At 41.9% G+C, this 72,089-nt stretch overlaps 2 protein-coding genes and 1 non-coding gene across 3 annotated transcripts; 2 read left to right on the forward strand and 1 right to left on the reverse strand.

The window, feature by feature from the left end:
- Positions 1-15,623: 15,623 nt before the first annotated feature.
- Positions 15,624-15,729, forward strand: LOC141645132 (small nucleolar RNA R71). Its single transcript, XR_012544719.1, has one exon. It is a non-coding gene; the product is annotated as a small nucleolar RNA R71 (small nucleolar RNA).
- A 14,193-nt stretch (positions 15,730-29,922) lies between these two features.
- LOC141640752 (uncharacterized) lies at positions 29,923-31,176 on the forward strand. The gene is made up of 2 exons (XM_074449433.1): positions 29,923-30,719; positions 30,834-31,176. Exons 1-2 carry the CDS (start codon positions 29,923-29,925, stop codon positions 31,174-31,176), a joined length of 1,140 nt encoding a protein of 379 aa, XP_074305534.1.
- A 15,200-nt stretch (positions 31,177-46,376) lies between these two features.
- On the reverse strand, positions 46,377-46,847 carry LOC141640753 (uncharacterized). The gene has a single exon (XM_074449434.1). It carries the CDS (start codon positions 46,845-46,847, stop codon positions 46,377-46,379), a length of 471 nt encoding a protein of 156 aa, XP_074305535.1.
- Positions 46,848-72,089: the final 25,242 nt, after the last annotated feature.

The following is a 72,089-nucleotide window of genomic DNA, read 5'->3' on the forward strand; positions in this document are numbered from 1 at the left end:
CCATCATTTATAGGCTAAAGGGTGAATGAATACTAGAGGTGGAATGACGTGATTGAGATGGTTGACCTCCCTAGCGCCGCTCAATGGTGGTACAGGTTTCACCTCGTAGATCCAAATGGTAAGTGGGTCTAGTAAAAGGGGCACTCCCATGATAGGGCTTAGTGTGAACTAAGGCCTTAATTTCTTTCTTCTCTTCGGGTAGACTAATGGAGTCTTGCCTACCTATTTTCCAAACCATGTTAGGGTGAGCATCCCTAAACCAATTGCAAGAAAGAAAATATTCATAATCTAGCCCAACCCCTTTTTCCCTAGACATAAGCAATGGTCTCAAGTCGGTATTTTCTTGGTTGAATCGACACAAGTGGTGAGCAATCTTCGTAACCAAACCTCCTAAGACAATACAACTATTCTTTGGGTTACATTGTTTGGTCAAGTGTACCGCAAAATGGTAGGGAATGTTAATCCCCTAATTATCATCACCATTAACATTTAAGAAAGCACCCAAAATCTTCACCTCAACTTTCCTCACCGAGTGAGGCTCATTTCTCCCAAAAAAGGTCCATCCCATAAACTTTTGCCAAACCCGAATGTCCGGGTAATGTATGTATTGATGAGGGCAATGGTCCCAACTTTGAAAAGGGAATGAGAAATGGCCTTCCATGTCAAAACGGGGTTATAAGAGTCGGGTGATTCGGTAGGTAAGTGCTTATGGGGCAATTGGAAGATATTAGCGAAGTCCGCTAGGTCCAACTTATAATCATAATTAAACAATCGGAAGGTCACAAAAAGCACAAAACCGGGTTTCTTAGACCTATGAAACTCAAAAGAGCCCAAGAACTCAAGGGTGAGTTCGGGAAAGGTCTTATAATCCATTGTATAACAATGTTTCATACCAAGATTTTTAAACAATGTCTTAACATTCTTTTCAATTCCAATATTGTTTAAAGAAGCTTGGTTAATAAACTTAGTCGGTTTCATACCTTTGCTTCTTAGGATGACCCAATTTTCATATTGCTTTTGACAATTAAAAATTACTCCTGGAAAATCCGGATCTTGCCATTCCGAGTCCTCTTCCATTTGCACATCCTCCGCAGCCCGGGAGGGCATCATTCCTTCTCCTCTTAGAAGCACCTTGGGTAGGAGGTCTTCCTGGTGCCATTTTTCTAAAATTTAAGACAAAAATTCATCTTAAGGCAAACCAAAATTCATCCAAATAGACATAATAGAACAAATTAGTGAACTAATTCATACTATAAACATGAATAGAGCATAATACAATCAATTTCTAATACAAATAAGCACAAAATCAAATTCCCCCAATTTGAGTTAGGGTTTGCTAAACTTGATTAAATTGAATGAAATGGATGAAATTAAAGAGAAAAGGGAATGAAGAGTCTATCGATCCGAAATACTCAAGAAGGGGGGTGAATTGAGGATTTAAAACTTTTGAAAGCTTTTTTGATTATATGAATATAATTGATTATTTAAAGTTTATTGATTAAACTTTAACTAATCAACTAATGAATGTAAAACAAAATAAACAAACGAACAAAAGAGAGGAGACACACGGTTTTTGAAGTGGTTCAGTTTCACAAGTCGAAACCTACGTCCACTATTCTCGATTAATAAATTTAGTACCGTTCTACGGATTACAAAATTACTATCCCAACTCGTACAACTAACTCTAGCTGTAACTCAATGAGTACCGTTAAATACTCGAGTGACTAACTTACGCTAATAAGAAAGCACTAATGATTCTTGCAAAGGTTCACGTTAATGAACAAGTAAGAAATCAAATAAGTACTATTATCTTATAACGATAACTTAACAAATGAATATACGAGTTTAAAACACACGACCTTTCAAAAATAACAAAACGGTTTTCTGCTTTGAAACACACGATTTTGCTTTTAAAAATAAGATCAATTTTTATGCTTAAGGTCTCTATTTTAAATGTTGCAAAGAGGAAAGTATTTATAGAAAGGAAAGAGCAAGGCAATTCGGTTTTTAGAAACCCTAATGGCCGAATAATATGAGATATGTTAACAAATCATATCTTCTATTATTTCTTTCCTAAAAGCCTAAAAGATAATAAAGAATATTCCAAAAGATAGAATATAATTTATTCAATTATTATCTTTACTATAAATTCTAAGATATGATAAGATTTTCTACAACAAGAATATCGTTTATCATAAACAAATATATTAAGTAAGATATATAAGATATGTAAAGATATAAAATCTTTACCAAACATATCTTAGTCTACACGAGATGTCACGGCTCATATGCCTCGTGACTCGTGCAAACCCTAGCTCAATATATGGGTTAGAATTTAGGTTTTAAGAGAGGCTTTGTTGAAACCCTAATTAGTAGCAGGGTCCAACTCATAAGTTGACCCAAAACGACTACTAGTAAACGTTCAACAAAGAAGCGAACTCCGCACTAAACCGGGCTTTATCAAGTAAATACTTTTATCAAAATATTTAAAGATAAACTTTAAACAATTTTAAAACACTATATGTCGTGTATAGTAAACTCAGCATCTCAATGTTATAGTAACAGAGCTATAACATTGAGCTCTTTTACTAGTAATATTATAACTGCAAAGCTATAACTTTACTAATTCAAGAAACTCATTCTTGGTTATCATTACGAGATAATCACCTATACTATTCTAATCTTCAAGGAAATCTTCGAGTATAGACTACGTCATCATCCAAGCTTGATTAATCTTTAGACGGACTTCGTCTTCACATAAATCTTGAATGAATCTTAAAATCGTTTGATCTTGAACTGAGGCTTGATTCTTATATACTTTCATCACAACTTCCTTTGTTGTTTGTATTGGATAATCTAAAAGACTTAGACAAACAATTACACGCAACAAGTATATAAATTATAAAGCACCTTGACATCATCAAAACATAAACATATATACACTATATGGTTCAACAAAGTCCCCCTTTTTGATGATGGCAAGCCTCCTAATGTTGTGACTAAGTAAAGAGTTCCCCCTCAATATTACACCGTCATCTTAATAATAAAGATCAACGCAAGATCAAGACGATTAACAAGAAATCGAAACTTGAAGGACTTTGAGAGACAATCGGTCTTGACAAGGAGCAAGCTTAGGTAGATGCTTACCATTGACGTTCTTTCCCCTTCTTGACATTATCGAAAAGTTAAGAACAAAACTGAAATGACAAGAATAATATAAGACGAGACAAGAGATAAAAACGTCATAGAACATAATATTAGCACTCATAACTATAAGCATCTAGAGGATTAATTATCATACAAACTTAAGAAAACATGTTTGATGCCAAAGGGCCGAATAAAACACATGTTTAAAGAGACACTTGGGCCATAATCCACAAGTGTATGCCAAAATGGGCCGAATTTAAGTTTGCAAAATACACCATTAAGATAAAGAAAAGATACTAAAAGGAGAAGGTGCTAAATAAGGCAAGGTGAGACAAAGTCAAATGTTGCGGGTTCTGTAAGGGTTCACGTAGTCGGGGCGGGTATGATGTTCTAAGGCATCGAGACGATCAAAGGAGCTCCGCACAAGCTGAGAAAGACCTTGAATACTTCGTTCAAAGTTGAGTATCTTCAAGGACAAAGCTTTATTGGCCTCCAAAGTTAGTGATTGATCGTTTTCCATAGCTTTTCCGTGCATAACCAAAGCACCGCCTTGACTCGTGAGAAAGGTAAGACGATCTCCTTGTGGGAACACTTCCCCAAGAATTGCCTTTAATTCCCTCTCAAAACCCTCTAGCCTCTTATCCACCTCATCCATCCAAGAATAAACCCGAGAAGCATCCAAACCCGACTCCAAAGACCGTGATGGTCCAATATGTGACAAAACCGTAGCCAAGTGGGTGCATTGCTCCTCAAACTTCTCCATTTAAGTAGTCATAAAACTTCCCAATTTTGCCTCTATTGGCCCCAAACCCGAATCACTCGGAATCTTCTCAACATCCTTAATAAGTACCAACTCGGGTCCATCAACAACAAGACCCATAAGCTTAATCAAGCAATCACACATGAAATCCTTTGCACTTACACCGTAGCTATCCCGTCCCACCACTCGTTTTACTTCTAACAACCAAGACACCCACATCCCATATGGAAGGTCGATTGTTGTACTAAATTTCTCCTTGGTAACCGTGAGACTCGTTTGGACTATACGATGTAAAAAAAGACTCTCTAAATTAACCTTTTGTCCTTCCAACCATGAGTAAATAATAATGGCCTCATAACTCGAAACCTTGTCTCGTCCTCCTCTCCTCGGCACAACCGTGTTCCAAAGAAAATTTAAGAGGAACTTAATTTTCGCCGAGAGAGGACGAACAACAATGTTTCCACCATCCGTCCCAACATCCTCAAAATAATTCTTAACCAACAATTCCTTGTCACTAACAACATTGGACCATTCAAGACTCGGATTAATTTCAATTCCGTCATCGGAAACCGAAAAAGCAGTGCAAAAATCCGAAGCAGAAACAGTCACCTCAACACCATTAACCAATGCATGCAAGACCCCTTTCTTAATCGACACACTAGCAAAGAATTGAACAATTTCAACCGGATAAATTGGACCTGAAAATTGACTAATGTGACTCCACCCTTGAAAATCAAGAAAATCAATGAAAAACTTAAGGGCGGGAACATTAACCAACCAAGATTTGGGATAATACCTTCCTCCATGTATAAAATACTTCAAGACACGAGAAAAAAGGATGCTTTCGTCATGAGTCAACCGGACTCGATTTAGCCCTTCTTTTGTCGCGGCTTTCGAAACATCCCGGAGTAAAGGTCGTGCAACACCATTCCTTACAACAATCTCGGGCTCCTCAATATCATTACCTTCATCAACAACTACCTTTTTTTTCCCTTTAAAAAGGCGACGTCTCTTTCTCTCGGATACCGTGTCGTCCCGACCGTGAAACAGGGGTGTAGATAAGTTTGGTTGAGGTGAAGGAAAGTTAGAAGAATTAAGATCATGAGATGGTAGTGGTGATGATGGTTTGTTAAAGTGACGGCTTTGTTGATGGCGGGTTGATGATCGAGTTTTTGTATGATGTGAATTCACTGTGATGTTGATGGTTGAGTAAAGGAGATGATGGTGAGATGATGGTAAATATTTTGAAAAGAGAAAAAGTTATGCAAGTGAGGGTGTGGATATGTTTACACGACAAAGAAAGAAAGGGGGTAATTATAGGCTAGGTTTAGGTTTAGGCAAGTGTTAATCAATTATGGTAAGTGTCAAATAGTGATAAGAGTTATGGTAGTAATAGGATGGTAGGTGATCAAATAAATATGGTAAAAGATAAGATATGGAAAAGATAATTATTTGAAGTTTATTTAGGAAGGAAGCATAATACGTAAGATTTTGTGAGGCTATTTTAGGAGAATTTTTGTGCAATATGGAAAAATAAAAATATGGTGTATTTGATAAAAGATAAAGTTTGTATGATAATTAAATTCTAAATAACAAACAGAATTTATGACAAATATTTTCCTATAAACAAAATTATTCATGTAACGCAATATACGGACACAGTCATACAATCTTAACTTAAACTAGTCAGTCATAGGAAAATTAAACATATATAGAAGCTTAGGTACCACCAATTAAACCAATTTCCAACCGTAAAGTCTCAAATCGTTCTCTAGCTAACGATTTTGTCAAAATGTCAGCCCATTGTTTTTCAGTACTACAAAATTCAAGTTTTATATTCCCCTTCTCAACATGGTCTCTAATAAAATGATGTCTTATTTCAATGTGTTTAGTACGTGAATGTTGTGCAGGATTTTTAGAAATTATTATTGCACTAGTATTATCACATAAAATAGGAATGCATCCTACGTCAATACCATAATCACGTAATTGTTGCTTAAGCCATAATAATTGAGTACATACCAGTCCTGCAACGATGTATTCAGCTTCAACAGCTGAGAGGGCAACCGAATTTTGCTTCTTTGAACCCCACGTAATAATACACGGTCCGACAAATGTGGCGACACCCGATGTACTTTTTCTGTCTAGAGAACATCCCGCGTAGTCGGCATCGGAATAACCGACTAGATCGAAGTTACACTCCATCGGATACCATAAATACAGCTTGGCCGTTCCAATTAAATATCGTAAAATTCGTTTTACGGCCGTCAAAATGCGATTCTTTAGGAGATGATTGATATCTCGCACAAACGCATACGCTAAACATAATATTGGGTCTACTTACGGTCAAATATAACAGTGACCTAATCATTCCACGGTAAGTAGTTTCATCAACTGATTTACCGTCTTCATCTAATGTTAATTTATTGTTCTCGACCATTGGAGTAGGCATAGCATGAGAATTTTCCATTCCGAATTTTCGAATTAATTCCTCAATATACTTCTGTTGAGCGAGTGATGTGACCATTATTTGAGCATATTTACCTAGGAAGAATTTCAATTCTCCCATCATACTCATCTCGAACTCGGAGGTCATCAACTCAGAAAAATATTTGCATAGGTTTCGGTTGGTCGATCCAAAGATAATGTCATCGACTTATATTTGAACAACCTAAAGGTCAGAACCCTCGGATTTTAGAAATAGGGTTTTATCAACAGATCCTCTACTGAATCCACTGTCAAGTAGAAACTTTGATAATCTGTCGTACCATGCCCTAGGTACTTGTTTCAATCCATATACAGCTTTGTCTAATTTGAAGACGTGATCTTCAAATTTGCTATTTTTAAATTCAGGGGGTTGTTCAACGAAGACTTCCTCCTGTAAATACCCATTCAGGAATGCTGTCTTGACGTCCATCTGGAAGTGCTTCATTCCTTTATGTGCTGCGAATGCTATCAGAAGTCTAATAGCTTCAAGACGGGCAACAGGTGCGAAAGTCTCGTCATAATCTATTCCTTCTTGTTGATTATAACCTTGGATCACCAATCTTGCTTTATTTTTGATAATGACTCCGGCATCATCTAATTTGTTTCTAAAGACCCACTTGTTCCAATGATAGATCGATCCTTTGGTCTAGGGACTAAATGCCAAACCTTGTTTCGTTCGAACTGTTGTAGCTCTTCTTGCATAGCGACAATCCAGTCTGATTCTGCAAGAGCTTCATTGATATTTGTTGGTTCGATCATGGATAGAAAATAGTAGAAAGAACAGAAGTTATTCAAGGATCCTCTAGTTTGAACACCCTTCTTAATATTCCCTAGAATATTGTCCATGGGGTGTGAGCTCTTGTATTTCCACTTTGTTGAAGTACTTGGTTCTTCATCGTTATTTGAGCTTGTCCCAACTTCATTTGGATCGGAATTGGAGGAAGTTCCCCCTAAATCCAATCCGGGTGTTGTATTAGAGCCGTTTATAAATTCAGACTCTACACCTTGATTTGGATCCAATGTTATAGTAACATCACCTATAACATTAGTTTGGGAGTCATCATTTTGAGTAAATGTTATAGTATCATCAACTATAACTTTGGTTTTCTCATTTTTATCTTTTGAAGAACGATCAAGTTCATCACTTGTTCCCTCAATTTCATTGTCCTCCAATTCCAGTTCCGGGGGGTCGTCTCTTGAAAGACAGAAGTCGGGTTCGTCCAAGTCTTCTTTCTCATCTTGTAAAGGCTTATCAAACACGTTATCTTCATTAAAAATAACGTGCACACTTTCTTCAATGCAAAGAGTTCTCTTATTGAAGACTTTGTACGCCTTGCTATGATCTGAATATCCTATGAAAATCGCCTCATCACTCCTAGGGTCGAATTTACTTAACCTGTTTTTACCGTTATTATGAACAAAACATTTACTCCCAAAGCAGCGAAGATGGGAGATATTAGGTTTTCGACCTATAAGGAGTTCGTAGGGGGTTTTCTTAAGAATAGGTCGGATCATAGCACGATTATGGATGTAGCAAGAAGTACTAATGGCTTCAGCCCAAAAGTTACGAGGTAAACCACTACACAAAAGCATTGTACGTGCCATATCTTCTAAAGTTCTATTCATACGTTCAACGACACCGTTTTGTTGAGGAGTTCTTGGTGCAGAGAAGTTATGCCCCACACCATTAACTCTACAATATTCTATTAAAGCTTGGTTATCAAACTCGGTGCCATGATCCGTACGAATAGATACAAGATTAGTCTTATATTTGTTTTGAAGACGTTTCATAAGACAATCAAATTCATCAAACGTTTCGTCTTTTGAATGAAGAAAGATAGGCCATACATACCTTGAGTAATCGTCTACAAGAACGAAGACGTACCTTGATCCTCCTCTACTCCTTACCTTCATGGGTCCACATAAATCCATGTGTACTAATTCGAAGGCTTGATTTGTGCTTACTTCTCTTTTAGGTTTGAATGATGATCTTACTTGTTTTCACCTGGCACATGTATCACACATCTTTTCTTGGTCGAACTTGATTTTAGGTAACCCTTCAACCAAGTCCCACTTCTTGAGTTTGTTCAAGGTTAGTGAGCTAATGTGACCAAACCGCTTATGCCATAAACATGGATCATCGAGTGTAACTTTCATACATGAAAAAGATTTAGTAGGCACAACATTTAAATCTACCATATATACGTTCCTTTTCCTGTGGCCTTCAAGAGTAACATTGCTAGTTCCTTCAATTATAATGCGACAACTATCAGTATGGAAAATAACTTTGTTACCATTGTCGCATAGTTGAGATATGCTAATAAAATTATGCTTTAGACCATCCACAAGATAGACATCGCTGATCGCGTGAGACTTAGAAATTCCGATTTCGCAAACGCCGATTACTTTTCCCTTTTTGTTGTCCCCGAACGTCACTTTTCCTCCGTTGAAGGGCTTGAGTGAAAGAAATAGATTCTTATCTCCAGTCATGTGTCTTGAACATCCACTATCAAGATACCGTTGATTGTTTTCTTTTACTACTTCCTGCAGAAGGGATTAGATACAGTTTTTAGGTACCCAAGCTAAGTTGGGTCCCTTATGATTAGTTACTCTATATACTAAATCCTTTCGAACCCAAAGTTGTCTAATGACTGTTTTTCTAACTCTTGGGTTATTTTGCTTGGGAGGAGTTCTAGGTTTAGAGTTTTCTTCCGGTCTGGGAATTTCTCTGGGTCTACCTTGACTGTTTCCCTTGTGAACAGGTTTACTAGGTTTAGGTTGACAAGGGTTTTGTGAAGTGCTAGGTTTTTTGGTGTAGTCGAAGGCCATGTCATAGAACCAACGAAACTTATTGTTCCTTTCCTCGTTAGGTTCATTTATGGGGGTTTCATCATTCTCGTCAACTGTGTCAATAGTTTTAGCATGGTTGGCATTTTTTCGTATATCATGAGCCTTTTTGACATAGTTGATTTGGATGTTACCCGTATGACCACAGTAATTGCAAATCAGATATTTAGGAAGATCAGCATACTTCCTTTTTCTAAAGTCAAAATCCGAAGGTGTTGATTTGTATTTAGAGTGATATCTACGGCTGTAGCACTCATGTCCTAACCCCATCTTCATATTGTTGTCAGATTGTTCGGTTAGGAAGTTTAGGACTTTTGTGCTACCTTCCCACTTATCATGGACCTTTCTAGCATGTAGAAGTAGGTCTTTTAGAGTTTTAATTTCCTCTTGACATTTCGTGTGATCTACATCATTGTCTTTCTTAAAGTTATCACGGAAATCTTGGAATCATTTGTTAAGAAGGAATACAACATCGGTATGTTGTTTCTTAACATTGATCATGTTGGTCTTAGATTTCTTTAATTGCTTTGAAAGGGAATCTATCTCTTTCTTTTGGTCTAAGATCACTGCTTCATCAGATGTGACCTTAGTTTCCAAAAGTTCTTTGGCTTTTCTAAGTTCTAAAGTTATAGCTTCATTAGCTATAACTTTGGCTTGAAGGTGCCTGATTTTAAGCTTTAGGTCTGAAGTTATAACTTCATTAGCTATAACTTTGGACTCTAATTCCTTCTTTTCAGCCATAGTAGAATCTAACGTTGTTGCTTTCTCAGCTATAACCTTAGATTTTAACTTCTTAGCTTTGGCCTTCAGAGTATGATTCTCTTTTGCAATTTCGAGAATTTGTTCCTTTAGATCCTTTAGCTCCAAGTCCTGTTCATGACACTTATCAAGAGATTGTTCAAAGAATTCAATTAAAGCACTTTTAGACAATTTTTTAACGCGTTTTTTAAGCTCAAGATAACTTACCTCTTTATCGTCATCTTCATCTGATTCTCCAAGAAAGCAATAATTTGAGTGTGAGTTTGTACTTTCATCGTCGCTGTCGGATATTAGATCAAGACTAACGCTGCTGAGACAAAGGTTTGCTACTTCGTCGTCTTCAGATTCCTCGTCATCTTCTGAGTCAAGGTCTCCCCAACACGAAGCCATCATAACCTGTTTGAATTCTCTTTTTGTCTTCTCACGTTTTGTCTTGTCCTTGATCTTCTCCCATGTAGGACAACCCTTGATCATGTGACCAGATTCTCCACACTTGAATCAACCTCTATTTGCGAAAGATGACTTTAATTCAGTAACCTTTTTGTTGGATGACTTGTTGTTCTTGTTGTAGGATGATTTTGTTTGTTTGTTTCAAAATATCTTATTTTTTAAACGGCGTGCAAACAGAACAGTTTCATCCTCTAGTTCAGAGTCAACTTCTTAACTCTTTAAGGCCATACTCTTATTACGGCTTGGTTCAGCGTCATCTTTGTTAAGAGTAATTTCATGGGCCATAAGAGCACCAATGAGTTCTTGATAGGATAGGTTTTCAAGATCTCGTGATTCCTCCATTGCAGTGACTTTAGCACGCCACTTCTTAGTCAGGCTCCTAAGACCCTTTCTAGCAATGTCCTCAGTACTGAATTTCCTACCTAGGTTTTTCAGTTCATTTATGATGCTTGAAAACCTTGCGGACATACTATCTAAGGACTCATTAGGCTCTATAATGAATAGCTCATATTTTTGCATAAGCAAATCTATTCGGTGCTTCCTAACAACGGAAGTACCTTCATAAGCTAGTTCAAGCCCATCCCATATCTCCTTGGCCGTAGAACACGAAGAAAATCGATCAAACTCTGTAGAAGTCATTCCGTTTTGCAGGAGACTTATTGCTTTGGAGTTCTTTTCGGCCTTCTTGTAGTCGGCCTCGACATAGTCCTCTTCTTTCTTTTCATAGGTAGTGCCTTCCTCGGATGCTACAAGGATTTTGTGCGGTCCGTTTTGGATAATCCTCCAGCACTCCCAATCATGACCTTTCACATAGTGAGTCATCATGTTTTTCCACAATCCATAATTCTTCCCATCAAAGACGGGACACTTGAGATATTTGGAATCCATTTATCACGTGATTGGAAGCGGAATATAAAACGATAGGATAAATAAAAACAAGATAAATCAGCCTCTTTGCGGTTAGGCAATCAAGAGCACGAGGCTCTGATACCAATTGAAGAGTCTATCGATCCGAAATACTCAAGAGGGGGGGGGGGGGGTGAATTGAAGATTGATTAAACTTTAACTAATCAACTAATGAATGTAAAACAAAATAAACAAACGAACGAAAGAGAGGAGACACACGGTTTTTGAAGTGGTTCAGTTTCACAAGTCGAAACCTACGTCCACTATTCTCGATTAATAAATTTAGTACCTTTCTACGGATTAAAAATTTACTAACCCAACACGTACAACTAACTCTAGCTGTAACTCCATGAGTACCATTAAATACTCGAGTGACTAACTTACGCTAATAAGAAAGCACTAATGATTCTTGCAAAGGTTCACGTTAATGAAAAAGTAAGAAATCAAATAAGTACTATTATCTTATAACGATAACTTAACAAATGAATATACGAGTTTAAAACACACGACCTTTCAAAAATAACAAAACGGTTTTCTGCTTTGAAACACACGAGTTTCCTTTGTAAAAATAAGATCAATTTTTATGCTTAAGGTCTCTATTTTAAATGTTGCAAAGAGCAAAGTATTCATAGAAAGGAAAGAGCAAGGCAATTCGGTTTTTAGAAACCCTAATGGCCGAATAATATGAGATATGTTAACAAATCATATCTTCTATTATTTCTTTCCTAAAAGTCTAAAAGATAATAAAGAATATTCAAAAAGATAGAATATAATTTATTTAATTATTATCTTTACTATAAATTCTAAGTTATGATAAGATTTTCTACAACAAGAATATCTTTTATCATAAACAAATATATTAAGTAAGATATATAAGATATGTAAAGATATAGAATCTTTACCAAACATATCTTAGTCTACACGAGATGTCATGGCTCATATGCCTCGTGACTCGAGCAAACCCTAGCTCAATATATGGGTTAGAATTTAGGTTTTAAGAGAGGCTTTGTTGAAACCCTAATTAGTAGCATGGTCCAACTCATAAGTTGACCCAAAACGACTACTAGTAAACGTTCAACAAAGAACCAAACTCCGCACTAAACCGGTGTTTATCAAGTAAATACTTTTATCAAAACATTTAAAGATAAACTTTAAACAATTTTAAAACACTATATGTCGTGTATAGTAAACTCAGCATCTCAATGTTATAGTAAGAGAGCTATAACATTGAGCTCTTTTACTAGTAATGTTATAGCTGCAAAGCTATAACTTTACTAATTTAAGAAACTCATTCTAGGTTATCATTACGAGATAATCACCTATACTATTCTAATCTTCAAGGAGATCTTCGAGTATAGGCTAAGTCATCATCTAAGCTTGATTAATATTTAGACGGACTTCGTCTTCATATAAATCTTGAATGAATCTTCAAATCGTTTGAACTTGAATTGAGGCTTGATTCTTATATACTTTCATCACAACTTCCTTTGTTGTTTGTATTGGATAATCTAAAAGATTTAGACAAACGATTACGCGCAACAAGTATATAAATTATAAAGCACCTTGACATCATCAAAACATAAACATATACACTATATGGTTCAACAGGGAAGAAAACTTACTGGATGATGTTAATGGTTGATTGAATCTTGCAAAATGATGAAGAAATAGATGTTTCCTAGTGATTTTAGATGAAGAAATGAAGGAAATTGATGGAGAAAGAGTGAAGGAGTACCGTCGGGTTATGATAGAATGTTGTGTTTTTTTTTTTACTTACCCGTGCTCCAAATAATGCCAGCGGAATAGAAAATCACGTCCTCGATCGGGGCTGGCAACCCCGATCGGGGTTAACCGGTCCTCGCTGCTTTTCCCTTTTGCTTCTTTATTTTATTAATTCCGTCCCGTTTTCGAAAACTACGTCCCCGAATGGGGTTTTTGCATGGGGAAGCGTGCCATATTCTCCTTTAAATCTATTTTTTCTTCATTTTCACCTATAAATCACAAAAAGAAACATCATCAAGTCTAGTATATTATTTCTAATATACGAAAAACATTAAATTGCGGAAAATTAAAAACAAAAATAAATAAAAGCAAATAAAAAGCTTGGGTTGCATCCCAAGAAGCTCTGGTTTAACATCCCGCACGACGTAAGAAGCTATTTTGATCAAGTTTCATCATTGCGCCTGCCACCACCCAAGCTCCACTTCATAGCTATCTTTGCATTCCGCAACCATTTGAAATTGTTCAAATAAAATTTCCTTTTCTTTTTGACACTCTTAGCAATAGTGCCCGTAGCATCGTCACCTACAAAATAAACAACACCAATATCGTCCTCCAACGGATCCATTAGTAAATATCCAAGCGTAGTAGAGGCATTAGGAGAGTCCACAGCGCTAAATAAATAACAAGACTCTTGTAACATTGGGCTTCTATTGGTGTTGTTTTTGCTAAAGGAAACCCGATCATCACCTACTTCTAACGTCAACCTCCCATTTTTCACATCAATTAGCACACCCGCGGTGCGTAAAAATGGCCTACCCAATATAATTGGGGTTTGTGAGTCCTCGAGCATATCGATTATGAGGAAGTCAACGGGTATGAAAAACTTGCCAACTTTGACGGGTACATCTTCTAAAACACCTAAGGGTCGCTTTAAAGAACGGTCCGCCATTTGCAATGTGATACTTGTGCATTTTAAAGCACCCATGTTAAGTTTTTCACAAATAGAATAGGGCATGACACTCACACTAGCACCTAGGTCGCAAAGGGCCTTATCAATGGTATATGTGCCTATAGTGCAAAGAATAGAATAGCTACCGGGGTCCTTAAGTTTCGGGGAGACTTATTTTGTAAGAGTGCACTACACTCTTCGGTGAAAGCAATGGTCTCAACCTCATTGAAGGATCGCTCCTTTGGGAGGATTTCCTTCATAAACTTTGAGTAGGAAGGGACTTTGGTAAGTAATTCAATAAATGGGACGGTGACTTGCAAATTTTTACAAACTTCCAAAAACTTACCGAACTTACCTTCCTCCTTGTGCTTTGCTAGACGATGGGGAAACAGTATTTGAACAACTTCCTTTGGAGGAGCATCTTCCACATCTCTCACTTTCACTTTATCGTTCTCAATGGGAACATCTACCTTCTTTGAAACGACATCATCCTCCTTAGCATTTGGAGAGACTTCGTCAACAATCACCTTGTCACTTTATTTGGTCATAGGGGGCTCAACATCTTTGGTATCAAGCTTGCTCTTTCTCTTTAGCATCAATAACCGATGAGGAAATGGCACACGATCCTTAATAAGAGGCTCTTTACTAGCCTTCTTTTTGTCATTTCCCCCAAGCTTGGGCTTTTTAACAACCACCTCGTCATCCAAGGTCATGGAGGGTCCATCATAGCTTGTACCACTTCTCAAGGAGATGGAATTAACGGTCGCATGTGGTTGCTCACCTTGAGGTGGTAATTGACCCATTTTCCTTGAAGAGCTAGATGAGGCTAGTTGAGCCATTTGTTGCTCCAACATCTTGATTGCGGCATTGTGAGCTTGATCATTCTTTTGAATTTGAGCCAATAATTCCCTTTACATTTGCACTATCAAGCCCTCAAGTTTACCTCTTCCTTGGTTGTTTTGTTGGCCATTTTGTGGTGGTGGCCCTTGATTTTGTTGGTAGCTTTATTGAGGTGGCCTTTGTTGGTTTTGATAACCCAGTGGGGGATTATACTTTTGTTGTTGAGGGACATAGGCATTTTGTTGTGGTGAGGGTTGAGGGTTAAGCACATTATTGCTTCTATAAGACATATTCGGGTGAAATTTTGAATTCGGGTTATAAGTATTGGAAAATGTACTCGGTGGATATGAACTTTGTCTAAAAGCTTGAAAAGCATTTACCTCCTCAATAGTGGCTTGGCAATGAGCGGTGTAATGACCCGCACCTCCGGAACCATCACAAACAATGATTTGATTTGTAGAAGACATGGCATTGAGTTGTTGAAGGGAATCTCTAGCATCTCGTTCCGCCAATTGTTGTTGGAGTAAGGCAATTTGAGCCAACAAGACGGGATTGTCGGAGAATTCTTCTTTACCTTTGAGTGGCACACTTCTGGAATTGACATATTGTTCATCATGGACCGCCATAGATTCGATCGTGGCATGCGAAATATCGGTGTCAATTTGATCAAACCGCCCATTGTTAGCGGAATTAAGAATCCTTCAGGACTCGGCACAACATCCATTGTAGAATGTTATAGCTAGAAACCAATCATCTAGCCCATGATGTCGCACTATCTTTGCAACTCTTTGTACCTCTCCCAAGTTTCATATAAGCTCTCAAGAGCTTGTTGACGGAATCCAGTGATTTGGCTCCTCAAAGTTTGAGTTTTCTCCGGTGGAAAAAAAACTTTTGATAAAAAGCAAGAGCCAATGTCTCCCAATTGGTGATTCCCAAAGTGGTGCGGTCAAGGCTATTGAACCAAAGCTTGGCCTTGTCCTTCAAAGAGAAAGGGAAAATTATTTCCCTTATTTGGGCTTGAGTGACGCCTGTTTGACGGATCATGGAGCAATAATCGCAGAAATTTTGCACATGCAAATTGGGATCTTCTAAAGGACTTCTCCCAAATTGCTTCCTCTCCACAAGGCTAATGAAAGCCGGTTTGATCTCGAAGTTCGGCGCGGTAATTTGATTAGTTGTGATACCGGCCGGAAGCATGGCCGTGGTGGGCTTTGAGTGATCGGAAAGTTTCACCATATTTTTAGTTGAAGATGGTGGTGGTGGTGGAGATGGTGAACGTGAAACCTCCTCCTCTACAAGGGCTTCTAGATCGTCTAAGTAAGACTTTCTAGCACTTTCAACTTGTACGGGAGAAGTGGCTTCTTTCACTTCCTTCTAAAAACGTCGTCTTCTCCTAAAGGTTTTCTCGGGATAGGAATCCGGTGAAGGTATTTCTCCACTACGAGAGGACCTGGGCATAAGACAACAATTTCTAGAAAATGATAAGTAACAGTCTCAAGGAATAAGTGTTCTTTAAGACAAAAGAAAACAAGATAAAAATCGACAATTCAATACGCAATAAAACCGTGCTCCCGGACAACGACGCCAAAATTTGATAGGCTTATCGTGTACCTATGCAAAGATAATTACCCTAGACACAAATTAATGTAGCAATAGGGGTCGAACATAAGGAGACAGGAATTGCGTTGTGAAATGTTATGGAAAGATTCTTATCAAGGTCGATTTCGTTGAAGTTTGTTTGTTGTTGGTTTGATGACTAACAAATATTAAGATGTAAACTATATGGTAAAAGGGAGTCTAGCGGAGTCGGGTCACACATGAAAAGGTAAATATATGATAATGTTAAACTCAAAATTAACAACATTGTCAATTGTTTAGGCTTACAGACACCCACCTTACCATATTAGTGTCAACCATAGACCGGGTCCTAGAGAAACTCTCGTTTATGACTAGGTCATCCTACTACACATGCTTAGTCTAATCCGATTCCATGCCTCTCGACTTTTAGAACGAATTAACAAACATAATCAATGAATAAGGCCTTTAAACATAGATTAAACGGGACGATGCAAACATGTGATAGAAACAATTAGACAATATTATATCAACCTAATTTATCATTTTATATATTTGATTTGCATGGCTTCCCTAGCCCCTAGACTAAGGCATTTAGCTACTGATAGTAGGTAAAGTCATCACACCCTTATAAAAAACAAATTTATAAAGCTCGATACCGAACTAGTAAAGTTTGGTAAGTCGAGGTCGATCACAAGGATGGTGGGGTTAGGCTACAAGTCTTTGTCACTAGTTCTAGTCTAGTCGATCAATAATGAGGTTGATGTTGGAAATATTCTTAAAGTGACTAAAACAAGAAATAAATGACCAACTAACAAGTAAACAATGAAAGTAGATATGAAGTGACTAATTAGGCGAGTTAGGGGGATTAAGGGGATTCATGTATCTGATAGGGTTCTCAATTGGGTATAAAGGTTCATTAATCGACAAAGTATAAGTGCTAAAATGAAGTCTTAATACTCTCTCGAGTCACTAAGTACCCGACCATCCTATTACTCACTCTCGTGATAATAATAAGAAACGGTCTCACCCTAAATGCGCCTAATCAAGTCCCGGGTCTCCCAGATCGACTCAATAAGAAGGTCAAATAACACTAATCGTCATTAGGGTCACACAATACATTAAAGTACCAATTAAGTGACAAATTAACACAATTGAGTTAACGATTAGCGATAATAATGACTACCCATTAAATGAAATCCCAATTTAATACACTAATCCCTTCCCCCCTAACTAATTACTCTACTTTAACATAATTGAATTAACACTAACTAACAGTAAACATGGGATAAACATAATTAAACTACAAAAGATTCAAACTTTAATTAAATTAACGGTTTTTTCCCATGGTACGCTCGAACTTTGGCGGATTACACATGGTACCCCTCCTTTTAGCTTTCTACATATGGTGCCCATCAGTTTGACTTTTTCCTTCCCCAAATGCCCTTACTATGCTTGCTGTCGTAACGCCGTGAATGTATTTCATTTGGCGCCAACAACATAACCAACACACACCCTTATTTGTCTTTATTCTAACCTAAACACATATTAAAAACCTAAATTCATTCTCTCATTATCCTAAACAAAACCTATTAATCTTCCCAAACAAAATCCCTAATTTTCCCAGAAAATTTTACAGAACCCTAACCCCAAACAAAATCCCTAATTTTACCCCAACATCCGAAAGTAATCTCCTCTTTCAACCTTCATCTGCGGATTTTCGTCCTTTCAAAGTGCAAAGGTAATATCTTTAACAACTATCTTTAATTTTCAATTAACTTCATAAAAATTGTTTATTTAGATTCAATTAAGTTATATGAAGCAGTAATATGTGTTGCATGTTAGTATTTGTCAATTTTTTTTTCACGAAATTAGGGTTTGAGTTATATTTTTGATTAACTTTCATCATTGTGTGTAATTATAGGATGGATCCTGCAATATGGTTGGAATTTAACTATGGGGGTAAGTGCTTTGATTATCCAGTATATGATGTTGATTTAATGCAATTACTGGATGTAATTGGTGAGCTTGGGGATGTGAGTTTGAAGCAGAATGTATTCATACCATCAATTTACGACTTATTTTATAAAAATGCTAGAGGTCAGAAAATATATATAAGAAATGATAATGATTTGTTGAGCATGTTTGCTCATTTTGAAGGGAGAAATGCTATTAAGGTTTGGTTGGAGCACACTGAACATCCTATTAATTTATTTAGGTTGGCTGAGGGATTGAAAAAGGTACAAAGAGAGGTAGAAGAGAAAAAACAGAGGGAAGAAGAAGAGAGGGATAGAAGGCAGAGGGAGGCAATAGAAATGGAGCCTTTGAGCATTGAAGTGTCTGTGGTGGATGTAGATACTACTGACACTGAGTATGTAAGAATTTACACCTCCCAAGAAATTGCTGATGAAGTGCCACTATCCCAACCCACTGATCAACAATCTACTCCACATTCATAACCTACTCCCAAATCTCCTCCACAACCTACTCCCAAATCTCCTCCACAATCTACACCTAAATCTCCTCCACAACCTACACCCAAATCTTCTCCACAACCTAATGTTTAGGTGATTTTTACCCAATTGGTTGTTTTGGGTCAATGTGGTCTTACTCGTTGCTTGCTTGATTGATCGTGTGTATTTGATATTTAAATAAGGAAATAAAGTACGAAATATAAATTGACACGTAGGATTTGGTGACGCGAAAAACCCAATGTTGGAACAACCGCGGGAGGGACGGTACCCTGCCAAATATTGCACTATGTTTGAATGGTGAACGAATACAATTGAGATGTAGTGTAAAGTTAGATAGCTCGAGGTATTGTGTGTATAAGATCTTGGATATCCTCCTTTGATTGCTCCCTTGGCTATTTATAGGGTAAGAACCCTAGGTGTATCCTACCATGATTATGGAAAGGAATACAACTTCCATAATAACTCTTTCTATAACACGTCGTCTCCCTCCATTTTCCCTGACTTCTCCCTGACTTCTCCCTGAACCCTTTCCTAAATGCAGATGCTCTTTTCAATGGGCTCAGCCTTCTTTTACACGCATTAGTTAGCCCATTTCCCCTTCAGCGCCCTTGCCCCCAACCGTGGGCTCTCCTTCTTTTATTCCTCCCTTCATGGTCCATTACTTACTAAGTGGGCTTTACTTATTGTGTGAATTTTAGCCCAAACAGTTTTCCACCAATTCCTTATGAGGTACGCTTCGAGGTGTCGAACAAGGAATTCACGTAGTCGATTACTAAAACACTAAGCCGTCATTTACACTTCCTTCCATGCACACTCATCATTACTACCGCCCACCTCCTCATTTCGCGTGCCCTACTCCCTCTCTCTTCCTTTATAACCCCAACTCCCTTCTCCACTTCATTAATCTCACAATCACTTTCCCATAAAACTCTCTTCCCCCCAAATCCTTACTCTCCCTTTCCTCTCTTCTCGCCGGCTTCACTGCTTCACTCCCGCTGTCCTTTTCACCATGTATTTCTTCCTCCTTTCCTTTTCTTAATCTCCCTTTTCTCTTTTCCACCATGTGAAAAACTCGACACTCATCTTCAACATCTACGCCTTTTGATCGGAACCCATACCCGGTCTTTCCTTCCCGGGGCCTTTTCACTCACCCCCATGACTGTGACTCTGCCTTGACCCCCGCCGATGTCCCTTTAATCAAGGGTTTGCTTGGTCTTGGTGACGGGGTGGACATTGCCATCCCCGACCCGGGCCAAAAAGCTGATGCCATCCGTCCAAGGTGGGTTTGCTTCTATTTATACCCATTTAAATATGGCCTCCGTTTCCCCTTTCCAAAACTTGTCCAAGATTTTATCTTTACAAATAACTTTGCTATGGCACAAATTTCTGCCACCGTCTGGAGGGTTCTCCTCTACTCTCTAGCCGTTTGTCAAAATACTGGCAATTCTATCTCTCTGGGCAATCTGGCCCACATGTATGACATCAGGTCCCTGGGTAGGGGCCAATTCTTATTCCGGAGCTTTGGCGAGGCTCCTTTCAAGCATGTGTCGAAATATCATGATGAGAAATGGTTCGAAGACTTCTTTGACGTGAGGAAGGCTTCTATTCAGCCGCCTGCTGATTACATCTTTGAGAAATGGATCATAACTTCGATTAAGTAGCTCCCCTGTCACCTGACTTGTTTATCTCACTGCTTACCAGCTTACTTCATCGTCTTCGTGCAGGTCCCTGCTACCTAATCCGTATTGGTGCCCAGATTCCTGCTCGCAACAAGTTATTCTGTATTCCTCAGCTAGAGAGGATGTTTCTTGACCTACTTCCTGGATTTTCACCTGCTTCTTCCTCTAACCCTCTTCAATCAGCTCACAGCATGTCTTTAAGCTACCTATAGTCATTATTGCATGCAATCTTGCTGACTGTCTGATCCCTCCTGACAACTGAAATAATGACTGTCTGCAGGCTCAAAGGTTAATCATGTGGAAGCTATCCTCCAAAGCGTCAAAAGGAAAAGATCTGCTGCTAGCCCTGATGTGGCGTCTGCCTCTAAGAGGAGTGCTCCTGCTACCTCCTTCCAGACACCTCCTACCCATTCCAGCTCCGCACGGCCTGGACCCTTAGTGGTCAGCCCGCTGTCTCCTCATCCTCCTACCCCTCCTGTCAGTCCTTGTGCCTCTGCCAGCAGAGGCATTATCGCTCACTTCCTAGAGGGCTTTGGGAATGTCGATAAGGTGCCATACTGGCCAGAGATCGACCAGCTGCTCTTTCCTTCTCTGGTCGACGCCTTTTCGGAATTTGCCCCCGAGGAGATGACTGAGAATGATGTGCATAACGCTTTCATGGTCAGTGTTCTCCGTCTTCCACTTGTTCTAAATCTTTTACCTTTAATTCTTGCTAACTTTAATTTCTTCTGCCTCAGGCCTTCTAGTCTGCCCTCTATAACAGAAAGATGATCAACATAGTGCAGACCACCAGCCATGCCACTAGCGCCAAGAATAGTGAGCTGACTGGGTTTATTGCTGATTTAGAGAAGCAGCGTGCTGACTTGAGGGGACGGGTGGCTGAGCTGAAGGCAAATCTGGCTGGCGCAAAGAGGAAGCTGAAGGAAGGAGTTGATCAGCTGGCTCGCACCCAGGAGGTTTGCACCACATTCTCTGACTCCTTGAAACGTTCTGAGGAGAGGATCAGTGAGTTGATCACCTTGGCCACAAATATTGTTGCCTATGCTACCTGGCGGGGGAAGATCAGTGGAATGCGTGCTGCCCTTGAGGAGCCTCCAACTCTGCAAGCCATTGAAGAAGAAGAGAGGCAGTTGGAGACCCTGTACCCGGTGCAACCTGACTTGAGCGTCCTGAAGCCTGAAGTTGACGAGGTGAACTCTCTTGCGCTGGCTGAGCAGGCTGCTGCTAGAGATGTAGGGTTGCTCCAGGAGGCTGCTGACGGAGCTCAGGAAGCTATAGCAGCTGAGGGTGTGCAAGCTGGTCCTGTACCTGAAACAGATTGTCAGCGGGAGGAGGTAGAAGAGATGCCATATGTGGAGGTCATTAATGTGACCGAAAATTAAGAATTTTTTTTTTTATCAACGAACTTTTTTGGTAGTCTGGCCCTTTGGTGGCAGACTTGTAAGTTTCGAATACTTTTCTGGTTGTCTCGCCATGATGGCGATTGAACTTTGGGGCCGTACTTTTAGCCAAGTTTTTTTTTTTTTTGAAATGCCCCCTTGCCCTTGTTTGGCAAGTTTGGATTATATCTTGTGCACTTATCTTTAAATTTCCTTAGTTAGGAGGTTGCCGTGTCAGCTTGCTGGCTGATTTAGGCGAGTCATGTCATCCTGAGAAGGCTGACTTTAGACTCAGCTAGCTGCCGTTCCAGTCTGTTGACTGACTTAGGCATGTGCCGCACTGTAAGGAAGGGTGGCCGTGTCAACCTGAGAGGTTGATTTAGACCAGTCGTGTCATCCTGAGAAGGCTGACCTAGACTCAGGTAGCTGCCGTGTCAGTCTGATGACTGATTTAGGCGTATGCCACAATTTTGACTACATAACCTTGTTCATGACGCAAGGTGTGTTCGTCACGTTTTAGAGCCAACAGGCGTGTAATTTAGGCAAGTTTATCGTCGTTCTAGGACCAATGGGATGCTGCAGGATTCTGGTAGCTTAGAGATCCCTACGTTCCACATATGTGTGCATGCATGCTGGGGCCCTGATTAATTCCGATTAGTGCGAGCTACATCCAGAGGGTGGTATCAGGGGTAGCTGGGTAAGTGTTTCATCTGTCAACCAGGCTCTCTTTCGTATGTTCCACAGTCCGCCTGGTGAGAGTGCTCCTAGTGGAGAGAGTAGGTTAGGCATGTTGGAGTGCCATGTGCCTTGTCACCTCGCGTTGGCAGTTGACAGTCGTGCTAGATACACTTTCAACGTACCATAGACATTAGGATTCAGAGTGACGTACTTAGAGAAGTCTGAAAATAGAAAAGTCTATTTGAATGATGTGAAGTATCTGACGCCATCTCATGGGGTACCAGAGAAATTGTGGTCCCAGGAAGCTGTCAGACCACACCATTCTAATAGCAGTTTAAAATTTGAAAGAGTTAGAGATACCAGAAATGGGAATGAAATTGGTAGTATGCCTACTACCAGTACATTACCCTGTAGGCTAAAATCTCCTTATTATTAAATGTAATATCTCTTCAGGTGAAGTATGTTCCATGGGTGTTGTATGATTTGACCGTCCATAGTCATCAGTCTATATGCACCATGGCCAACAACTCCTTCTACCTGGTATGGTCTTTCCCATTTGTAGGCGAATTTGCTTGCCTTTCGATTTTTAGTGTTCTGGAATACTTTACGGAGAACCAGGTCTCCTACCTCCAGGAGCCTGACTATCACATTCTTGTTGTAACTCCTGACCACTGACTGCTTGTAGGCAGCTAGACGTATTTTTGCACTTGCTCGCAGCTCGTCTACTGTGTCCAGGCTCTTGACCATCTCTGCATTGTTCAGTTCCCCTGTCATACATCCATACCTGTGAGTGGGAACCAGAACCTCTGATGGAATGACTACTTCCACACCAAACACCAGGCTGAAGGGTGTTTGGCATGTTTCTATCTTAGGCGTCGTTCTATCTGACCATAACACCAGTGGCAATTCATCTGCCCACTTTTCTCCTAACTTCTGTAACCTCCTTCTCAGATTATCCATGATAATTTTGTTGCTAGACTCAGCTTGCCCATTAGACTTTGGAGTCCTGGGTGCTGATTTTTTCAAGGTGATGTTCCATCTGGCGCAGTATCCCTCAGCATCGTTGGAGATGAATTGTGAGCCATTGTCACATATGATCTCTGATGGGATACCAAACCTGCAGATGATATTGCGTTTTATGAAAGAGATGACTTGTTTGTCCTTCACTTCTGTGAATGCTTCTGCCTCTATGCACTTGGAGAAGTAATCTGTCATCGCCAGCATCCATATCCTGTTCCCCGTGGCTCTTGGTAGAGGGCATACTATGTCCACACCCTATGTCATGAATGGTCAGGGAGAAATGATAGGGTGTAAGGGTTCTGCTGGCTGATGGATCATTGGTGCTGAACGCTGGCAGGCGTCACACTTACGGGCGTATTGTACTGCATCTGCCCTCATTGTGGGCCAGAAGTAACCTTGTCTGAGAGCTTTGTTTGATAGACTCCTGCCCCCTGCATGGTTTCCACATTCACCACTGTGGAGAGCATGTAACACAGTCTGTGCTTACTGCTTGTCTAGGCATCGTAAGTAGGGGCCTGCCACTGACTTCCTGAAGAGTACATCATCAATTAGTATAAATCTGGAGGCTTTCATTTTGAAGCCTCTTACTTCCTTCTTGTCGTCTGGAAACTTGTTATAACGCAGGCAGTCTAGGTAGGGTGTCCGCCAATCCCAGTCATCTGCCTGTATAGCTGGTTGGTCAGGTGGCTGGGAGTCTTCCCCGTCCTCCGTAGCTGTCTGAACTCCCAATTTATCCTGCTAATCCTCCAGTTCTCCTCTGTGTATTTGATCTGCCTTTTGGATAGAAGGCTCCAGCATGTGTGCGATGGGAATGCCGGATAGTTTTGTTGGCTTGAATGTTGCCTCCAGAGTTGCTAAGGCGTCTGCCTCTACATTCTGATCTCTGGGAATCTGCTTGATCTTGCAAGTTTGGAATTTCTATTTTAACTCTTTTGCTACCTTTAAATATGCAATCATTTTTGAGTCTCTGGCTATAAACTCGTCATTCACGTGATTGACTATCAGCAGAGAGTCACTGGATATGTGCAGGTGCCTGACTCCTAACTCCAGAGCTAGCTACATTTCTAGTATCAAAGCTTTGTATTCTGTTTCGTTATTAGTTACCTTGAATTCACACCTTACTGCCTGTGCTATCAGATCTCCCTGTGGTGACCGTAGGATTAACCCTACACCTGCCCCCTTTAGTTGGAGGCTCCATCGATGTGCATTTGCTAGACCTCTACGTCCCTGTTCCCTTCCAGGGTTAGGATCTCCTCATCTGCCAGATTTTGGATGGCTGGACTGAAGTCTGAGACAAAGTCTACCAGCGCTTGCGATTTGATTGCTGTTCTGGGTCATACTGGATATCATACCCACTAAGGTGTACAGACCATTTTGATATTCTGCCTGACAGTTCAGGTTTCCTCATGACAGACTTCAGCGGATAGTTGGTCACAACATGTATGGTGTGGGACTCAAAATAGGGGCGCAGCTTATGAGATGCTACTACCAGAGCTAATACTAATTTTTTGAGAGACGTGTACCTGGTCTCTGCCGGTAGCAGAGATTTGCTTACATAATATACTGGCCGCTGTTCCTTCTCCTGCTCTCTGACTAGGACAACACTCACTGCCACCTCTGTGACGGCTAGGTAGAGGAACGGTGGCTCTCCAGGTTCTGGCTTTGACAGCAGTGGTGGGTTGCTGAGGTAGTGTTTCACCTCCCTGAATGCTTGCTCGTAGTCTGCGGTCCACTCAAACTTTTGGCTCTTGATTAGTATATCGTAAAATAGCCTGCACTTATCTGAGGATCTTGAGATGAATCTGCTGAAGGCTGCTACCTTGCCAGCTAGTCTTTGAACGTCTTTAGGCTTTCCAGGTGACTCCAATTGTAAAACAGCCTTGATCTGCATGATGTTGGCTTCTATCCCTCTTTGGGTTACAATGTAGCCTAAGAATTTGCCAGAGGATACCCCAAAGGTGCATTTGGATGGATTTAGCTTCATTTTTTTATTCCCTCAGGGTGTTGAATGTTTCTGCCAGGTGTCGCATATGATCTTTGGCTTTTTCTGATTTCACCACCATGTCATCGATATATACTTCCATAGTTCGTCCTATCTGCTCTTTAAACATGCGGTTGACCAGCCTCTGATATGTGGAACCTGCATTCTTTAGGCTGAATGGCATGACGTTGTAACATTATATCCCTCTTTTAGACATAAATGCCGTCTTTTCTTGATCTGCAGGATCCATTTTGATTTGATTGTAACCACTCCATGCGTCTAGGAATGTCAGCATTTCGTGTCTAGCTATCGCATCCACCATTGCGTCGATATGAGGCAGTGGGAAGGGATCTTTGGGTCATGCTTTGTTGAGATCAGTGAAGTCTACGCATACTCTTCACTTTCCATTCTTTTTAGGTACCACCACCACGTTGGACAACCACTCTGGATATTTCACCTCTCTTATTTTCTTTGCTGCCAGAAGGCTATCTATCTCTTGATTAATTACCTTATTTCTTTCTGCTGCAAACTTCCTCCTTCTCTGCTGGATGGGTTTGCACTTTGGGTCCACACTGCGTTTATGCGTTATGATGGATGGGTTTATCCCTATCATGTCGTCGTGCGACCATGCGAAACAATCCATGTTATCTCGCAGAAATTTGATTAGTTGCTGCCTCAAGCTCCCCGTGCATCCAACTCCAATTAGCATGGTTCTCTCTGGGTGCAGCTTGTCCAGGTTGATTTGATCTAGTTCTTCAGCTGGGGGCTCAATGTATTCGTCCTGAACATGCTGTTTCTGTAATTGCTATGCGGGAGAGATGGCAGTGCACTTTAGTGCTTTCTTGTAGTAGCCTCTAGGTTCCTCCTGATCTCCTCGTATTGTCTTTACCCATGGTGTGGGGAATTTTATGCACTGATGGTACGTTGAAGGGACTGCTTTCATCTGGTGTAGCCACGACCTTCCCAAGATGACATTGTAGGTAGAGGGTCCGTCTATGACTAGGTACCTGACTTGCTTGATGACCCCTCCCACATAGGTTGGGATGATTATCTCGCCCAGGAAGTTGGCTGTTTCCCCACTGTAACCTACCAGCGGGATAGTTTTCTTTTGTAAATCCTTTTCGCTGAACCCCATATTTTTTACATTTTTTAACATGATCAGGTTGACCGAGCTACCTGTATCTACCAAGACCTTTCTAACTGTGCAGTTAGCCATTGACAGGGAGATAATGAGTGCGTCATGATGTTCCCGTTCATCATATGTATCTCCTTCATCAAAGGTAACAACTGGTAAATCACTGTGAGAAATTATGCAAGAATTTGCTGGCCTATCTCCCTTGGTCTCTATGGCATGCCTTTTAGACGCTGAGTATGTCAGCCCACTTAGGTCTGAGCCGCCTGTTATCACGTTTATGATTTTGGTGCATGTGGGTGGAGTTGCAGGCTTCGCGGAGCCTACCTTATCCTGCTGCTTGCCCCCATGTGGTAATAGGTGGCTCAATTCACCTTGCTCATACATGCGCTTGATCTCTCTTTGTAGTGTGTAGCAATCTTTAGTGTTATGCTCAATATCACGATGGAACTCACACTTCTTTTTGTTATCTTTCCCCATGCCTGACCTTCTACTGGTGGCTTGGGCCACCTTACTCCGTCTCCCATCTCCCTGAGTGCCTTCATGATTCCTCCGATGCCTGTAGTGAATCCATACTCTGCCAGAGTAGGGAGTTGCTGATTTTCTTTGATTCCGTTGACTCCCCTTCCATATGGCCTATACCTTTCATCTTTTTTACTGGTTGATTGCTTTCTTCCTGACTTTTCTATGACTGAAGTACTGGATACACTTCGTGTATTAGGCAGGCTTGCGCTGACCAGGATATCTTCCTCTAATCTGATTGCAGCAACTGCCTTTTCCTGCACTGCCTCGAAGCTGTGACAGGGGTGCATAGTTAGCTGCTTGTATAGGTCAGAATCATGGTGAAGGCCCCTCCTAAAAGCTTCTACTGCTGTAGAAACATCACATTTTCGTACTACCACCTTCTCATTGTTGAATCTAGTGTTGTACTCTCCAATGGTTTCTCCTGCCCCCTGGACGATTCTGTATAGGTCTCCTGCATGCTTTTGTGGCTTCCGGCTGCTTGCAAACTGCTGGGTGAATACGTTTACCAATTCAGCAAATGTGGAGATTGACCTGTTGGGTAGACTCACAAACCATCGAAATGCCAGCCCCGTTAAGGTGGATCCAAATCCTTTACACATGCAAGCTTCCTTGACTTGCCCTACGGCTGTTACTGTCATCATCTTCTGCTTGTACTTTCTTATATGGTCAAAGGGATCTGCCGTGCCATCAAAGAGAGGTATATTTGGATTTGTGAATCCTTTTGGCATGGCTGTGATAGATATGGCGTCCACGAATGGCGAGTCGGCATAACTGTCAGGTGCTGCTTTCTCAAGTGGGGGTGGCAATCGTAGAACCCTGCTTAGTATCTCCCTTAACTCCAAGTACTGCTGATTTGTTATACGTCCTGAATCCGGGGTCCGCCTGTCAGCTGCTTGTTGATTCAATGCGCTACCTCCTGTCTTAAACTCTTGAAGGCTCTGATACGTTCCGGCAGCTAGGGGAGTTGAGGTTACGATCGTTCCCTGTTGCCAGTTTACCTGCGGATTTACCGTGGATCCTGCTCCAAGTGTCTGGCCGGTTGCTACGAAATTATTAACAGGGGTGCTACCTGGTCGTGCTTCCATGCGGCTCGCTGGCGGCCAGTTATCTGGTGTGAGTTATCCCAGCCCTTGTGGAGTTATTCTTCCATCTGACGATACTGTGGCTAGGTCCAGTCTTGTTACTAGTTCGGCTGGTATCTGTCAAAGCGGATTCCTGCTGCCTGATGCTCCCTGCGTTAGATCCACTACTGGAGCTCTTCCTTCACTTGCCTTGCTTTCTGAGGTGACGGATTGCTGCTTTAGAATATCTATCTGTGCCCATAGTTCTCCGTCTCTTTTCCTTGCTTCGGCTTCAGCTTTCTTCTGGTCTTCTCTCATGTTCTCCGTGGCCTTTTGAAGGTTCTCTACGCCAGCGAGCAAGATTTGTGTTGGACTAGGTGGTGGAGTAGGGCCTGAGCTTGTTCTTCCTTTATCTGATCTGGCTTGGTTTGTGGCAGCAAGGGTTTTAGGAGGCAAAGAGGTTTTTGGTATAATTCTCGAGGTATGTCCAGGAGCTTGCGTTGGCACCGTTGATGCCGGATTTTGGGTAGAGTTCAGCGGTAGTGATGGTTGACTGCTCCCTGACATGGCTTCTGATACTTGCTTATCCATTGCGTACTTTGGTTATCAACGATTGACGACCACAATGCCCCACGGTGGGCGCCAAACTGTTTAGGTGATTTTTAGCCAATTGGTTGTTTTGGGTCAATGTGGTCTTACTCGTTGGTTGCTTGATTGATCGTGTGTATTTGATATTTAAATAAGGAAAAAAAGTATGAAATATAAATTGACACGTTGGATTTGGTGACGTGGAAAACCCAATGTTGGAACAACCGCGGGAGGGACGGTACCCTGCCAAATATTGCACTATGTTTGAATAGTGAACGAATACAATTGAGACGTAATGTAAAGTTATCTAGCTCGAGGTATTGTGTGTATGAGATCTTGGATGTCCTCCTTTGATTGCTCCCTTGGCTATTTATAGGGTAAGAACCCTAGGTTTATCCTACCATGATTATGAAAGGAATACAACTTCCATAATAACTCTTTTCATAACACGTCGTCTCCCTCCATTCTCCCTGATCTCCCTGACTTCTCCCTGAACCCTTTCCTAAACGCAGATGCTCTTTTCAATGGGCCTAGCCTTCTTTTACACGCACTAGTTGGCCCATTTCCCCTTCAGTGCCCTTGTCCCCAACCGTGGGCTCCCCTTCTTTCATTCCTCCCTTCATGGTCCATTAATTACTAAGTGGGCTTTACTTATTGTGTGAATTTTAGCCCAAACACCTAATACCAACTCTCCTCCACAACCTAATCCCAACTCTCCTGAACCTGTAACACAAACAACTCAATCATTACAATGTCCCACTTCTGATAGATTCCTTTCACAACCATCACAACCTGTTTTTAAGTTCAGTCCCAAGAAGAAGTCAGTCAACATCAAATAAAAAGATACCTAAAACCTCTGCCAAGAGGAAAGGGGTATATGTTCTAAAGGCTAAGTAGGGGACCCCTACTGAGGTTGATGTTGTTGAAGACAAGCCTAGAAGGAATAGAGTGCCTCATTCTTCTATGGAGGTGGAGGATGACATTGATGAGGACTATTATTGCAGTGATGGTGAGGATAATAGTAATAGTGATGATAGTGCAATAGTTGAAGAGCAAGAGATTGAGGAGTTGGATGATAATGAGGTTGTTCATCCATTTGATGTTGGGCTCAGTGTTGGAGTTAATGAAGAGGATGAAGAAGATAATGAGCAGAGTTTGAAAATGTACAAGAATGGAAGGATGTATACACCAGCTAGATGGGGTCAGATTGTGTTAAACCCATGGATAATGTTCATGTCCAAGGGGGAGTTTCTGTCAGTGCTCTCTGATTACTATGTACAAGAGGGCTTCAGTGTGATTGTGTTAAAATCTGATAAAAGAAGATATACAGCTGAATGTAGTGAGAAGTTATGTACTTGGAAGCTTCATAGCTCATGTTTGCCTGACTCTATTACATGGGCTATTAAGACTCTAACAGGGAACCATAAGGAGTGCTTTAACTTGAAAAGGAATCCTATGGTAACTGTTCCTTGGATGGCTAAAAAGATAGAGACTGAATTGAGAGCTCATCCTGAGATGCCAGTTAAGTCTATGGCAGATTTGTTAATGAAGGGTTATGACATTGATGTATGCCTAAGGACAATTTATAAGGTCAGAATTGATGTGGTTGAAGTGGTTTATGAGGGATTTGAGGAGAGTTACAATAGCTTGGCAGCTTATGGAGAGGTGATAAAACAGACTAATCCAGGTTCTTGGGCTTTAATTACCTGGCATAACCCTCAAACTGGTCAGACTGGTGGTCCTTGGGTTTTTGAGAGATTGTAGGCCCATCATTGGTGTTGATGAGTGTCATCTGAAGGGGAGGTATAAGGGGATGCTGTTATCTGCTATAAGTGTAGATGCCAACAATAATCTGTATTGTATTGCATATGCAGTTGTGGGAAGGAAAACACTGAATCTTGGAGTTATTTTTTCAGAAAGCTAAGGTTGGGATTTCAGAGTGTTGGATGTTCCAATTGGGATTGGACATTTATAAGTGACAAAATGAAGGGAGTAGAGATGGCACTTGAAAAAGAGTTTCCTCAGTGCACCAAGAGGATTTGTGCACAACATTTATATTCCAACTTCAAGCTGAAATGGGGAGGGCCTGCATTCCATGACCTATTTTGGAGGACAGCCAATGCAACCTCAACTCATGCATTTCACAAAGCAATTGAGGAGATAAATAAGTTGTCCAGGCCAGCTTCTGATTATTTGTTAAGTGTTGAGGAACAATGATCAAAATCACAGTTTGACCCAATCATTGCTTGTGACCATAACACCTCCAATTTTGTGGAGTCATTCAATGCACTAATAAATGATTTAAGGAGCCTGTGATGACACTTATGGAAGGAATCAGAACTGATTTCATGGCAAATATGGCCGAAAGGATGGAAGTGGCAGATGGCTTGCAAATGCATAAGCCAACACCTTATGCTATGGAGATATTGGAGTACAATATCCATGGGAGTAACTAGTGTATGGTTATTAAAGCAGGTTGTGGGGAGTTTGAGGTGCTTGAGGTTACTAAACCTCATCCATTGGACATTCTTAAGGGGACATGCTTATGTGGGGGGTGACAGATAACTGGAATCCCATGTAAGCATGCATGTAGAGCCATTTTTTACAATAGGGAGCAACCAGTGGACTATGTGCATGGATTCTATAGGGGTCAATGTTACAAGCTCACCTATGGAGAACATATGCATCCTTTACCTGATAAGGATGCATGGCCAACCTTCCAATTCTCTCAAGTTTTACCCCCTATTCCAGAGAGGAGCATATGAAGACCCGCAAGGCAAAGAAAGAGGAAACCAGACGAGCCCAAGAAAAAAAGGTAAGAGATTAACAACAATCACATGCTCAATATGCAAAACTGTTGGACACGATGCAAGATCTTGTAAAGGAGGTCCAACAACAAAACAGAGGAAGGCTAGTGGTGGTGGTGGCAGTCAGAAAAAGAGGGCAAGAAAAGATGGAGCTTCAACAAGCAAGGGTTAAGTATGTTTCTGAAAAGACACTCATTTTTTGGCTAAGCTAGGTTGTTAGCTAAGTCAGTTGCCATATTCTGTTTTAGTGCTTAATCAACTTATATTTTGTGCATTTGGTAAACTGTTATGGGTATATTTTGTGCAGTTTCTTAACTGCGTTGCAGCTTTTGGTGATTTATATATCACACAGTCAACAACTTTTTGGTGATTTATAAATCACAGGAACAACCTTTGTATAATTAACAACAATGATCAATGCTAGCATTGCAAGTTTTAATCTTATTAATTGCATTTGATTCTATTACAGTTGTTGCATATTACATAGTTTCTTATCAACTTCTTTGGTTCATCATGACATATAACAGAAACATGTACATAAAAATGGATATTTTTATGCTAAGTTGTAGTAGCTTTGGCATATCATCCATTTTTGCCTTCAACAAATTAATCATCTCAGCTTGTTCCTTCATTTTCTTCATCACTTCATGTAGATTATGCATTTCTTCTTCTTCTTCTTCTTCTTCTTCTTCTTCTTCTTCTTCTTCTTCTTCTTCTTCTTCTTCTTCTTCTTCTTCTTCTTCTTCTTCTTCTTCTTCTTCTTCTTCTTCTTCTTCTTCTTCTTCTTCTTCTTCATGTTGATGTCTTCTACTATTTTAGCTTGGCACCATTGAAACCAACCACAATCATCACACTTGTAATATAGCTTCATTGGATTTGCTGCAGTAGGCCCCGAGTACCTTATGTTTGATCTTTTATTGCATCTTGGGCATTGTTTGTTTTCTACTTGAATTCCTCTTGAATAAGAACTTGCATTAGATGTATAAGACATTATTGAGTTTTCTTATGTATTGATACTTGTTTTAATTGTAAATGAGGGAGATTTGGCTTTTAAAGTAACAGATTCCAACGGCTACATCAATATAGCCGTTATTTTTGTTCTGTTCTAGAAATTGGGTACATTGGGCAAAAGTTTGAAACACAGGGGTACCATGGGAAAAAAGTGTAAAATTCAAACTAACTTTCCCACCAACAAGTGAAAACCTAACTGACGTTAAGAAAACTTAACAGCCGTTTGTCAATTGCCATTTCGGGAAAGAAAAAGTCAAATTAATGGTTACTTTATGTACAAAGTTAATTTCAGGGGTACCATGTGTAATCTGCCAAAGATCGAGGGTAACATGCGAAATTTCCGTTAAATTAAACATTAAAATTATCTAAACAACAAGAAATAAATAAAAACAATAAGGGAAGAGAAGGATGAGAAATTAATACCATATGAATGAAAAGATTATAAATTGCATAGATCTAACGGATGTATTACAAAAGACGAAATCTTGGAAATGATTAATAAACTAAACTAATTTCTAATTAAATTAATAAGGAGTAGAAATAAGAGGAGGTTTTATTTTGAGACCTACTGTTTTTTCTAACTATTGTCGTCTAATGTTGTGTGGTGTTCCTTTGGCATCTAACACACATTGGGCTTTTATACTAACAAATATTAATAGACCAAGATACCCCAACTTAAACTAGACAAGGAGAAGAAAATAAAAGGGCATTTAAGTCATTACAACCCAAACTAATTCAACACTCAATCAGCAAAAGCAAACAGAAGAGCAAAGACATCAGGCAATGACAATGAAGGCCGCTGTTCTCCAACGTAGTCATGTGAGGGGACACAGTCACATAAATACAGCTGCGGAATAGAGGTACGCACTCGACGATTCACAGGTTCGTACCTCGTCGTGCGCTGGTGCTCATCGGTTGAAGACGGATCAGAGCAGGTCGGAGATGCCGCTGCTATTGCGGAGGTGTCGACTTTTGGGCAACCGGAGTTGCTGCAAGTGGTGACGGAGGTGCAGGTGGTTGTGGCGGCATTGAATGATGGTTCTGGGATGGAGCACAGGTGGGATAATGGTGCACAGCCATGGGGCGGTTGTAAATCTGGGCGAGAAGAGGAAGCGCTGCTGGTGCACGAATTGAACGAAGGTCTTCAATTGAAGGAGCAGGTGGTGGTTGATTGATGATCATGGTGGTTAGTGGTGTTTATTGCTACTGTTGTGCTCGGGTTGAATTCCGAGCTCGGAATCGTTGTTGCTAATGTTGCTGATTAATGATGGTGAGAACACGAGCATGGGACTGGTGATGATGAACTGGGTATTTCGAAAGTAAGACGGAAGGGACTCGGGTCTGTTTAAAGATTAGAGGTGAGGTGAAGATGACGTGTTAAGGTGGCTATTCTTCTTAATTCCTCGATTAATTGCTTGAGAAATCTCTATGTTCATGCTTTAATACTCCCTTAATCACCCGGTAATGCTCTTTATTCTTAGCATCCAAAGCTCCTTAGCATCCAATGCTTTCACCTTAATTTGGGCCTTCATTTTGGACTTGACTTTGCATTTGACTTCATTTGGAATTCTTTACTTCAATCCACTAAATCTTCATGCAAAAACCCATACAACTTCATTCACTTAGTCCAATGCTAGGTCTTGTTTAGCCTTTGCACTCTAGCTTGCATCTTTGTTGGATTTTAGCTCCTAAAAGCTTAAACTCCTACAAAATATGTGGAAACAAGAAATTGCAAGTAGAATAACAAATATTAGCTCAAAACACTATGATAAGTGCTAAATGACATGTAAAATGGAGCTAATATAAGGGGTAAAATAATGTAAATTATGCACTTATCATTGGTAAAGATTATTCTTTTGTTTAATCAAAGATTACAACTTTGTCTTCAATACTGGTATAATCTCTTCTCTATTATTGTTCATCTTTCAATTGTTTATATATTTGAGTTGCTTAATTAGTTTACTTTACAATCATGTTTTCCTTTACTTGTTCCATGCTAAAATCCTCATCCTTTACCTTTGTTATTGTAAACATGTGTGAGTAGTTTTATATTAGGATGAAGGGGGATCTTATATAGGGTTATTGTAATACTACGGTTTTATGAGTCTCTGGGTACTCTATCGAGTGGGCCTTACTCTGTCGAGTAAGGGTGTTTTGGTTTTTAAAACAGTTTCTGTCTATAGGGTACTCGATCGAGTAGCCTTGGTACTTGATCGAGTAGGGGGCACTCGATCGAGTATGTTGGGCACTCGATCGAGTGGTTCGGTTTACGGGTAATGTTTTGTCGGGTTTTGTTAATAATGCGAATAAGTATATATATAACTTTCCGTCATCATCATTAAACACTTTTATTAAACCTAATCACTTCAAAAGAGATTTCAAACTACGTTCTTCGCATCTTTCGCATTATTTACAAATTCCGGAGCTAGAGAGGTCGGAATTCATCATCCTTTACATTCTTGTGATCTTTGCGTCGAGGGTAAGATCTACGTACCGATTTTATAGTATTTTATTAAGTTTGTTTAAACCTTAATTTGGGGGATTGGGGGTTTTTGTTAGTTTTATGATTGTTAGTAATTATGTGGTTATATGTTAGGAGGAGGATTCTTAGAGGAAGCTTTTTGATAACAGCTGTTGAGATCGTCTGATTGTATTGCATTCCAGGTAGGGTTTCCCTACTCAGTATTAGTCACATTATGTGTTGGTTAAAATTTGTGATTGTTGAGTTTTACTGTACGAGTATTGTGACAGTTGTTGGGTTTGATTGCTGATTAGTAGTTGTGATTGATTGTATCTGTCTGTGTTCTTCGGGGTGCGTCCCTTACTGAGTGGAGTCACTTGCGGGAGTGGCTTCACGCCCATGATTCGTCTTCTGTGGAACCCCCACAGAAGGGATGTGCACGTTAATGGATTTGGGTTTATCGCACGACGGAGATGAGGGGGGCTTAGGTGGGAACGGCTGCGGTCCCCCACTGGCGGCGAGGAGTAACCTGTTGCGATGGGTGCTCTGGCAGGGCTACACACTTTAGTGTGTAGTCAGTATTGTGGAGTTGGTGATGGAGTTCGGGGTATATCTGTGACGATTGAGCTGTGTTGTGTGTTGTTTTATTGAGTTATGTAAATTGTGTGATTAGTACTGACCCCGTTTAATTATTTTAAAAACTGTGGTGATCCTTTCGGGGATGGTGAGCAGTTGTTGAGCAGGTATGAGTCGAGATACATGGGATAGCTGGGATGTGTCGCCACCAGATGATAGAGTCTTCCGCTGTAGTTTTGATAGTTTTTAGACAGTTGTTTTGAGATCTTGTAAACCGTATTTTGGCAGTTGGTTTTGGATTGTATTTACTCACTTAAACTTTATACTACTTAAACGTTGTTTCTTTATTGTCTTTTGATTATCATTGCCTCGGGAAACCGAGATGGTGACAGCTTTATACCTGAGTGGTCCTGGTAAGGCACTTGGAGTATAGGGGTGTCACAAAGTGGTATCAGAGCGACGATCTTGAAACCTGTAACTAATGAATCTATTGAACATAGGGAGTAAAATAAAATGAACCCGGGGTAAAGGTTGTAGGATCTAATGAAAAGACTTGGGAGACGTCCTAAAGTCGCGAACTCGCCCTACAATTTTAAACCGGTCACATGGGGGGGTATATGTCAGAGTCATATGTGTTGTCTTTTGGTTTGTATGAGTACGTAACGATATATGTTGTGAATTGTTGGATGTTGGAAGTGGAGAATTGAAAGTATGATTAAAGGTCGAGAAGATATGTTTATATGTTGATTTGAATAGAGAAGAATGATGGTTGTTTATAATGTGGCACTTGATAGCATGAAGTAGATTATTTTGTTGATTGTATGAGGATTTGCGTAGAATTGCATGCGTAGTTGTAATTATAATGTTGAGATGATAATGAAAGCATAGTACGTTGGGGGTGTGTGAGATAACATGCGGGTAGTATCCAGGAGTCTGCATGACTCGATCGAGTGGGGGGCACTCGATCGAATGGGTGAGGTACTCGACCGAGTGGGTCTCACTCGATCGAGTGGTTATTTGACGTTTTTATGATCAGAGTCGTGTTTTTGAGTACTCGATCGAGTACATAGGGGCACTCGATCGAGTAGGAGGCACTCGATCGAGTGGCTTGTCAGCTCGATCGAGTAGGTTAGAGATCAGAAGGTCTGTTTTGGTCTGGAGTCTGGGTACTCGATCCAGTACGTGGAGGCACTCGATCGAGTAGCCTCCACTCGATCGAGTAGGTTTGGGCACTCGATCGAGTGGGTTCTGGGCAGGCTGTTTTCGTGTTTTGAGTTATAGTATGTATGTTTATGTCTACCTTTTCTTATATAGTTTCAAGATGCCGCCAAAGAAAACCGCTTTGTATGTGAGATCTAAGAGCATGAACGTTGACGACATAATTAAGATGTTGGAGCATCAACATCCTCTTACGGAGACCCTTAAGAGAGTGGGGAAAGATAAGGATGTTGATCACTCAAATATCAGTCTATATATAGCGAGGTTTAACCCAAAAGAGTATAAGGGGACCGGGGAGCCAATTCTTCTTGACAATTGGCATCGTGAGATGGAGAACATTCTGGATCTGGTACATTTTCCTGATGAGATGAAAGTAGGACAAGCTGCGTTCTACTTGAGGGAAGCGGCTGGTGAGTGGTGGGATAAGGTGAAGGTGGGCGCTAGGGAGATGTATGCGAAGCAAGGTCTGCCTGCTATACCTTGGGAAGAGTTCCGGAGGGCTATGAGGAGAGAGTTTGTACCTGAGCATGTGAGGAGTAAGCTGAGGGAGGAGTTTGATGGGTTTAATATGACATCTGATATGTCGGTAGCTAAATATTACTGGCAGTTCAATAAGAAGTCTAGGTATGCTAAGGACATGAGGTTGAGTGATGAGAACTTAGCGTTGAGGTTTGAGAAGGGGTTGACCCCTAGGATTATGGAAAGGTTACCCGTGGGAGTCCTTACTGATGTTAAGGAAGCTTAGGAGAGAGCTGGGAGAGCTGAGAGGTTGGTGAAGATGGCCCGGGAGAGGGGAGGTGAGAAAAGAAAGGCTGAGAGCGAGGGTGGTGGCCAATCTAATTACAAGAAAGGCAACCACAATCAGGCTAGAGCGTTTTCTTCTGGCTCGGGGTTCAGTGCTGGGGCTTCCTTTGGGCGTGGCCATGGGAGCGGTACTGGTAGTTGGGGGATGACCTACTTTGGCTATGGCGGTGTAGGCGACAAGAGAGATGAGTGCACGAGTGTAACGAGAGCTTTTCAGAGATCGGCTCAGGGGAGCTATTCTCAGGGTCCGGCACAGAGTTATGCGGGCAAGAGACCAGCTGGGTCATGGAACAACCGGGGAGGTCAGAGCAACCAGGGTGGAGGTAACCGCAATGGCGGTAATTCTTATCAGAAACCAGTTACGAACAACAACAACAATTAGGGGTCGGGTGCTAAGCCGACTACTTCAGCCAATCCTGTCCAGGGAGGTGGACAGAAGACCAGTGGAAAGCGGTATATGATGGAAAAGAAAGCAGCTGAGGACGACGCACATGTTATCACTGGTACCTTTCTTGTTAACGGTATTCATACCTTTGTTTTGTTTGATTCGGGGGCGTCTCAGTCGTTTGTATCTTCGAGTCATGTTAAACGGTTGGGTCTGAGGGTATACGAGTCTGTAAGTGAGCAAGTTTTTATACCTTCGGGCGAGTCTGTATCATGTGGGAGGTTGTATAGGGATGTATCTATGATAGCTGGGCAAGTTGATCTACCTGTAGACTTGCTAGAATTTCCTTTAGATGGTTTTGAGATGATAGTCAGGATGGATTGGTTAGGAAAGTACAAGGCTAAGATAGACTGTCATCAAAAGAAAGTGTCTTTGAGAGGTCCTAAGGGCGTTAGTGTGTCTTATCGTGGATTTGTGGTCAAACCCAAAGTTAAGTTGATTGCAGCTGTGACCTTAAAGTCTTATCTGAGGAAGGGGTGCCCGTTGATCTTGTGCTATGTGAGAGATGACCGGATAGAGAGTCTGACATTTGATCAGATACCAGTGGTGGGTAAGTTTTCAGATGTCTTTCCAGAGGAGATTCCGGGGTTGCCGCCGAAGAGGGAGATAAATTTCATGGTTGAGCTGAAACCGGGAACGGGGCCAATCTCTAAGGCACCATACCGGATGGGTCCTGAGGAGTTGGAGGAGCTCAGAAAACAGTTAAATGATCTGATAGAGAAGGGATACATTAGACCTAGTGTATCACCGTGGGGAGCACTAGTTCTTTTCGTGAAGAAGAAAGATGAGAGCTTGAGGTTGTGTATAGATTACATGGAGCTGAACCGAGTGACGGTGAAGAACAAGTATCCTTTTCCAAGGATAGATGACTTGTTTGATCAGTTGAGTGGTGCATTAGTCTTTTCCAAGATTGATTTGAGGTCGGGGTACCATCAGGTAAAGATTAGGGATGTGGACATACCAAAGACAGCTTTCACGTCGAGGTATGGCCATTATGAGTATGTGGTGATCCCTTTTGGGTTATCTAATGCACCGGCTGTGTTTATGGATTTGATGAACAGAGTTTTCAGTCAGTTTCTTGACAAGTTTGTGGTGGTTTTTATCGATGACATCTTAGTCTATTCCAAGACTAAGGAGGAACATGAGGAGCATCTAAGGATTGTGTTGCAGACCTTGAGGGAGCACGAGTTATATGCTAAGTTGTCCAAGTGTGAGTTCTGGTTAGAGAAATTTGCTTTTCTGGGGCATGTGATCTCTAAGGATGGGGTAGCTGTGGATCCGGCAAAGATTGAGGCAGTGACCAAGTGGGAAGCACCAAAGAATGTTGTTGAGATCAGTCGTTTCTTGGGTTTAGCAGGATATGACAGACGATTCGTGAAAGATTTCTCCAAGATTGCTAGACCTATGACAACGCTGATGAGGAAAGAGAACAGGTTTCGTTGGGATGAAAGTTGTGAGACGGCATTCCAAACATTAAAGGAGCGTTTGACCACAGCTCCTATCTTAGCATTGCCTGAAGTGAGTGAGAACTTTGAGGTTTATACAGATGCCTCAAAGAATGGGTTGGGATGTGTGTTGATGCAGAACGGTAAAGTGATTGCCTATGCTTCTAGGCAATTGAAACCATATGAGGAAAATTATCCTACACACGATCTAGAGTTAGTTGCAGTGGTGTTTTCTCTCAAGATTTGGAGACATTACCTTTATGGGGCGACCTTTAAGGTATTTTCAGATTACAAGAGTCTCAAGTACATCTTCACTCAAAAGGAGTTGAACATGAGACATAGGAGGTGGATGGAGCTGATTAGTGATTATGACATGGATATTATCTACCATGAAGGGAAATCCAATGTTGTTGCTGATGCTTTGAGCATGAAGAGTATACATTCTTTGTGTACAGCTTTATCTTTGATGCGGTTGAGAGACGAGGTGGGGAAGTTTAGGATACATATGATGCAGAGTGGGAATGCCATGGGAGATTTGACAGTGCAGCCTCATCTTTATGATGATATTCGTGGTAAACAGGCTTTAGATCCTATGATGATGGAGTGGAGAGCTGGAGTAGAGAAAAGGACGGTGTCTAGATTCTCTATTCATTCAGATGGTGGTTTGAGGTTTGATGGGAGGTGGTGTGTCCCTAATGATGAGGAGCTGAAAAAGACAATCATGACAGAGGCACATTGTACACCATATTTAGTGCATCCAGGTGGTGACAAGCTATACAAGGATTTAAAGAACACGTTCTGGTGGCCTGGGATGAAGAAAGAGACAGCTGAGTTTGTGGCTCGTTATTTGATATGCCAGAGAGTTAAAGGGGAACAGCGACGACCACAAGGTAAGATTCAGTCTTTAGAGGTACCTTAGTGGAAGTGGGAATCCATTTATATGGATTTTATCGTGGGTTTGCCAAAGAGTCAACAGGGTAACAACATGATATGGGTAATAGTTGATCGACTGACCAAGTCAGCTCATTTTGTGCCAATGAAAGATACATGGACCAAGGCACAATTAGCTTTGGCTTATCGGAAGCATGTGATGAGATTGCATGGAGTGACTAAGGACATAGTATCTGACAGAGATGCGAGATTTATCTCAAGGTTTTGGAAAGAATTGAAGGAATATTTGGGAACAACTTTGAAGATGAGTACAACATTTCATCCTACGATAGACGGTCAGACTGAGAGAACAATAAAGACTCTTGAGGATATGTTACGAGCTTGTGTGATGGATTTTGGTGGTAGCTGGGAGCAGAGATTAGGTTTGAGTGAGTTTTCTTACAACAACAGTTATCACACCAGTATTGGCATGGAACCGTTTGAGGCTTTATATGGGAGGAGATGTCGGAGTCCGATTTGTTGGGACGACAGTGCTGAGGTAGTGGTTTTAGGACCAGAGATGGTACAGGAGATGGTTGAGCAGATTAAGATGATCATGGAAAGGATGAGAGCGGCTCAGGATAGGCAAAAGAGTTATGCAGATCTTTATCGCCGGGATATAGAGTTTCAGTTTGGGGACAAGGTTCTTCTGAAAATGTCTCCTATGCGTGGGGTTATGAGATTTGGGAAGAAAGGCAAGTTGAGTCAGAAGTTCATAGGGCCTTATGAGATCTTAGACCGGGTTGGGGAAGTTTCTTATCGTTTGGCTTTACCAGCTGCGTTGGAAAGAGTGCATACTGTCTTTTATGTATCTCAGCTGCGGAAGTATGTGAGTGACCCATCATATGTGTTAGAGGCAGAGAGCATAGAGCTAGATGACTCCTTGTCTTATCTTGAGGTGCCTAAGCAGATTCTTCACCGGAAGGTTAGGAAGACTAGGAGTGGTGAGACATTTTTGCTTAAGATCCTTTGGTCTAATCATGAGGTAGAGGAAGCTACATGGGAGGCAGAGGAGGCCATGAGAGAGCGTCACCCTTTCCTTTTTGATCAGGTATGTATAGTTACGGGGACGTAACCTTGTTTCTTTTAGGGGGGTAGGAGATGATCGTAATGAGTTTTTACACCCTTTTTGTGTTGTTTCGGTATGTTTTATAGTGGTTTGAGTCGGGTTGAGTTCGGTTGGTAGCATGTTTTTATATTGAGTTTTGTGTTGGTTGTTGTGTAGGGAGTGTGGTAGTATGTTTTTGTTTTGTTGTGGTTTGAACTTCGGGGACGAAGTTCTTTTGAAGGAGGGAAGACTGTAATACTACGGTTTTATGAGCCTTTGGGTACTCTATCGAGTGGGCCTTACTCTATCGAGTAAGGATGTTTTGATTGTTAAAACAGTTTCTGTCTGTAGGGTACTTGATCGAGTAGCCTTGGTACTCGATTGAGTACGGGGCACTCGATCGAGTATGTTGGGCACTCGATCGAGTGGCTCGGTTTACGGGTAATGTTTTGTCGGGTTTTGATAACTTTCCGTCATCATCATTAAACACTTTTATTAAACCTAATCACTTCAAAAGAGATTTCAAACTACGTTCTTCGCATCTTTCGCATTATTTACAAATTCCGGAGCTAGAGAGGTCGGAATTCATCATCCTTTACATTCTTGTGATCTTTGCGTCGAGGGTAAGATCTACGTACCGATTTTATAGTATTTTATTAAGTTTGTTTAAACTCTAATTTGGGGGATTGGGGGTTTTGTTAGTTTTATGATTGTTAGTAATTATGTGATCATATGTTAGGAGGAGGATTCGTAGAGGAGGCTTTTTGATAACAGCTGTTGAGATCGCATGATTGTATTGCATTCCAGGTAGGATTTCCCTACTCAGTATTAGTCACATGATGTGTTGGTTGTGATTGTTGAGTTTTACTGTACGAGTATTGTGACAGTTGTTGGGTTTGATTGCTGATTAGTAGTTGTGATTGATTGTATTTGTCTGTGTTCTTCGGGGTGCGTCCCTGGCTGAGTGGAGTCACTTGCAGGAGTGGCTTCACGCCCATGATTCGTCTTCTATGGAACCCGCCATAGAAGGGATGTGCACGTGAATGGATTTGGGTTTATCGCTCGACGGAGATGAGCGGAGCTTAGGTGGGAACGGCTGCGGTCCCCCACTGGCGGCGAGGAGTAACCTGTTGCAATGGGTGCTCTGGCAGGGCTACACACTTTGGTGTATAGTCAGTATTGTGGAGTTGGTGATGGAGTTCGGGGTATATCTGTGACGATTGAGCTGTGTTGTGTGTTGTTTTATTGAGTTATGTAAATTGTGTGATTAATACTGACCCCGTTTAATTGTTTTAAAAACTGTGGTGATCCATTCGGGGATGGTGAGCAGTTGTTGAGCAGGTATGAGTCGAGATACATGGGATAGCTGGGATGTGTCGCCACCAGATGATAGAGTCTTCCGCTGTAGTTTTGATTGTTTTTAGACAGTTGTTTTGAGATCTTGTAAACCGTATTTTGGCAGTTGGTTTTGGATTGTATTTACTCACTTAAACTTTATACTACTTAAACGTTGTTTCTTTATTGTCTTTTGATTATCATTGCCTCGGGAAATCGAGATGGTGACAGCTTTATACCTGAGTGGTCCTGGTAAGGCACTTGGAGTATGGAGGTGTCACAGTTATAAGGCTGGGGTTTTGACATAGAAAGACTATAATCCTTGAGTATATTCTTGTTAGTTCTATCATGCACAAAAGGTGTTTATGAAAATGCTTGAATGAGAGTTTAGGTGTTTTCACTATATTTTTCTATTTGTTGGGTGTGAGCTTGACTAGTACTTAGGAAATAACATGATAAAACTTTGGGTTTGGTTAATTGAGTGAGAACTTAATCAATCTTAGCCTAGGGTTAGCCCACATCGAGATATTGGTCTTCCCTTTGTGTTGCTCTTGGATGTTGTTAATCTATGTTTGACCCCTCCTTTATCTATGTAAGTGAACCCGGACTCCTAGTTCTTTCCCTATCATCTTCCTCATCATTTTAGTAATCGCTCTACTCATAATTGTTTGGCTTAGTCTTCTTAGTTATCTCATAACTAATCCATCATATTAGGTTGAACTAAACTAGTGTCTAGACAACTAATCTTAGAACCATAATCTCCGTCCCTTGGGTTCGACCCTCGCAATACTACAACGGGCAACCGTACACTTGCGGGGTTACAAATAAAAACCATATCAATAGGTCAGGTTAGGCTCAATTTCTAAGACTTCAGTTTGCAAGACGTGACTGGGATCGCTAATGTACTTCCTTAGCTGAGAAATATGGAACACGTCGTGAACCTTCCGAAGATTAGCTGGCCACCAGACCAGTTCTCTTGATCACCTCATAAGGAGCCACATACTTAGGACTCAGCTTCCCTTTGATCCCAAACCTCTTAACACCCTTCATCGGAGATATTTTGAGAAACACCTTGTCACCTACCTCGAACTCCAAAGGTCGTCGTCTTATATTTGCGTAAGATTTTTGCCTATCTTGTGCTGCCTTTAACCTTTCTCGAATCAGCTTGACGCCATCAATGGTCTCTTGTAGCTTCTCAGGACCCAATTCACGGACTTCGGTAGCTTGATCCCAACATAACGAACTGTGGCATTTCCTCTCGTACAAAGCCTCATAAGGAGCCATCTTGATACTTGCATGATAACTGTTGTTGTAAGAAAACTCGAACAAAGGCAAATTCTTCTCCCAACTCGCTTGAAAACCCAAGGCACAATCACGGAGCATGTCTTCGAGAGTTTGAATAGTTCTCTCCGTCTGTCCATCATTAGCGGCATGAAAAGTTGTACTCATCATCAATTTACTACCCATAGCCTTCTGCAATGCTTGCCAAAAACGGGAACAAAATATCGGATCTCGATCGGACACAATCTCCAAAGGAACGCCGTGATATCTGAATACCTCATCCACATATGCACTTGCCAAACGATATAAACTCAAAGTCTCCTTGATTGGCACGAAATGAGCGCACTTCATCATACGATCTACGATCACCCAAACAACATCTTTACCACCAACAGTTCTCGGCAATGCCATCACAAAGTCGATAGAGATAGACTCCCACTTCCATGTAAGAATCGCCAACAGATGCAACAAATTAAACCACCTGGTCTCTTATAATCAATTTTAACCTGCTGACAAGTAAGACACTTACTCATATACTCAGCAATGTTATTCCTCATGCGGGGCCACCAAAACTGGGGCTTCAAATCTTGATACATCTTATGACCACCTGGATGTACTGAATATGGTGTGTTATGCGCCTCACTCAAAATATTTACTTTCAACTCGGCATCATCAGGGATACACCATCTACCTCGGAACTTGAGAACCCCATATGGATTGACTTCAAAACCTGCTTCTCTCGAATCTAATGGAACAAGTCCGGTTCGGCCACTATGGAATTCAAACAAGCACTACTAGGTTCCACAAACTCCAAATTAAGCTTTCAGAATTCTGCACACAAATCATCTGGCAAAATTCTGATAGAGTTAACAGAATGAACGGTCTTCCTAATGAGAGCATCAACAACGACATTGGCCTTCCCTTCATGATAAAACAACTCCACATCATAATCATTAACCAACTCTAACCAACATCTCTGTCTCGAGTTTAAGTCCTTTTGAGTAAAAATGTACCTGAGACTCTTGTGATCGGTGTAAATGCGGCATCGAACTCCAATCAAGTAGTGTTATCATATATTTAGAGCATGTACCACCACTGCTAACTCTAGATCGTGCGTTGGATAGTTAACCTCATGAACCTGTAACTGCCTCGAAGCATAAGCAATCACCTTCCTATTCTGCATCAGGACACAACCCAACCCATTCTTAGAAGCATCACAAAAGATATCAAACTCAACACCGTCTTCGGGTAAGGTCAAAACAGGAGCAGTGGTTAGTCTTGCTTTCAACTCTTGAAAGGCCTTCTCACACGCTTAAGACCAAATAAACTTTGATTCCTTCTTCATTAACTAAGTCATCGGTCTCGCTAATTTAGAAAAATCCTTGACATCTGCGATAATTACCAGCCAAACCCAAGAAGCTTCGAATCTCATTAACATTAGTCGGACTCTTCCATTCCAAAATAGCCTCCACCTTAGAAGGATCCACCATTACACCTTTCTTTGAGATGATGTGCCCCAAAAACAACACCCCCTTCAACCAAAATTCACACTTAGAAAACTTTGCATTCCACTTTTGCTTACAAAGAATATCGAGAATTGCGCGGAGATGCACTTTATGCTCGCTCTCATCCTTAGAATAAATCAAGATGTCATCAATGAATACCACCACACACTTATCCAAAAACTCTCTGAAGTCCTATTCATCTGGTCCATGAAAACTGCAGGAGCATTTGTCAACCAAAAAGGCATTACCTTAAACTCGTAATGACCATATCTCATACTAAAGGCGGTCTTCGGTATGTCGGCCTCTTTAACTGGAATCTGATGATAGCCCGATCTCAAATCAATCTTGGAGAACACACTTGCACCCCACAATTAATCAAACAAATCATTAATCCTGGGCAAAGGGTACTTATTCTTGATGGTCACGTGGTTCAGCTCATGGTAGTCTATACACAACCTCATACTACCATCCTTCTTCTTGACGAACAAGACAGGGGCACCCCAAGGAGAAGCACTCGGGCGGATAAAACCTTTCTCGATCATCTCATCTAACTACTTCTTCAACTCTTGCAATTCAACAGAAGCCATACGATATGGAGCTTTAGCAATAGGTCCTGTCCCTGGTACAAGATCGATAGCAAACTCAACGTCCCTCTCCAGAGGTATACCTGGTAGCTCATCTGGAAAAACATCGGCATACTCATTGACTACTGGAACATCTTCAAATTTCGGTAACGATGGAGCACTCTTCACCACACATAGATACACTTGGTGTCCTTTTCTCTGTATGTGAATAAGCTTCATTGCTGAAATTAAATTGATACCTGGTTGCATTCTCATTCCCCTATAGGTCAACTTCGCATCACACGGACTCTTAAGAAAAATATTCTGGTCTCGGCATAGAAATCTAGCATCGTAACGGTATAACCAATCCATGCCTAGAATGATGTCAAACTTGGCTAAGGAGAAACTAATAAGAGTAGCTGGAAGGATAGATCCCGCAATAGAGATAGGAACATCCATGAATACCGTTGAACATGAAAACTTCGCCTGACAGTAAGGAAATAGAAGTGGTCTTAGCAGAATGGGACACAAGAGCAACTTTCTTGGCAAAGGGTGCGGATATAAAAGATAAAGATGCGCCAGTATTGAATAAAATATAAGCAGGAATATTTGAAAATATAAACATACCAGTAATCATATCTGGGTGTGCCTCAGCCTCAGCATGGCTCATCAAGAAGATACGCCCCTTCGGCTTAGGGACATTCAATGTAGCAGGAGTAGTTGTAATACCCGCCCTTTTAGAGACCCTTTGACCAGCGTTGACTGACCTTGGGAGCGGGAGTAGTCTTAGAATTGCGTGCCAAAACCATATTGGGTTGCGTGATATGAGTGGTACTCGATAGACTAGAGGCTACTCGATCGAGTAGCTAGGTTACTCGATCGAGTAGGGGGCCACTCGATCGAGTACCAAGTTTTCAGCGAGGGTTTTATATCGCATTTTGTTAAATCCGCATATCACTTCCGCCACTTTTCTCCTATCCTTCAGTCGCCTCTTTCCCTTCCCTTCACCTCTAAACCTCCATGGAAGCCTTTTGAAGATCCTTGTGCCTTAGGGGAGCGTCACTTGAGTCGGGTAGCGGTCTTTTGCTGAGTTTTCTCCCTATAGGTATGTCATAATCATCATCCGTGTCCTTGTTCTTTACTGTTAGGGTTTGCTTGTTAGTAATAGATAATTGTATTGTGGTTATAGGCTTTGCTTGGTCGCTGGATATGTTGTTTGTCGACATGGATTGGTTGCAGTTGCTTAAAGGTAGGTTCGCCTACTCAGTTTCTGTAGATGGTCTAGTATGTCGGTCGTTGTGGCTGATTGTGGTTGTTTAGTATCGTAGTTGTATTGTGACGGCTGTGATTGTGATCGTGGTTGTTTGTCTCTGGTTCTCGAGGCGTGTCCTCGGCTGAGTGGGGTCACTTGCGGGAGTGGCTTCACGCCCTAGTTTCGTCCTTCGTGGAACCCGCCATGGAAGGGGATGTGCACATTAATGGATAGGGTTATCGCTCATTATGAGGAGCGGGGATTTGGTGGGAATGGCTGCGGTCCCCCACTGGCAGGGCTGGTCCAGTGGACAGTCAGTGACAGAGTTGGTTGGGTTATTGTGATTGTGTTTGAGATTGATAGCATTATATTGTGTTGGTAATTGTAGTTGCTGTTGTCGTATCTTATCTCAGTACTGACCTTGTGTGGTTGTTTGTTTGTTATGTGTCCGCCGTGATCCCTTATGGTGAGCAAATCGGTCTTAGCAGTCTTGATGATGTTGTTGATAGGCTGAGTCCGGCGGGGATGAGTCTTCACGAGATTTGATAGCAGTAACGAGTAGTCTTTGAGTTGTACCTTTTATATCGTTTGTTGTTTAAATCACTTGTAATATAGCATAATAGTTCTCTTATCGACATTTGATTATTACTATCCTCGGGAAACCGAGATGGTAACGCCCTTATATGCTAAGGAAGGCCCAGTTAAGGCTCCTCTGAATATGGCGGTGTTATAAAGTGGTATCAGAGCGACGATTTTGGAACCTGTAACAAATGAACATAATGAACGTAGGGAGTCTAATAAAATGAACCTGGTGTATGTGTAATGGGAGCCCCAGCTGTTGCTAGGTTTTGGGTGAGTAGGCGCCCTCATTTCAAAATCTTGGCCCCATGATGCTTAAGCCAGTCACAGGGTACGGAAATGTGGAGTCCGTGTGTATATGTGTGACGTGTATGCTAATTGTGTCAGAGCTACCTGTAGTTGAGCCTTAGTTAGCGTTAATAGGGATGTAATAGCTGTATTTGGGCCGTGTTTAGTGAAGTGTGGGCATGATTAGTGAGCTTGTATGATGATTTTGAGATACGTGACAAAGGTCTATTCGATAGAAATGCTTGGGAATGTGAATGGGTGTGTTATAATTGAAGGATGAACATGTTGGTGTTGCTGTGAGTTGATGGTGACGATAGTCATGTACGAGTCTATAAACCCTGCCGTGAGTACGATGATGAAGGTTATAGAATTGTTGTGTTATAATTTGAATCATAGCATGTGGTAATGTATATATGCTTTGTTAGTAGTTGAAACTTTTCCGCTGCGTGACAATTGATTTGTGTAAAATGAATTGCTTATAATTGCATTGGAGAACATGGATAGATTGATTTGTTATGAAGAGTATACAATTATATGTTACATGAAAGAATGAATTAATGTTAATTACATGTTTCATGTTTTTGTGAACGCGAGTTTGGTAGCGATATGTTAAGGCAAGTCTAAGTGTTATATAATGACATACTTATGTTTATGAGGGACTCGGTAGCAGGTAAACCGAGTTGGGTGATTGTGTAGCGTAATGTGACATACACCTTATTTGTCGAGACGATGCTTAATGCTTGAGTAATAATAGTAATGCGGGAATGCGCGTGGTAATTTGTGCCGAACTCCGAACTTAGTTTGGACTCGACACGTGGTGTTGTTTTGCAGGAATTTTCTATTTACTTTGTACTTCCGACCGAGTACTTAACTATACTTGACCGAGTGCGAGTGTTTACTAGACCGAGTAGACCTCACTCGATCTAGTTAGGAAGCTATGACGTCGGGATGTGGAAAGATTTTCTGCAGATACTCGACGAAATGGCTCCTACTTGATCGAGTAGGGTGGTACTCGATCGAGTACCCTAGACACTCGATCGAGTAGGTTACTGTACAGAGAATCCTACGGGTTTCTTAAAACCCTTCTCCTTTCTATTTCTTCTCATTCTTCCTCTATAATTCGAAAGCCTAAGCCTATTTCCTCTCAAACCCTAAAAAAATCTCTCATATCTAGTGTTGGTGGTGGTTAATTTGGGGTTATTTTCTCGGTATAATTTCGTTCCTTTACTTCACTACTTGATCAACGTATGATTTCTACTCTATTTACATGTTTTTATGCTTTAAACTTGTGGAGGATGATTACATAGCTTGAAAATTTCGATTCATATGATCCATTTGTTGCCTTTAACTGCTGGAATATGATTCACATGTCGTCTTTCTTGATTGTTGATGATTAATTGTTGCAATATGGATTAGAAACTTGCAATTTGGGAGTCGAAATTTCTAGGGTTTACAAAATTGAAATTGATTTTTGATTGATTCACATTGATTAGATGGTGGGATTGGGTATTATACATTGTTTATATCATGTTGAAGGATGGATTTTGATGATTTTCACCTTAGAAAGTTACCTTAAACTCCGTCTTAAAAGTGCCTCAAATGGAAATTCGTGATTTATAATTGGAATTTGGTGTGGTGTATGATTTTCTAAGTGTAAGTTAAACTTCAATATGTTTGTAGGGATGATAATTGATGAAAATATGCCAAAATTGTTACAGCTGTAAAGACCGTCTGAAAAAAATTTAATTGAGCTGTTGTTCATAATATTGAAGGGTGATAATGATATGTTCTAAGTTATTCTTTTCCATGAACTAGTAAGAATGCCTCACATGTGATTAGAAGTGTATTTGGAACAACCTTTAGAATCATGCTAGGATATTCGAATTTGTTGAGCATGTGTAATCACCATGATAAATTTGTCACAACCGTGGCTTATGAGTAGTGGTAAACTGAGCTTGTATGTCAAATTTGGGAAACTGTTGGTGAGTGTGTGTACATAGCTTAATATTCAAGGTTAGTAGCATGAATTATGTGATTCACATGTCAAATTTGTGGGTGAAATTTGTATGCCTAGCTGAATGTGTAAAGTCCGAATTATGTGAAGTAAATGTTTGCATGTTTATACAAGTTTGTTTGAACATATGCCGAAACAGATGCCGAGACTGAACATAGGAACCCATCAAAGTAAACGGGGGAGGGGTAATCCACCTGAGATGGGGGAAGGGAGTGGACCTGTGGTACCCGCAGTTCCAGAGTACCCTTCTATTGTTTTTGTTGATTTCAAGCAGAGAGAGCATTTTGTAGCTTTACAAAAACGCAAAATGAGACCTACAAGGTGTATAGACACTACTTTGTTGGAGGATTTTGAGATAGAGACGGATGTCCGTCACATTTTTGAGACCTTGGGCCTTATGGGTTTGTATAGGTTGAGGAAACACTCTTATCCTTTTCTTACCTTGGAGTTTATGAGCTCTTTTATCTATGACCCCGCTGGCCAGACCGTTGAGTTTCGGTTGATGAACACTAGTTTCTTGCTTTCTATGGACCAATTTGCTTCTCACCTTGGGTTGGCCAAGCCTCCCAAGGACTCCATCACCGATATCCCTGCTGAGTGCGGTGTATGCCGCGTAATGCCTTGTCTGACCGGGAAACCAACTCCTACCTCGAGTAACATGCTGATTAATGACGTTCAGCATGTCACATTGAGGATCTTTCTCCGTTCTCTCTCGAACCTCCTTTATGATCGACCGGATATCAGTAAGTTGAACAACCATGAGGTGTTACTTCTGATGTCTTACTTGAACCCGGAGCGGACCAGGAAAGTGGTCTTTAATGCTCCTTAGATGGTTTGTGCTGCCCTTGCCTTGATGGCCACTGCCTCTTCCCGATACTTGAGTTGTGGCGCCATCGCCACTCGGTTAGCTGAAAAGCTAACCTCTTTCGAGGCTTCTTCGGAGTACGTGCCTATAGTTACCCCGGTGCCCACCATGGATCGTGACTACTATCACGACCTGAAATGGTTGAGGACTTTGGCTGACGGTAGCTTAGCTTGGAGGGTGTGGGGCGTGAGCTGGATGAAGATTCCAGCTCCTCAGCACCTCCCACCCACGGAGCCCTTAGAGCCGGCGGTAGTGACGGTGGACTCCGATGATGAGGAGGATGAGGAGTATGATGATAGACCCCGCCATCTACAGACCTACCTCATCGACGACACGATTTTCGAGGTGATGCCAGAGCCGAAGAAGGGCGAGAATGCGTCAGTTGTGGCAGTGGAGAGACCTAGGTTGGGGAGAGGACCCCGTCGAGTGAGAGAGAGGACCTCGGAGACTAGGCCACGGCCGGTGGCACCACAGCAGCAGCAGCATCCTTTTCCGTGCTACCCTTACCTCGATACCCCGGAGACGCGATCCAGCTACTTGGCGGAGAGAGTGTCATCTACCTTGACACTCCGGAACATGCACGAGATGGCGTACGCTCAGGGGATAGGGACCGAGGGACCGCATCCGGTGTGGCGAAGTGGAGTTGGGGACTACACAGGGGTTTTCCATTCCTACGGGGTGGATCAGTCGACGTGGGGGACACCTCAGTCCTTTGCCTACGGTGGCTTGACTCCATGGTACGTGGGCCCAGAAGTAGAAGCAGGAGTGGATGCGGGGATTGGGTCATCGGGAGCAGGTACTTCTGGCGGTGGTGGAGATGATGAGGTGATGGTTGAGCAGCAGCAGCAACAACAGGAGGAGTGATACTCCTTGTTTTTATCTTTGTTTATAGTAGTTGACGTTGGTAGTATGGTTAGACTTTGTTAGTTGTTTTCGTTAAAACTTTGGTTATGGATATGTATTGTTGGCCATAAGGCCGGAATTGTTAGTTAACTTTGTTGCAGGATTGATTTTGGGGTCGGGAAATCATCCCGACTCAAGTTATGTGACGGCCATGTATATATATGTTGGGTTATGACAGGCTTTATAAGGAATTTGGCCTGTAGGTACTCGACAGAGTACCCCGTACTCTATCGAGTAGCTGCAGGAAGGAAAGAGAGAAAGTTTCTGATCTTTGGGCTACTCGATCGAGTAGCTAAGACACTCGATCGAGTAGCATGGCACTCGATCGAATACCAGTATATACTCGATCGAGTAGCACTGTTACAGGAGATTTTCGAAAATTAAAAGTGTGTAATTGTTTGATAATTGCGAGCTTGATGTTTAACATGGTTAGTAGTGCGTAGTAACACCTTTGAGCCGTTAATTTCATATGTTGGAAGTCGTGTTTGAAGTTTTATAAGCGTATTTGTCACAATTAGTGAAGCGGTAATAGTTTCTTGTTACTTTAATGTTGCATACGCCCTATTACGATCTATTTATCGGAGTTATAACTTCTTGTACACTTGTGCATACCATATTAACATGCGTTGTCGACGGTGACTAGATATTCCGGAGGTTTGTGTATGATTTCTAATTTAAAAAGTATATAGTTAGTGAGTAATGTCCATAACAAATAATATGGTTTTATTTAATGTTATGATGCAAGTAATAGGTAATATGTGTTGTAATTTTGGTGGTGAACTTCGGGGACGAAGTTCCTTTTTAGAGGGGAAGAGTAATGTCGCGAAATAAAAAGGCTGATTTTGAAATTATGTTTTGTTTACCTATAATGTTTTGTTGTTTAATTGAAAAACTTTCTAGTACCTTGAGCACTTTACTTGTATGAAGTGTAATTGGTTACCTTAGTTTGTTGAGTAATTCATGCGTTGAAGTGAAAATGATAGTATGTTTTAAAGGACGGTCGTAAAAAGTTAGTTGTGGTACAATGTGTTGTAATAGAATTGCGTTGTTGAGTAACATGGTGGTGTAGTTGTGCAACATGGAGTTGTTATGAGATATGTTTCGGGTTGATAGTTGTTACCATATGATGGGAGATCGTTGTTTGTCTTTGGTTCGTCTCATGAGATTAATGTTTTGTAGACAATAGTTTGTAAAAGTAGAGGTATACATATAGAATGACAATTGATGGTGAGCATGTTTGTGTGATAGTTGCAACAATATATATATATATATATATATATATATATATATATATATATATATATATATATATGTATGAATAGAGCGTTAGACGGTGATGATGATGACATGGGGGATGGTATTTCCAGGGAGTAATGGTTTGAGCGGGAAGTTTGGTGAGGTCGTGTTGTTTCCGTGTCTTGAGCGGGAGATAGGTGAGTTGAACTTCGGGGACGAAGTTCTTTTAAGGGGGGAAGACTGTAATACCCGCCCTTTTAGAGACCCTTTGACCAGCGTTGACTGACCTTGGGAGCGGGAGTAGTCTTAGATTTACGTGCCAAAACCATCTTGGGTTGCGTGATATGAGTGGTACTCGATAGAGTAGAGGCTACTCGATCGAGTAGCTAGGTTACTCGATCGAGTAGGGGGCCACTCGATCGAGTGTGTTGGGTACTCGATCGAGTACCGAGTTTTCAGCGAGGGTTTTATATCGCGTTTTGTTAAATCCGCATATCACTTCTGCCACTTTTCTCCTATCCTTCAGTCGCCTCTTTCCCTTCCCTTCACCTCTAAACCTCCATGGAAGCCTTTTGAAGATCCTTGTGCCTTAGGGGAGCGTCACTTGAGTCGGGTAGCGGTCTTTTGCTGAGTTTTCTCCCTATAGGTATGTCATAATCATCATCCGTGTCCTTGTTCTTTACTGTTAGGGTTTGCTTGTTAGGAATAGATAATTGTATTGTGGTTATAGGCTTTGCTTGGTCACTGGATATGTTGTTTGTCGACATGGATTGGTTCCAGTTACTTAAAGGTAGGTTCGCCTACTCAGTTTCTGTAGATGGTCTAGTATGTCGGTCGTTGTGGCTGATTGTGGTTGTTTAGTATCGTAGTTGTATTGTGACGGCTGTGATTGTGATCGTGGTTGTTTGTCTCTGGTTCTCGAGGCGTGTCCTCGGCTGAGTGGGGTCACTTGCGGGAGTGGCTTCACGCCCTAGTTTCGCCCTTCGTGGAACCCGCCACGGAAGGGGATGTGCACATTAATGGACAGGGTTATCGCTCATTATGAGGAGCGGGGATTTGGTGGGAACGGCAGTGCGGTCCCCCACGGCGGGCTGGTCCGGTGGACGATCGATGTGAGTTGGTTGGGTTATTGTGATTGTGTTTGAGATTGATAGCATTGTATTGTGTTGGTAATTGTAGTTCTTTGTTGTCGTATCTTATCTCGATCTTGACCTTGTGTGGTTGTTTGTTTGTTATGTGTCCGCCGTGATCCCTTATGGTGAGCGGTCGGTCTTAGCAGTCTTGATGTTGTTGATAGCTGGAGTCTGGGCGGGGATGAGTCTTCACGAGATTTGATAGCAGTAGCGAGTAGTCTTTGAGTTGTACCTTTTATATCGTTTGTTGTTTAAATCACTTGTAATATAGCATAATAGTTCTCTTATCGACATTTGATTATTACTATCCTCGGGCAACCGAGATGGTAACGCCCTTATATGCTAAGGAAGGCCTAGTTAAGGCTCCTCTGAATATGGGAGTGTTACAGTAGTATCTTTCTTAGGACAATCAATAGCTTTGTGACCCGGTTCTTTGCAATTATAATATCCCAAAAGATTACCTTTACAGTCCTTCCCTTGGTGATATGTCTTTTGGCAACTGAAGCATACTTTGTCTTTGATCGGAACATTCTTCTGAAATCCCTTCTGGTTCCCATGCTTGCCCTTCTTGAAACTGTAGGACTGCGAAGTAGAAGGTGTAAATGGCCTCTTGGAAGATTTAGTGGTCTCAGCTACCGTCTCAAGTCTGACAACTTCAATAGCACTCTCAGCCCAAAGAGCTTCGTTAAAACACGAGCAAAAGTATCAGTATCCCTTCTCACTGTTTTGGTAAGATTTTACCGACTAAAGATTTGTGAGTCAATGCAGCTATTTCAATTAAAATACGATATCTAAAGACTTGAGCATGACGGTAATAAGAACATAACGAGAACGAAAGTAAACAACTAATATGAGAGAAAAGCAAAACGAAAAAGAGAGAAAGACAAATGACACAAGCGAAATGGTGACGCGGGAAACCCAAAATGTGCGAAAAACCGCAGGGGGAATGGTATCCCGCCAATAATCCACTAGTAGTAATAGTATTCGAGGGTGAACCTAGCTGGAACGATCAGAAGGTAGAGCTGTGATCTCCAAATGACTAAGTACAAATGATATGAACTATGGATAAAATTCTAAGTGTGTTAATGATGTTGAGTATTGCAGATGATGAGTGATATTTCTTCGAGTGGAATGAATATGGGATCCAAAGTGCCTTGAATATGATGTTTGTGGCTCTCTTATAGCCGTTCCTTGGGTGGTGGCACGTGCTCCTATATTTTCTCAACCATACGCTCCACTTCCTACGAAATAGAAAGTGGTTGTTGATTTTGTCAAAGCTCCTGCTAATCTCTATAATATTCTGCTGACCACTTCAACGTTCCTGCTGACCATTTGTTACTTAATTCAAACGTGCTCTTGTGCTACTTGCACATGCAGGTTCATCCCCCCTTGTTCTTCCTGGCGTCTAGCAGTCTGTTGCCTTGTCATTGATCCGTGTGCTTCTGTTTTACCCAATGGTGAATTGCCACGTCATGAAGAAAATGAGAGGATAATTTTACCCATACAATTACCCCCAAGCAACTACCAGGTTCTGTTCTTGCTCGATGGATGCTGGGAGTTGCTTCCCTCCTGGATGTTTGCATGTAGTGGTGATGTTATAATGTGACGTCAGCCCACTTGCACTCCTATCCAATGAGACTGACCGTTAGAGGTCCAATCAATCAGTTTCTCTTAATAACACCTCACCTCCCCCACGTCTCCTTTCCTCGATTGCTCCCCAACCTAACTTCCTCCCTTAACTCTCTTCTGCTAACTCCCCTCACTTAACTCCCTCCCTTAACTTCCTCTCTTAACTCCCTCTTTTTGTTATAAATACACCCCTCCCACTTCCCTTATTCCGGTCTCCATTAACCAGTCTCTAAAAAACCCTTTTACTCTCCTTCTTCTATAATCCCGGTTAGGCGTGCCTCTACTAGTACCCTTTTACCCAGGGTTTGTCTTTTCCCTTCCCTCCTTTGGTGCAAAGGATCCTGCGCCACTATAGGTTGGCGATCTGCCAACTTACACCACATGCATGAACGCATCCTGGTCTCTCTCTGTATCCTTACTGAGGATCACGATCTAGGGATTGGTCTGGGTGACCTTGCCCTGCTCTATACTTTCAAGCCCTTCATTGCCGGGCTCATTACTTTGAGGTCCTGCGACCGCAGCAACCCTAGCATTATCCTTCCTCCCAAAGTGAGGGATGAAAGCTGGAACACAAAATTCATCTTTGTTAATATTGACTCTCTTACCTCCACCCCCGATTTAATAAGTGGGGGGCTTCTAAAGGTAATTTTAATTTCTGGGTATCTATTGTTTTTCTTTTACCTAAATGTTCTTACTGGTGTACTGCTGCAGGCTTGAAGCAGCCAGTTCCCTCAAGAGATCACAACGTGATTAGCCGTTTGTTTGCTCTTCCTATTGCAACTCGTTCCTACCCCGGTGTGCTTTCTTCCCCTGTTGGCGCGTCTGCCTCTGTGCCTCTTGACATTAGCGAAGGAGAGTAAGAGGAGGAAGAAGAGATAGAGGAAGAAGAGGAAGAAGAAGTTGGTATCTCTACCAGTCAGCAAGAAACCCCACCCGCCGAATTCCAGATGTCGTCTTGTAAGGCTTTTCTCATGGGTATTCGTTCTTGCTACGTGGTAATTTTGTGTTTATGTTCTAACTATGTTCCTGTACTATGGAATACTCATGTTTCATCCCTCTCCCTGATGGATAGAAAGAGGAAGCAAGTTGCTTCTGTCTCCTCCGGTCCTTCTCCCAGGAAGAGGCCATCACTCCCTGCTGAAAAGGAGCCGGTTAGCACGCCTGTCCCTATTGAGGTTGCTCCTCTGGCTGCGGTGGCTCCTAGGCCACCCCTGCCCAATACTTCCACCGTAATTCGCCTTTCCAAGGGGTATGGCTCTAGTGGGGTACCTCTCTGGCCTCACATGGAACAGTTCCTACTTCCGGCTGTTGTCCATTCTCTGGGAAATACTTCCCTCCCTACTGTGCTAGATGAAGCTCCTGGGCGCGCCCTGCAGGTACCTTTTTAATTCCCTTTACGTTTTGCTAGTTTATTTTGTTCGTGCTGCTGACTGTTCCTCAGGCAGGTTTTGCAGGATGGCCTATTCCTGCCCAGGGAGGTCGCCAGATTGATGGGGGAGGTGAACAACCTCAATGTCAACCCGGGGAAGGTGGAAGCATATTTGGCGCTGGCTAGAAGGGAGAAGGTGGCTACTCAGAAGAAGCTGGCGGAGGAGAAGGCAGCTGCCCAGAAACAGCTGGATGCCAAGAGGAGGGTGGTAGAAGGGCGTATGGAAGAGGCTCACAAGGAGGTGGAGCTGCTGAAGCACCTGCTCTTGGACTCTACATTTGTTTTCGCCTGGGAAACAAAGATGAAATGCATCAAGGAGTTTGAGGCGGGTGAGCACTCCAACTGGGACCTTGCTGAGGAGGAACGACTGTTCAACGCGGCATATCCGGTCAAGCCGGACTTCAGCCTCATCAACGACTTGCTGGGTGGTGACGATGGAGAGACCAGTGCTAGGACTAAGCAACCAACTGTCGTGCTAGTTGAGGAGGTCAGGGAGGAGATCCTCGTCGCCTAGGGAGGGGAAGGCCCATCTGGAGGAGAGGCTACTATGGAGCCTAACATCCCAGTGGATGTTCCTTCTGATGCTGCCCCAGATTCTGCTGTTGTCGCCTAGTTTAGGAATTTAAATTTTAATTTTTATCTTGACTTTTTGTTGGACACCCTGTGTGGTGGCCCATTGTAATCTAACTCTTGGTGCCTGACACCTTTTGGTACTTTTGTTTTTGCCTCGTCGGAGGGGCAAAAATATTTGCTTTTCAAGTTGCCCCTATTGAGGTGTATTATATGAAATTTTCGTTTTGTTCCTTCTGTTGTTTTGCTAGCAATTCTTTTGTTCTTTCTGTTTGTGTGCCGGCTTCGTACTTGTTGAGGTGCCTATGGTGGTTCAGGGAGCTTTATGTCCATTAGGATGCTCGAGTCCCTCTGGTTCGACCACGCATACATTGGGTACTTCCTGCAGGAGGAACAATTTGCTAGTTCCTGTTCATCAGCTAGCCTACTAGGACATTGCCTTAATATTCAACTTACCATATCCACATTCAATCCAAAAATAACGATAAACTTAAAAATGGAAGCAATTTCATAAATCCAAAATAGTTTAGGGAGGAAAAAGTGTGTTGCCCCAGAATTTTTACGACAACTTAAAAGAAAGAGAGTTTCATTTTGGCCGTTTGAAATACTAAGTACGCTGCTTCCACATTTTGCTCCTTGTGACACCTGCGAAGTTGACACCAAGGGAAAATAAGAAAAAGGGTTTTGACTCAAAGGATTTGAAAGATACATTGTAAGTTGTCATTTTCTTAGTAGTACCTGCTGAATTCAGGAGACTTAGCACGTGCGTACTGAACGAAAGACCTTGCCTGGCGACTTAGTTGTTCCTGCTGTCAAATGAGATGTTACTGTTAGACCAATGCAGGGGGTACAGTTAGGCGATACGAAACAAAATGATTAGTTCTTTGCGTATGTACCTTATGAGAGAGTGAGCTTGCGGCTCCAGCAAGTGGGTTATGGGGTTGTTCCCCTTCAAGCGATAGCTGCTTAGTCAAAGACACTTTTAGCAAGTTAGTTCATGTTATAAGGTTTCTAGAGTACTGAATGCAGTGATTCATGGGTACTGGGATGTACTTGCTGAAGGTGGAACTTCTGGGTCCTGCACCTGGAACCTCAAACATAATACTGTTTAAGGTGAATGATGTTCCAGGACCTAGGGACAACTTTCCCGTCCATAGTCTCCAACCTGTATGCTCCATTACCCACGATGCCTTCTATGCGGTAGGGACCTTCCCAGTTATAGGCGAATTTACCTGCACTCTGATTCTTGGTGTTTGGGAATACCTTCCTAAGTACTAGGTCCCCTACCTGCAGTGTTCTTAGTCTTACGTTTTTGTTGTAACTTCTGGCTGCTGTCTTCTTGTAGGCTGCCATCCTAATTTGGGCACTGGTTCTTAGCTCATCAATGGTATCCAGGCTGCTGGCCATTTCCACCTGGTTCCTCTTTATGGTGGCATTGGCATATCGATGCGTCGGTATTTGCACCTCAGAGGGAATAACTGCCTCGACCCCATATACCAGACTGAATGGTGTTTGACCTGTTGCCACTTTGTGGGTGGTTCTATCAGACCACAGTACGAAGGGGAGCTCATCTGCCCAGTTGGCTCTTATCTCCTCCAGCCTTCTTTTCAGGTTGTTCATGACTATCTTGTTGCTCGATTCTGCATGACCGTTGGACTGTGGATTCCTAGGAGTGGACTTAAACAGCTTGATGTTCCACCTGGCGCAGTAGTCTTCTGTTCTGTTGGATATGAATTGTGACCCGTTGTCACATATGATTTCTGAAGGGATGCCATATCTGCTGACTATGTTCCTCTTGATGAAAGATATCACATGCTTCTCCAGGACTTGAGGGAAAGCTTCTGCCTCTATCCATTTAGAGAAGTAGTCCGTCATCGCCAGCATGTACGCCCTGTTTCCAGAAGCACGAGGTAATGGTCCCACAATTTCCATTCCTTATTTCATGAAAGGCCAAGGCGAGATGTTCAGATGCATATGTTCTGCTGGCTGGTGGCTGACAGGGGCGTGCTTTTGGTATTCTTCACATTTCTTGACGTAATATATGGCGTCCTTCCTTATGGTAGGCTAGAAGTAACCCTGCCTTAGTGCCTTATTGCACAAGCTCCTACCCCCTGTGTGATTTCCACAATCACCACTTTGGATATCACACATCACTGCCTGTATCTCCTGTACGCTTAAGCACCTCAGATAGGGTCCTGCCGAGGACTTCCTAAATAGGATACCGTCAATGAGTACGAATCTGGAGCATTTCATTTTGAAACTCCTAGCGTCTTTCTGGTCAGGTGGTAAGACCTCATCGCGTAGCCAACTAATATAAGGTTTGCGCCAATCATCAGTTTTCTCCTAGGGTGTGGTAGTACACAGTATCGCTGCTTCGTATGTCCACTGGGTGGTGGCAGCCTTACTGGCGTTCTGCTGCTCATTCTGGCGTATGGCAGGTTTCATGACATGTATGAATGGTATAGTACCCACTGCTCCTGGAGTGAAGGCTGCTCCCAGGGTGGCGAGAGCATCCGCTTCAACATTCTGATCCCTAGATATCATGTGGAAGGAGGCAAAGCGGAGTTTAATCTCCTTTGCCACTTCCAAGTAGGCTACCATTTTAGAATCCCTAGCCGTGTACACGTTATTCACGTGGTTCACAATCAGTTGGGAGTCACTGTACACTTTGATGTGGTTGATTTGCATTTATAAGGCTAATTGGAGTCCTAAGATTAGGGCCTCGTACTCAGCCTCGGTATCCGTTGCTTTGAACTCACACCATACTGCCTGTATTATCTGTTCCCTTGAGGTGATTTCAGGACCAACCCTACCCCTGCTCCCTTTGTGTTGGATGCCCCATCAACATGTAATTCTCATACCTGCTCCCCTTTAGCCTCACTTATGGTCAAGATTTCACTGTCGACTTGTTCTTGAAGGGTGGGGCTAAAGTCTGACACAAAGTCAGCGAGGGCTTGGGGTTTTATGGCTGTTCGGGGTTCAAATTTCAGGTCGTACTCACTTAGGTGGACAGACCACTTAACCATTCTCCCTGACAGTTCGGGTTTCCTCATTATGGTTCTCAGGGGGTAGTTGGTCATGACTGAAATTGTATGTGACTCAAAATAAGGACGCAATTTGTACGAAGCAATAACAGGTGCTAAACGAGTTTTTCTAGAGATGTGTACCTGGTCTCTGCAGGTAACAGAGACTTGCTTATATAGTATACTGGTTTCTGCATACTCTCGTGCTCTCGTACCAGTACAACGCTTACAGCCGCCTCCGTTACTGACAAATACAAGTACAGTGGTTCTCCCTGTTCTGGCTTGGAGAGAAGATGAGGGGTGCGTAGGTACTGCTTGAGCTCCTCAAACGCCTTTTCATGCTCCTGCGTCCATTCAAACTTCTAGCTCTTCCTCAGGATGTCGTCGAACAATCGACACCCTGTCTGAGGACCATGATATGAACCGGTTTAGGGCAACTACCCATCCCGTGTGCCTCTGTACGTCCTTTGGCTTCTAAGGGGATTCTAACTGGAGTATTGCTTTGATTTGCTCCGTACTAGCCTCTATCCCTCTTTGTGTCACCAAGTACCCCAGGAATTTCCCCGAGGAGACTACAAAAGTGCATTTCAGGGGGTTCAACTTCATATGGTATTTTCTGAGGATCGAGAAGGTATTTTCCAGGTGGGACATGTGTTATTCTGCCTTCTCAGATTTGACTACCATATCGTCAATGTAGACTTCCATTGTTCTCCCTATCTTCTCCTTGAACATTCTGTTCACCGGGCGCTGATAGGTGGAACCGACATTCTTGAGGCCAAAGGGCATCACATTGTAGCAGTACAAGCCTCTATCAGATCTGAAGGCTGTTTTCTCCTGATCCTTAGGGTCCATTTTTATCTGGTTGTACCCACTCCAGGCGTCAAGGAAGGTAATTATGTAGCTCATGTCCTGCTGTGGCGTCTACCATGGAATCAATGTGCGGTAGGGGGAACAGGTCTTTTGGGCAAGCTTTGTTAAGATCTGTGAAATCAACACATACTCTCCACTTGTTGTTCTTCTTAGGTACAACCACAAAATTTGAGAGCCATTCTGGGTAGTTAACTTCCCGTATCTTGCCTGCTGTCAGGAGGTTGTCTACCTCCTAGTTTATCACCTCGTTCCTTTCAGGAGCAAATTTCCGTCTTTTCTGCTGGACTGGAGGAAAGCTCGGGTCTACATTTAACCGGTGTGTAATTACACTTGGATATATGCCAATCATGTCGATATGGAACCAGGCGAAACAATCCATGTTAGTACGTAGAAATTCAATTATCTGCTCACGGATGTTACCCGCACAATCAGCTTCTACCAGCACTGTTCTTTCTGGAAACTGTGGGTCCAAGACTACTTCATCGAGTTCCTCCTGGGGAGGTGCGATATACTCCCTCTGGACGCACAGTTTCTGTAATTGCTATGCTGGACCAGCTGCAGTGGATTTCAGAGCGTTTTTGTAGCAATTTCGAGCGATATTTTGATCTCCCCGTATCTCCTGTACCCCCCAGGGTGTAGGGAACTTCAGACTCTGATGGTACGTTGATGGTATCGCTTTCATTTCATGGATCCAAGGCTGCCAAGTATCACGTTATAAGTTGACGGACCATCAATGACCAAGTACCGTACCTGTTTGTTCATACCCCCGCAAAGGTAGGAATCACTATTTCTCCAAGGGATTGCTTAGTTTCTCCGCTAAAGCCTACCAAGGGTACTGCCTTCTGCACCAGGTCTTTCTCGCTGAACCCCATGTTCTTTAAGGTTTCCAGCATTATGAGGTTCACAGAGCTTCCTGTATCTACCAATATCTTTTTAACAAGGTAGTTCCTTACGGAAAAGGATAATGATCAAGGCGTCATGGTGGTGTTCTGCCTCATCGGGTATGTCTGCCTCGTCAAATTAGATTGCTGGTAGATCCTGTATACTGACTCGGAGGGATAACTCTGGTCTCTCTCCTTTAGTCTCGGTTGCATGGCGCTTTGCGGCTGAATAAGTGAGACCACATATTTCCGATCCTCCTGTGATGACGCTCACGACCTTTGAGTAAGGTGGAGGTGGGGATGGTTGGGCCTGGTCAGCAATATTGACCTTTCCAGATTTCGCTCCCTTGGGGAGCAGGTGATCCAAGGATCCAGCACTGTAGAGGTGCTTTACTTCCTTTCGTAGTACTACACAGTCTTTTGTATTGTGGCCAATATTGTTGTGGTATTCACACCTTTTGCTGGCATCTCTTCTGTCGTTCTCCCTGGCTGTAGGCATCTTGGGCAACATGGCCCTCTGCCCAGTTCCCTGATTGCCTTCAATACCCCAGCAAGTCCAGTGATGAACCCATACTCGCAAAGCTTAGGTGGAGCCTCGGTGCTCTCTGTTTCTCCTGAGACTTTGTTCATTGTGTTCTTGTTGTAGGGTTTGGCTCTTTCGTTCTTCTTCTCCGTTGTGATTTTTCTGCTGGATGACTCTGTTCTGTACAGGTCCCTTCTATCCTCATCCTCCTCTAAGCGATAAGTAGCCTCTGCCATTTGCTTGACTTTCTCAAAGGTGGCACATGGGTGCTTGGTGAGATCCTTGTACAAATCAGAGTCGCGGTGTAGTCCTCTTCTGAAGGCATTAACTGCTGTTGTAGGGTCGCACCTAGGGATAGATATCTTTTCCACATTGAACCTGGCGAGGTAATCCCTGGTGGACTCCTAAAACCTCTGTACGATCCGGTATAGATCACTGGATAATTTTTCTGGCTTGCGACTGCTGGCGAACTGCTGATTAAAGACGTTCACTAACCCCGCGAATCTGGAAATAGACTTGTTGGGAAGCTTAACGAACCATTGGAGTGCGGCTCCTGACAGGGTGGAACTGAATCCCTTGCACATGCATGCCTCCTTTTCAGGCCCTGTTGCTGCAACAACCATCATTTTTTGTTTGTACTGGTTGATGTGCTCCAGCGGATCCTCTGTTCCATCATACAATGTCATTGTTAGCGTGGTGAACCCCTTTGGCATGCTGACAAGGGCAATGATGTCCACAAAGGGGGAATCCGCATAGCACTCTGGGGTTGCCACCTCCATGGGACGTGGTAACCCTGGAACCTTGATGAGAAGGGACCTGATATCCTGCAACTGTTGTTCTAGATGGCTTCCTACCCCCATACCCTGGTTTTGGGGTACCGAGTAGGCCCCATATGGATTTGGTGTTCCTCCTGACATGTAAGGAGGGTCCATGTAGCTTCCAGGTAATGGTATTGAGTTCACAATAAGCCTGAACTGGCTGTCTGGAGTATATGGCATATAGAAACACATCCCGGGATATGTGTTTCTTGCTGATTGTTCCCCTGAATTGCTTCCTGGTACCACTGGCGTACTGCTGGTTGTTGGTATGGGATCTGGAGTTAGTGCTCCTAATCCCACAGGATTGAGTACCATAGGGTACGTTTGCGACATCCTTGGTGGTGATGGAACCCCTGGTGGTTGGATCGTACCATGGGCGGCCACCGTTCCTGATGGATATACTTGCTCGGGTGGCGTGGTTACCCTTGGTGGCAGCATATCCATATTGAGCCTGGTTACTATATTTTGCGGCAGTAGCCTCCCTGAGTACTCCCTGGCATTCCCCTAGTCGGGTGTCGACCTTGCCATCTGTTGGGTCGTTCCCAGGGGTGACACTGCATCTATCTTTTCCTACAAGGACTGGTTGCCCCTTTTTAGCCCTATCACTACCTGCTGCAAGGATGTCATCCCTTGGAGCAACTGCTGTACCGGATCCGGTTGTGACGTTCCTGGGAGACGGGATCCTGTCATGTATCCTGGTGATCCTGGGCGTTGTGGACTCCCATCCCTATTAGGCTTGGGTACAGGATTGATAACTGGTGATTTGCCAGCCTTCCCTGCTCCCAGATCTGGGATTTTGAGGGAATAAGGAGGCTTTGCTGATATTTAGGGCTGAGCCTGGCTTGCAGTCACTCTGGTGGCAGGGACCGCCGTTGTTGGAACACCGGAGGTTGCTGGCGTCGCCCCTACTACTGGAGTTTGCACTGATGTACTAATCGGAACATAGACGTTCTGACTGGATCCTGACATAACCAACTATAGAGATGTTAGGATATTTCGAAAAGAGATATTTTAACCAAGATTTAACCACAATGCCCCACAGTGGACTCCAAAATGTTTTGGTAAGATTTTACCGACTAAAGATTTGTGAGTCAATGCGGCTATTTCAATTAAAATACGATATCTAAAGACTTGATCAGGACGGTAATAAGAACATAACGAGAACGAAAGTAAACAACTAATACGAGAGAAAAGCAAAACGAAAAAAAGAGAAAGACAAATGACACAAGCGAAATGGTGACGCGGGAAACCCTAAATGTGGGAAAAACCGCGGGGGGAATGGTATCCCGCCAATGATCCACTAGTAGTAATAGTATTCGAGGGTGAACCTAGCTGGAATGATTAGGAGGTAGAGCTGTGATCTCCAAATGACTAAGTATAAATGATATGAACAATGGATAAAATTCTAAGTGTGTTAATGATGTTGAGTATTGCAGATGATGAGTGATATTTCTTCGAGTGTAATGAATATGGGATCCAGAGTGCGTTGAATATGATGTTTGTTTCTCTCTTATAGCCGTTCCTGGGGTGGTTGCACGTGCTCCTATATTTTCTTAACCATACGCTCCACTTCCTATGAAATAAGAAGCGGTTGCTGACTTTGTCAAAGCTCCTGCTAATCTCTGTAATGTTCTGTTGACCACTTCAACGTTCCTGCTGACCATTTGTTATTTAATTCAAACGTGGCCTTTGTGCTACTTGCATGTCTAGGTTCATCCCCCCTTATTCTTCCTGGCGTCTAGCAGTCTGCTGCCTTGTCATTGATCTGTGTGCTTCTGTTTTACCCAATGGTGAATTGCCACGCCATGATGAAAATGAGAGAGTATTTTTACCCATACACTCACCATACCCTGGATCTTAGCCTTTAACCCCTGCCTGAAAAAGAAAGTCTTCTGTGCTTCATTAGGAATCATAGGTTCAGCAAAATGGGCTAGAGCATTAAACTGATCAGTATATTCCTGTACGGACAAATCCCCTTGCTTTAAATTTAGGATCTCTGCGATCTTCTGGTGTTTCGATTGAGCAGGATCGAATCTTGCTTCCAAAAGAGTCTTGAATCTCTCCTGGCTAAAACCTGGTTCCAAAGTAGTAGTGGGACCAGTCATACCCCACTAACGATCAACTTCCTTCTCGAGAAAATGTGCAGCAATGTTAACTTTATCAGCCTCTGCAACACGGTAGAGAATGAAATGCTTATCCAGGTCCCTGGTCCACTCTAACATTAGCACAGGATCAACAGTTCCATCATAAATCTTTCCATTACTCCTGGAAATCTGGCTTGCAATATTGGTATACTAGTTGTTGTTGTTGTTGTTGTTGTTGTTGTTGTTGTTGTTGTTGTTGTTGTTGTTGTTGTTGTTGTTGTTGTTGTTGTTGTTGTTGTTGTTGTTGTTGTTGTTGTTGTTGTTGTTGTTGTTGTTGTTGTTGTTGTTGTTGTTGTTGTTGTTGTTGTTGTTGTTGTTGTTGTTGTTGTTGTTGTTGTTGTTGTTGTTGTTGTTGTTGTTGTTGTTGTTGTTGTTGTTGTTGTTGTTATTCTGATTCTGGAGAAATTGAGTAAGAGCTTGGAGAATCGCATTGTTCATATTACCAGGTCTGCCTGCCATCTTTACTCAAAACAAAAGTGTAAGTTCAAGGCACAACGGAAGACTCCAACTGTAACAACCACGGTAAAACAAGAATATAATTTAAGTTCAAGGTGGCGGAACACCCAGACACCGCGGTAGCTAATGGGAAAAAACTGAGTACTCAAAAAAGGAAATACAAGGTCTACGGGGAATAAATACCCCTATAAAAGAAAAGAAATAAAGTCTAATAACGAGAGTTAAATGATTAAGACAGATCAATAATATACATATGACAGCCACAGTCAGTGGGGAGTAACTCGGACGTCCTCGCAGCCATATTACATCACGATAAAGAAACCAAATAATTAAGACAGATCAATAATATACATATGACTTACCAATTAACTTGTCACACAATTAAATTCATAAGCTCGTTATAAATATCAACAACTTAAACTAAATAAATCAAATGACACACTTGACATACGTAAACTTATTAAACAAACATATTAATTCAGCTACCACTTTGTAAAGCGAAACGTCAAGGCAACCCATCACTGTTACCCTATCCCTATGGTAGGATGACGATAAATATACAGTCCTAGTCTAAGTATGGCCACACTCTTCGGACAAACAACCCCGATTCGGCGATCACCAAGCCTATAAACATCCGGGCTGATAACCCCATAGACTCCATATTAGCCTATAAACAACCGGGCTAATAGGATGACTCTAACTTGTCCAGATCGACTACACCCCGGATACTAGAATATAAGTGAGAGGATATCAACAGAACGTTTCTCTTTAACGAATTTGGTTAACTAATTAATATGAGAAAGAGCAGCAGGTTACTTAAACTCAATTCCACGACACAAATCTTAAGAATTTATATCATGACACACTCCCATGATTAATATCATATTCTGACAATTAAACAATAATAAGACAAGACATGTTAAAATGCACAAGACGAATAAAACAAAACCAACTGACTCTTGGCAAACATTAACCACAATGCACATCGGTTCATCAATACGTCATTCCCTTTCATTTTTTTAGGATTTCTAGTACGATATAGGAAACAGAGGTACAATATTAGCTAAAACCATTTCTCATATCGACACTATTGTTCCGTACAATCTCATTAAAAGGTGAATCACACAAGTAGTAAACCAACCTTGATTTGAATACAGAAGACTTACCATTTGGTGAAATCAATAATCATCTACTGCAGAGAACAATAACATATTATACTTAGCGAATTACAACGAGCAGAACTACGTAGTACTCACATTTATCTGCAAGGTACTTATATAGTGATGATGATTCGATAATTCCGGGAACTAAACGCGTAAATAAGAAATAAACCCAAAATCATATGTACTAAATCAAACCTTCATAATCACCAATATCGCGATATCCCGACGTAATACCGAGGACAGTCGTCTATGTTACCTTTTAACGCTTAATCTTCAATAGAATCGTCAACAACATAAGAGTCGGCGTCCGGGTCATCCGAGTTTGAACCGTGAGCTGAAGAGAATGGCGCAGGAATTACTAAAAACCGTTAAGAAATGAGAGAGAACGGAACTGCCGAAAAGGAGGGTTTAAAATTGCAAAGAAAAATGGAGAAGATGTAAATGTATGTTTGTACGAGGAGGTACAGCAGGACTCTTTATAACCTACTAAAACCGAATGCGATATTTACAACGAGGATCATAGGACGTGGATAGGTCTCACTAACAACCCATACTTTACGAGTTGACTCCATGTTCGTTACGGATTAAATAAAATCTTAGAGATTAAGCCTCACTTTAAGACCATATAATACAATATTAATGACGCGGTCTATTTAAAACAAATACGTTTTCCAAAAATAATACATAAGTTGAAAATAATTAAATTTATATACTTTATATAATAATCTAGCGTTTTAAATAATACGTGTAGTTTATAAAATTATTGCTCTATCATAATAGATAAATATGACGACTTAGCAAATATTATAAGGTCGATTAAAGAAATTTAAAACTCGTGAATAAGTAATATTAAGACGGAAAAATGCGGGTGTTACACTAGTGATAAGTGATGACTCCATCCCAGCTATCCCTCGTGCAAGTGTAGATACCCAGTATCTGCTGAGACTCCAACAAACACCCGATGATTATCGGACTATAACATGTTTTGGAATCGCGACGTTTGATCGACAGTTTGTGTACAACTTTACGTCGGAAAACTTAAAACGATTTCAAAAATAAAACATTTTAAAACATTTCAAAAATACCTGGAGTGTTTAATGCACGACGACGGGGTCAGAATGACACTAACTAGAGTCAAAACTGACACCGGACCAAAAGCTGACTCAAAAATTCAAATCCCGACTCCAACAACGAGTCAAACCGAGTCAACCACTAAAAACAAAACATTTCAAACCTTTTACCTTAAGTTTTCCCAGATTCATGAATGGTCAAGTACCAAACATGTTACTACAAAACCTAGGATAGAACAAATCATTATTGTGTTTGTTGTGAAAGCGACAACTCACTTCGAAGAACCGCGACGTGGCTCGCACCTCTTTGAGCAGCCCAGGTGGCCACGTCGCTCAAAACTCACACAACCACTCATTCTCCTATAAATACCCCTCAAATGCCACCCATTTAAGACTTACACGAGTGTCCGCCCCTTCTTTTCTCCCTTAAAATTCTCGACTCGACTTCTTAAGTCACAATCCGACGCGTATTTACGACCTACCGATCGTAAATACAAGCCTTACACATTGTTTGGTATCGTCATCGTGCATTAAATCACTTGACCGACCACTTCGACCACTACACCATCACTAATATTAAAACACTCTTTTTAATTACCAAAACGGTTTTAAACCGAGTTTTTTCCGATCAAACGAGTTGTTACACTTACGTCGGTCACTCGCCATAACCAAACATGTAAGTATGAGGGTGTTAAAATCCTCTTTTATTATGTTTTAATTTGTTTCATGACTATAACATGCTAAAACGTGCATAACATTAACCAAAACATGGAATAAACGAGCCAAAACTGATTTTTGGTCTGAGGCAGAAGCCCCTTGGTTCGCCGGCTAGCCCGCGCCTCAATGGGGTGCCCAAGTTAGAGATCAACCGTGTTTGTTCTCGTCACCCTTTAATTCGTTTTCATATTTGTAATTGGTTTTGTTTTACCGTTTCAAATATTTTCGAATCTTTTTTTATTTCAATTGTTTTAACCATAAAGCATTTTTCACCCTTGGTTCCATATACCATGACGGTTAAATCCGTGTTTCGGTGATAATATTTGGTTAATAACATTTAAAAGGTATTTTAAAACCTTTTATTCATTTCTTTACATTTCTAAAAATAAACATATTAGTCACCAACACAAACTCATCCTTGGTTCTACATACCATGCCGGATTTTAACCCGGGTACGATGATGAGTATCGACTAATTATATTCAAATGGACTTAGAACAATTAGTCCATAATTATTTTCAAAACTATTCATGTCAAGTTTGTCAAATCGAACCCGACACCGAATATTATCAAAATAATGATGATTATTCGAGTCTAGTTCTTCAAATCAACAAATGTGGTATAAACGACCCCTTCAAATCAAACCGGGTTCAAATACCCATTTTCAACACGTTTTATAATGCTTTCTAAAAAGTCAGAACACGGCACATAAACCGTGGGCTAACCCGCGCCTAAACAGGCCCTCCGTTTTTCATTTCCAAAACCAGGGAGAGGCCCCTTACACCGCCGGCTGGCTCACGCCTCATGTAGCCGTCTGGTACAGGACCTGTTCCCTTCCAGCATCAGTCTAAGACGATCTCGGCTCTGGTTAGCCCGGATACAGGACTGATCAGACGACTATTATTCATTCAAAATCATGTTTGCAAAATACTAAAACAAATGGATCATGTTATGCACCATGAACCTAATACGGTAAATGAATGTTTAATTTCCGTCTTGCATGCAAATCAACCATTAATCCAACCCGACATCTTATACTTGATACTTGGATTAAATCAACCGACTTAGAAAGCTCTCACATGTTAGGTTTAAATTATTGGATGCGCATTCATGCATTTAAACCGTTTTATCAACTTTAGCATTCAACCAACCAAGATCGATCAGTAGAGGCCGCTACTGCGGGCGGGATTGGGTGTCTGATTAAAGGGCTTCCCAATACGTTCCTTCACCTCTTACTCAGAAACTTTAGATAGTGGATGGCCTTATCCAGGGCGTACGAGAGTCATTCTAGAGATAGGATGCTAAAGAGGGACGATTTCCTTATCTTTAGTACCTATGTCAAACGCTGCTTTGTGCTTCGATTTGACCGAGGTATAAAGTGGAATTCGAACGGTTTCCAATTATCCCACAAATGCTTGGTGGCGACTCCAAACATCTCTAATCGTTTCGAGACCCTTACCGAGACGAAACCGACCGATCTAAAACGATCCGGTCGAAAGCATCTTTACGCCGCCAAGCGTGGCTTTCAATAGACCGCTGCATGTCCACAGATTGGCCTCGCGTGTAGGTGGCCCATGACTACGGACCGGTGGGTGGACCCCCAAATCCATGGACCGAGACGTGGCCCATGTCCACAGATTGGCGACTCCGCTGGGGATAACTAGGACACTTACGTCATTGTGATCCCTATATGGTGAGACTCGAACGAGGTCTTGGTTGGAATGCATTAATTGATATTACGGTCACGGTCGGGTTCCTTGTCCGGGCCCATAACCAAACCCTTTTCAACCAATTCGCTCGTCTCGTCGGTGTGAGTTTTCTCATCCCCGCGTTTCTCATCCCGATTGAGTCAAGCATACCATTGACGTTACACATTTCTGTTTTGTCAAAGAGCTTTCATTACTTTCGAGCACGAGGCTAGGGCACCCTCCTTACACTTTTTTTTTTGGATTGGTATCCCTCTCGCAAATCGGGGTTTGATTGCTTGGTTTGTAACCCACCCTCTTAAGCCAAAACCCGTGTCAGCATAATGCATAATATAATGAACTATGAGTGCTTATGTGCTACTTGATCATGAGTCCTTTCGTGTCATTTTCAAAACTTTCAAAATCACCTTTTGCGCTGTTATAATGGCCGTTT

Source organism: Silene latifolia, chromosome 2 (assembly GCF_048544455.1).
Source record: "Silene latifolia isolate original U9 population chromosome 2, ASM4854445v1, whole genome shotgun sequence".
Taxonomy (NCBI): domain Eukaryota; kingdom Viridiplantae; phylum Streptophyta; class Magnoliopsida; order Caryophyllales; family Caryophyllaceae; genus Silene; species Silene latifolia.

Bases quoted from the DNA above. Each gene is read 5' to 3' on its own strand.
- LOC141640752 (XM_074449433.1), top strand. From the start codon at position 29,923: ATGGAGGTGGAGGATGACATTGATGAGGACTATTATTGCAGTGATGGT. The intron at 30,720-30,833 runs GTAGGCCCATCA...TTGCATATGCAG, and splicing joins CCTTGGGTTTTTGAGAGATT to TTGTGGGAAGGAAAACACTG.
- LOC141640753 (XM_074449434.1), bottom strand. From the start codon at position 46,847: ATGGATGTTCCTATCTCTATTGCGGGATCTATCCTTCCAGCTACTCTT.